The sequence below is a fragment of the Setaria italica genome, chromosome V (assembly GCF_000263155.2).
Source record: "Setaria italica strain Yugu1 chromosome V, Setaria_italica_v2.0, whole genome shotgun sequence".
Lineage (NCBI taxonomy): Eukaryota > Viridiplantae > Streptophyta > Magnoliopsida > Poales > Poaceae > Setaria > Setaria italica.
Genome location: NC_028454.1, coordinates 21,383,371 through 21,455,459, shown reverse-complemented (window position 1 = coordinate 21,455,459; position 72,089 = coordinate 21,383,371).

The window sequence follows — 72,089 nt, the reverse complement described above, 5'->3', positions numbered from 1 at the left end:
TATGGAGCTGGCGAACGCCAATGAGCACTTGCAGAAGCATCATGATGAGCTAAATGCCATCCACGCCCTAGAGGTGTAGCTAGATGAGCAGATGGCCCAGGAGGAGGAGCCTGAGGAGATCGAAGGCTTTTCGAGCATGGACTATGAGAATGCCTCACCGTAGCTTCCAGCTGGTGACGCTCACTCACCGGTCCTCAGCTTTGCCTCCGTGGGTAATCTCGACGACTTCTAGTTAGGACAGACTAGGTTGAGCGGTTCTTTTGCCTTTGTTTGTACTCCTCGGCGACCTATGTTTTGGCCAATGATGTAATAGGTTAGCCTTGAGTTGAGTACCCCTCCTGTATGCTAAGACCAGCAGTAAAATGATCTTAGTGAAAACAGTTCCTTTTGTTTTCGTTCCCTTTTTGGCTCTGTTTCTGATCTTTGCGACACCCCGTGGATGCCAAATTGTGTGGGTTTTAGTGCTGTGATCACACACCCGTCTCCTGTGGGCCTGACCAAAGCTGGCCGACCCTGAGTCGCGAGGTCGGACGCGCCCGACCCCTCGCGGCAGGTCTCCGCCTCATCCGACCCCGGGATGGAAGGTCTCCGTTTCGCCCGACCTCGGGAGGGAAGTCTCCGCCTCGTTCTACCCTAGGTTGGAGGGTCTCCGTTTCGCCCGACCCCGGCACCAGAGGTCGGAAAATTTGTGGGACCCCGCGGATAAGGTTTGGCTCGCCCAAGGTTGTGTGCCAACCCACCAGGGAAACACCGGATCTTGAGGACCCTACAAGACGTGGATCCAGATACCTTTCCGATCGGAAACAAGGATAAAGATGACGCTGCCGAAACGGGCTAGTGCTAGCTAAGATTTGTGCACCTCCTTATAAGGATATGTGTTGTGTTGCAAAAGTTGCATCTGTGGTTTTAACACGTGCTTTTCCACAGTTTATTGGGAGTGCTTTTGAGGTTATGGAACTAATGGAAAGGTGAAAATTGCAGATGGCGCATCGCACGCGCTCCGGCTCCGTTCCCAGTAGCAGCGAGGTGCCTCCCCCACCTCCGCCTCCGACCACCCTCGAGTTGATCTTGGCAGCTCAAACCGAGCTGTTGAGGCACATCGCTCAGGGGCAGCAGCAGTAGCCCCAAGGAGGAAGGGCCCATCATCAACCACACGTTGCTCGCTATGAGGATTTTCTGGGGACCCAGCCTCCTCTGTTTCACAAGACGGAGGACCCGCTTGATGCCAATGCATGGATTCGCGCTATCGAGCCCAAGTTCTCCCTTCTCACCGCACTTTCTCCAGAAGAGAACAAGGTTCGGTTCGCTGCGCAGCAGTTGCATGGTTCTGCTCTCCTGTGGTGGGAAAACTACCACGCCATGCAGCCGGCCGACCACGTCATCGGTTGGGAGGAATTCAAGACGGCGTTCAGGGGCCACCACATCCTTGAGGGTCTTCTGGAGCGCAAGCTCAATGAGTTCCTGGCTCTCACCCAGGGAGGCCGCGATGTCCTGCACTATGCGCAGGCTTTCAACGACCTGTGCCGCTATGCAGGCTATCATGCGGACTCCGATGAAAAGAAGAGGGACCGTTGCCGCAAAGGCTTGAGTTTGGAGCTCAATGAGAGGCTGAACCCCATCAAAGTGGGTTCCTATAATGAACTGGTGAACTTGGCAATTTCCCAGGAAGAATTCATGAAGGCTCTCAAGGCCGACATGAAGAGGAAGGCCCCAATGCCGGCACCCAGCCCGCCTGCCCAGAAGTACAGAATGGTTCCCCCACAAGCGCCTCGCAGGCCTGCACAGCCTGGGAGATGGGTTGCTCGACCTCCACCGCAGGCAGCACCTCGTTTCCCCGGTTTCCAGCCACAAGGGCCCCGCCCTGCTCTTCCGATGCCACTGCGCCCGATCCTTGGAAACCGCTGTTTCACTTGCGGGAACTCAGGTCACTTCGCCAAGGACTGCCCCCGCAACCAGAATCAACGACCCGGTCAGAACAATACATCGGGCAACAAGGGGAGGAAGCCAAAGGTGCAGGTCCGACAAGGGAGGCTGAACTTCACCACCCTTGCTGAACTTCCAGAGGGCGCACCAGTGATGACGGGTACCTTTTCTATCTGTGATCAACCCGTCCTTATTTTGTTTGATTCAGGAGCATCCCATAGTTTCATTGGGACAAAAATCAGTGCTAAGTGTGGGTTAGATTTCTGTCACACCAAAATCACCTACATAATCTCTACCCCGGGTGGAAAGGTGGCTTCACACCAAGTGAGCCGCAAGGTACCTATCCTGTTAGGACGAACCCTCCTTAAGGAAGACCTGCTTACCCTTGGGATAGAAGGAATAGATGTTATCTTGGGTATGGATTGGATGACCCGGCACCAAGTGACCCTCGATATCCCTGCCAGGGCAATCCATATAAATTCACCCAAGTATGGTAGCTCCACCATACACTTACCTCCCCGAGAATGCCAAACTTCTTGTGCCTATCCCGTGTCTGAAGCCCGTTTGGAAGATATCCCAGTAGTGTGCGAGTACCCGGATGTGTTTCCAGATGATCTGCCGGGTATGCTGCCTGAGAGAGACATCGAGTTTGCCATTCAGTTGCAACCCGGTACCGCCCCAATCTCAAAGAGACCATATCGGATGCCCCCAGCCGAGCTGGTAGAAATGAAAACTCAGTTGCATGATTTGTTGGAAAAAGGCTTTATTCGCCCAAGTACATCACCTTGGGGTTGCCCCGCCTTGTTTGTGAAAAAGAAGGACGATAGTCTGCGGATGTGTGTGGACTACCGACCTCTCAATGCGGTGACGATAAAGAACAAGTACCCCCTACCCCGCATTGATGTTCTGTTCGACCAATTAGCTGGAGCTAGAGTGTTTTCCAAGATTGACCTCCGTTCTGGCTTACTAACGCACCGGCTTATTTCATGTATCTCATGAATTCGGTGTTTATGCCCGAACTCGACAGATTCGTCGTGGTATTCATTGATGATATCTTGGTGTACTCGAAGAATGAACAAGAACATGCAGAGCACCTACATATTGTACTCCAACGCTTAAGAGACCACCAACTCTATGCCAAGTTCTCTAAGTGTGATTTTTGGCTGGATAGTGTTAAATTCTTGGGACATACCATATCCAGAGACGGTATAGCAGTAGACCCAAGCAAGGTGCAAGAAGTAATGGACTGGAAGCCGCCCACTTCAGTTCATCAGATTCGAAGTTTTCTTGGTTTAGCCGGTTACTACCGTCGCTTCATCCCTGACTTCTCAAAAATAGCTAAGCCAATGACAGAACTGCTGAAGAAAGGAAGTAAGTTTGTGTGGAGTGACAAATGTGAAGAAGCTTTCCATACCTTGAGGCAATTGTTGACTTCGGCGCCAGTTTTAGCTCAGCCCGACACCACTAGGCCATTTGATGTGTATTGCGATGCCTCTGGCACTGGACTTGGTTGTGTTCTTATGCAAGACAGCCGAGTCATTGCCTATACCTCGTGAGCGTTACGGCCACATGAGTTGAACTACCCTACTCATGATCTTGAGTTAGCGGCAGTCGTTCATGCTCTGAAAATATGGAGGCATTATCTCATGGGAAACCGCTGCAACATCTATACAGATCACAAGAGTCTTAAGTACATTTTCACTCAAACAGACCTCAACATGCGCCAACAGAGATGGTTAGAATTAATCAAGGATTATGACCAGAAGTGCATTATCACCCAGGAAAGGCCAATGTAGTTGCAGATGCACTCAGCCGCAAGGTCCATTGCAACTGCTTATCGACAGTCAATTATGCCGAGACCCTGTGTCACGAAATGGCTAAACTCAACTTGGAAATTGTTCCACACGGCACCTTGAGTCATATTTCTCTGGAGCCCGCCCTGCTTGACCAAATAATTCTAGCACAGCTAGAGGACCAAGAGGTAAACCTTATCAAAGAGAAACTTGCACAGGAAGACGAAGGATTTAAACATTTCCAACGGGATGGGAAAGGAGTAGTATTTTATGAAACCCGACTTGTGGTTCCAAATGATCCCGAGCTTAAGAAACAAATTCTGGACGAAGCACACCTGTCCAAGTTCTCGATTCACCCCGGCAGTACCAAGATGTATCATGACCTCCAACAAAATTTCTGGTGGAGTGGGATGAAACCCGACATTGCTCGATATGTTTCAGAGTGCGATACCTGTCAGAGAGTTAAGGCAAGCCACTTGAGGGTAGCTAGCCCCTTGCAGCCACTGCCTATTCCCTCATGGAAATGGGAAGACATAAGCATGGACTTTATAGTCGGATTACCCAATACCTCCCGCAAGCATGACTCCATATGGGTTATAGTGGACCGACTAACCAAAACAGCACATTTCCTTCCAGTACACACCACCCACACCATACAGAAATATGCAGAATTGTACCTTGATCAGATTGTTTCCTTGCATGGAGTACCTAAAACGATCATCTCTGATCGAGGTAGTCAGTTTGTAGAACGCTTTTGGGAGCAGTTGCAGTTTTCGCTTGACACGAAATTGATCCGCAGCTCCACATATCACCCTCAGACCGATGGGCAAACTGAAAGGATTAATCAGATTTTGGAAGATATGTTGCGCGCCTGTGCTATTCATTATGACAAGAACTGGGATAAGTGTTTGCCATTAGCGGAGTTCTCCTACAACAACAGTTACCAAGCTAGCCTGAAAATGGCACCTTTCGAGGCCTTGTATGGACGTAGGTGCCGAACCCCTCTGAGCTGGTTGCAACCCGGAGAGAGAACCGTGTATGGACCTGACCTGGTCATAGAGGCCGAAGAAAAAGTGAGAGTCATCCACGAAAATCTCAAGGCCGCCCAATCGCGACAGAAGAGCTATGCCGATCAGAGAAGAAGACCCATCCAATTTAAGGTTGGAGATTTTGTATACTTACGGGTTTCACCAACCAAAGGCGTACAACGTTTTGGAGTAAAGGGAAAGTTAGCTCCGCGCTATATTGGTCCCTACGAGATCGTAGAGGTGTGTGGACCCGTAGCATACCGAGTACAACTTCCAGAGAAGATTGCAGCGATACACGATATTTTCCATGTCTCGCAACTCAAGAAGTGCATCAGGATTCCAACCGAGATCATTACCCCGAAAGGATTGGAGATTGAACCCGATTTATCTTATAAGGAGTATCCAGTTAAGATCCTCGACCGAAAGGAAAGGCACACTCGTCGGAAAATGGTCAAGATGTACAAAATTCAGTGGAGTCACCATACAGAAGACGAAGCGACATGGGAGACGGAAGAATATCTCAACGCTAACTTCCGTGGTTTTCTTTTCGATCAAGGAGGTACGTTGCACCAGCCACACTAGTTCTTTCTGCACTTGAATCTCGGGGCGAGATTCCTTTAAAGGGGGTAGGCTATAACAACTCTACCTAAATTAAGTGCTTTAACTCTAAACCAGTGAGAAATCCCTGAGTTAAGAATTGAAATAACCTTTTTAAACCTAAGGAGCTCTCTTTTGGAGTTTGTTTTTAAAGCTTGAAATTCTATATATAAACTCACGTTTCTGCCCAAATAAGAGTTTTAAAACTTTTAAATTACAACAACTTTTGTTAAAAGCACCTTGTCTATTTCGGGGTGGAAAGGAGTCAAAAATAGCAACCCAAGCCGACCTTCCTAAAGAACCCTAAAAATTTCTTAAGTCCTGGCATTCGAGTTTCCTCCATCTTTGCAAGCTTTCATCTCCCGTTTTCCTATCTGAGCTCGAGTCAGAGCCTTAATAGAAGTTGTAATACCTCAAGAGTGTTCCAGCCCTGTTGCTCTGACCCAAATCCATCGGACCCGAGCTTGTTCAAAATCCCGGTCAAAGTGATGTAAACCAGTCAACTCACCCCGGATGCTTAGAAATCCTAAGTCTGGAATTCCAGACTTTTGGCTAACTTTGGCGTGGAATTATCTTTGAATCCTTTCACAATCTGAACCGACACCTTAAACAAAGTTTGAAGAACTACCAGAGTTGAACAAGTTTGTTTAAGGGAGTTTCGGGTGTTGTGTTGAAAGATTCGGAGAAGGATCGCTCCAAAGCTGGTCTGGCTTGCTGCCCGAAGGGAGCCTCGACGCCCGCGCGCCCGGGCATGTTTGCTAGCTCGCGCGCCGCGCGCCGCGTGGCCGTCGGCCACCAGCAGCTCGCCGTCGCCCTATCCCCAGCGCGACAGCGACCGGACGAGAACCACGGCGCCCAACCCGCACCCGCGACAGGACGGAGCAAGCGCAGGGCCAGCCAATCGCCGGCCGAGCGCAAGTCGCCTTCCCGCCTGCCATGGCTCTGCTCCGCCAACCCGGTTCCGCCCGTTCGCCGGGAAAGCTGAGATGCCCCCGACGTCCCGTGTCTCCGCCCGCTCGCCCAACCCCCGCGGTAGCCTTTCCGCCTTACCCGCCCAACAGACCGAAAGCCCCAGACGCGCGCCGCCCAAGGCCAATCGCCGCCAAAGACCATCCGGAGCTCCGCCTCCTCTGCCCAATGGCATCGTCGGCCAATGGCCGCCTCGCCCGAGCACTCGCCGCTCCCGACCTTATCCTTTCCCCACCGGAGGCCCGCCTCGACCCTCTGTGCCACCCCGGCCCTATAAAAGGGGACCCCTCGCCGGCAATGCCACCTCTTGCCACCGCCTGCACCCGCGCCGCCGCTTTATCCTCTACGCCCTGCCTTCTCCTCTGAGCCACCGCTTTCTCCCCGCACCGCCGCTAAGCTTCCGTGGAGCTCACCCCTTGCTCCACCCCCACACTCCGGCGACTTCGCCGCCACCCGCAAGCCGCTCCTCCAACACACCCGCCGCCTGCTCCTCCGCGCGGTACTAGAGCTTGCTTGTGTCCACCAGAAGCATCGCCGCCGCCGGAACACCGTCGAAGTCTCGCCGCCACCCAAGCCTTCGTGCGTACAACCTTCCCGCCCCAGCCTGCTCCTGCTCGGCCCCAAGGCTTCACCGGTAGACCTGGAGGTAAGCTACTTAACCTCCCTGTCTTTCCGTCTCGCCCGACCCCTTTCTGTTCGGTTCGTCCGACCCCTGTCTTTCCGTCTCGCCCGACCGTTGTTCGTTCGGTTCGTTCGACCCCTGTCTTTCCGTCTCGCCCGACCCATTTCTGTTCGGTTCGTCCGACCCCTGTCTTTCCGTCTTGCTCGACCCCTTTCTGTTAGGTTCGTCCGACCCCTTTTCCCGTTCGCCTCGCCTGACCCTGCCAAGTTCGCCGACCCTTTCTCCGCCTCGCCCGAGGGCTCGGTTGTTCTTTTTCTTTGATCCGAGGGTGTAGGTGAAATGTTTTCGGGGATTCCTCTGTGTTGAGTCTGAGGACCTCGGTACGGTTTTTCCTTAAACCTGAGGGTCATACCCTAAGTTTTCCTCAATCCGACCCTATCCGCTTGCTCTCCACCAACAGAAGTAAACTCCCCCACCTTCTCTGTAGCTTTGCTACAAGCATCCGTGTTAAAACATGAGTTTGTCGAAATAACCATCTAAAATGTTTAACCCTGCATTGCATTCCGTGTAGAGTTGAATCTCGCCGACGGGACGTACGAGCTTCATCCAGCACCGGAAGAAGACCCCGCCGAGGAACAACTGTATCCCGGCGAAGGAGAGCCCGAGCCAGCGCAAGACCCCGAGGACCTGCAAGCTTTTTCTGAAGGCAAGCCCCGGTGCATGAACCCCTGTTTTACTTTCATATCACTTATGGATTACTTGATTGCGCATTTACGTTTTGAGGAGTTGTAATGGAACCTTAGATGCATAACTTAGTACCTTGATTTGAATACTAGTTGCTAAGGCCGTATAGTTGCATTGCTTAATAGGTTTCGGTAAAAGTCGAGTGATTTTCGGTCACTCGCGAGTTATAGGAGTTGAATGTTTCAGTTTTGCCAAAACTATAAGGACGACGGACGGGGTCAGGCTTGTGTTGGTACAGGGTGGATTGCCCCGTCTGTCTAGATGAAAATGAACTAAGGTCGAAACGTGTCGGCGTTCGTGATCAAGTGATTGAAAGTACTAATCTCATACCTAGTATGGGATGGGGAAGCCTAGTACCTGATTGAACTGGGGCGTGGCATACCTTCCAGCTGTCCTTGGAACGTCGTTCCCATGGTGCATCATGTGGGTGCAAGTGCAGTCACAGTGCAGCATTAGGCCGGGACTGTGGAGCATTGCATGCCAAAGGAAGTTGGCCCTGACACGTGCCTAAGGGATCGATGGGGACGGCTGACAAATGAAGCGATCCTTCGTGGTGCGCGGATGTCGTGAGATTAGGTTTGCCATGCATGGTTAATAAATTCGAATCGATTCGTCTGCCTCTCACAGTTTGGGACTACTTGATCGCTATTCTGCACTGAGTAAAGATGGAACAGGATGATGATTTTAATCTTGATGTTGTTAAATAATTGTTTGGAAACTATGTTTGTTTAGTATAAGTTGCTAATCTAGAATGGAGGAAGAACATGGAACATGAGCTAAAATGTTGAAAGTAAGGACTAACTTTAGACGCTTTTGGCAAGAAAACCCCAGAGCCAGAAAGCCTTGCATGTCTAAGTCTCGGTCACGTCCTTCCGACGGGTCAGTCTTGCTGAGTACTAGTTGCTCAGCCTTGTTGTGGCTAATCTTTTCAGGTAATGTCAGTAGCTTGGGAGTTGGTACCACTTGGCCGACCTAGCTTCCTCCAGGCTGGACCGTCGAGTGGGATCCTTCCTCGGACGGCGAGGGAAGGAATATTTGATGTCATGATCGGCTCCGTCATGGTGTCTTGTATCGACGTTAAGCTTCCGCTAGTTTTAATTTGATCTCGGACCATGAAAAATTTTGGTTTAAATTTCCAAAAACTCTGATGTAATAAATTGTTGAACTATGTTGTCAGTATGGAATGTTGTAATCTCTGTGCTACTCACCTTCGCGTGAGCGATGCTTCTCGATCCTGTTTACGTGGTTTTATCGGAGGAAATCCGACGGTCAACCAAGTTGACTTGCTTAAAGTGCATAATCGCGTGTCAGGCGACTTCAATGCATTTTAGTCAGGTTAATTTGGGCGGTTCCACCACAGCTCAGGGGCCTAAGAGAAAGAAACAGGACCTAGATTTAAAGATCTTTGAACTACGATGGACCACGGAGCAAAAACTAGAAAACAAGGGGGGCTCTTTAGCAAAAGAGACGCGGCGCGCGCGGGGTTGACCAGTACACTACGGTCAGACTTGATCCAAACCGTCAATCCCGGATCGGATGGCTGCGGTCAGCGGCGACTCTAAGCAGCAACGCAGTGGCAGCGGGGGATGGTGGCGAGTGGTGGCACACGGCGGTGGGTCGCCGGAGTTGCTCGAAAATGAGTGTCCGGGCTTGGTTTTGGACGCGGACCCAACCAGGAACTAGAGGAAAACATGACGAACTTGTTTGGGGTGTCGCCGGGGTGGCTTTCGAGGCGGCGCCGGTGGCGCAAAGCCTAGCGGTGAGGGCGCGGCTCTGGCGAGCGCGGGCATGCGGAAAAAAGAGCATGGGGTGCATGGGAACCACTCTAGCAGCTTCGTCACCTCTTGGTGGCACTCCAAGGAAAGGTCTTGTTGATGGAGAGGCGACAGTGGTGAGGGACGGGGACGGCGAGCTCGGGCGCAGCGGCGGTTAAAGATTGCGGCGGCGCTGGGAGCTTGAGAGCTAGGGTTTCGGGTGAGGGAGTTGGAGAGCGGCGGCGGGGTACTTATAGCCTCGGGGGGATAAGGCTTGGGCGTGCGTGCCCACGGAGAACTCAGAGGCGGTTGCGCTGGTGCAGCACGGATGGTCGGAGGAAGGAGATGACGGGCGGGGCCCAGCTACCAGCGGGAGAGAGGTGGAGGTGTGGGAGTGGGCCGACGCAAGGAGATGGGCCGAGCTGGAGTTGGGCCGTCATGAGGGCAGGTCGAGGTGGGAGCTGGCAGTTGTTGGGCCAAAGGGAGAAGGGGAGCAGGCCGATGAAGAAAAGAGAGACGGAAAAAGAAAAAGGTTTGGAAAAAGAAAAAAAGCTAATTTGAATTCAAACAAAAAGAAGAATGCGCTAGCATGAATGCAACAATGAACTCCTATGATTCCTTAATTTTTTTGAAAAATAATTTAATTGCTTAAGAAATTTAAATGCAACCTTAGAAGCCTTACACACATGCACTTAGTTTCTAGCAAATTTTATTAAATTGCAAAATTCGAAATTTAGGGTGTTACAAATCCTACCCCCTAAGAAAAATCTCGTCCTCGAGGTTCGGATGGATTATCAAAGAGCTGGGAAAATTCCTCCTTCAGTTCATCCTCTCTTTCCCATGTTGCTTGATCCTCTGTATGGTGACTCCACTGTACCTTACACATTTTGATCACCCTATTCCTTGTAACCTGTGCCAAAGTATCCAAGATCTTGATGGGATATTCAGTGTAGGTGAGATCATCATTTACATTTAAATCCTCCATGGGTAATTGTTCTTCTGGAACTCTGAGATACTTCTTTAGCTGAGAGATATGGAACACATCATGCACATCTTACAGTTTATTGGGTAACTCCAACCGATAAGCTTCCTCTCCCATTTTCTCTAGAACTTTGAAGGGTCCAATAAAGCGAGGTGACAACTTCCCTTTAACCTTAAATCTGCGCAAGCCTCTGATAGGTGACACTTTAAGATACATATAATCACCTTCCTCAAAGGTCAACTCTCTCCTTCTAGTATCCGCATAACTCTTCTACCTGGATTGAGCTGTCCTTAGATTCTGTCTGATTATCTGCACTTGCCTTTCAGCTTCTTGGATAATTTCTAGCCCAAATAATTGACTCTCTTCTGTCTCACTCCAATACAGAGGTGTTCTGCACTTCCTTCCATATAAAGCCTCAAAGGGTGACATCTTGGGACTGGCTTGGTAGTTGTTGTTATAAGAGAATTCAGCATAAGGCAAACTCTTATCCCAACTACCTCCATATTTCAGAGCACATGCTCTTAACATATCCTCCAAAATCTGATTTATCCTCTCAGTTTGTCCATCTGTCTGAGGATGATAAGCTGAGCTGAAATTCAACTTCATACCCTTGGATTCATGCAGCTTCTGCCAGAATTAGGATGTGAACTGAGCATCTCTGTCAGAAACTATCTTCTTGGGTATACCATGCAAACACACAATTCTTGACATATACAGTTCTGCCAACTTGGACCCAGTATAGGTGGTCCTTACCGAAATGAAGTGAGCTACTTTAGTCAATCGATCCACTACGATCCATATTGAATCATATCCATCCTAGGTGTGAGGTAAACCAATGATGAAATCAATACTGATTTCCTCCCACTTCCATTCAGGCACCTTTAATGGTTGAAGCAATCCAGCTGGTTTTTGGTGTTCAACCTTGACTCTCTGACATATATCACACAATGCTACCTGTGCATCGACATCCCTCTTCATTCCATACCACCAATACTTCTCCTTGAGATCTTGGTACATCTTGGTGCTGCCAGGATGGATGGAATAGGCTGAGTCATGAGCTTTCTTTAAGATGGTGTCTTTGATACTTTCCACATCCGGTACACAAATCCTCTTCCTGAACCATATAGTTCCCTGATCATCTTCTGTGAAATCTAGGGCTTTTCCTTCTTCCTTGAGTCCCTTAATCTCCTTGATCTTGATATCCTCAAGTTTTCCCTTCCATATCTCTTGCTCTAGAGTTGATTTTAATTCCATAGTTACTCCATCAGTTTGAGCAACTATCCCCAAGTTGAGTTTCTCAAATTTCTTCATCAGCTTGTGGCGGATCCACTTCGGATTAGCTTGATTAAACATGATTAAGTCGCCTAATATGCGACACTCATGCCTTAGCCAAGTTAACACGAAGTGCCATTGGATTTTATCCGATTTAACCACTTGAACAGGACCGAGTTAGCAAACTCACACGAAGGTGAGCGGTTTCAGAGAATACAACAAGTCCACTGAGTTAAACAAATTAACCATTTAGTTCAACACTTAAAATAAACATAAGAGTTTTACAAGGTTCAAGAAAAACAACAGAAGGTAAAACAACAAGCGGGAGCTACTTCATCGGGGTCGGACATCCCTGGTGAGACCAACCAGGACATCAGTGATCCCTCTCGTCACCGTCCGAGGAGGGATCCCACTCAACTGTCCAACCCGAAGGGAGTTGGAGCAGCCAAGCGCCAACAGAGGAGGGCTCAAGAGCAGCAACTTCACCTGAAAAGAAGAAGCCACAACAAGGCTGAGCTACTAAGCTCAACAAGACTTAACCGACAGGAGTACTACTTACTCCATCACTCTAGACATGCAAGGATCTTTGGCTGAGGGGTTTGTTTGCCAAAAGCACTAGGTGTATCCCTACTTTCGAGTTTTAGCTCAGGTTCTAATTTCATTATCCGGTCTAAGTTTGCAACCTACTCTAAGCAAGCATAGAACCAACCAAAAGGTATATACATCATCATCAAGACCATGTCATCATCAGATTCATTTATTACTCAGGGTGACATAACGATCAAGCAGTCTCAAACTGTGAGAGGCAGATGAATCGATTCGAGTTCTTTAACCATGCATGGTGAACCTAACCTCACGACATCCGCGCACCACCGAGGGTCGCTTCCTGTGTCGGCCTTCCCCATCAGTCCCCTAACCCATGTCGGGCCCATTTCCTTTGGTGCAATGTTCCACAGACCCGGCCTCTGCCATTCTGTGACCACACTTGCCACCACGTGCGGCCGCAGGGGAAATCCGTTCCAAGGACAATGGGGCGACCGCTCACGTCTAGGTTCAATCCGGTACTAGGCTTCCTCATCCCATAATAAGTATGAGGTTAGTACTTTCAAACACTTGATCACGAACACCACCACTGTCAGGCCTTAGCAAGTTTCATAGACAGACGGGGCAATCAGCCAACCACCAAAGAGTTACCCAAAACCCTGCCCCGTCCGTCGTCCTTATAGTTGTAACAGAAGGGAAACAGCCAACTCCTACAACTCGCGAGTGACAGGAGATCACTCGGCTTTTACCGCTTCCTAGTTAAGCATGGCAACTACTCGGTCCAACAGCTAGTGTTCGAAATAGGGAACTAAGTCATGCATCTATGGTTCCAAACAACTCCTATACGTAAATGCACAAACAAGATAAAGAAGGCATGCGCAAGTTTGGTAAAACATAGGGGGGGTTCATGCATCCGGGGCTTGCCTTCAAGCGAGAAGGAAGGAAGCTTCTCTTCTGCTTGGGCGGCTTCGGCTTCTGGAGGCAGGGGCTCGGCTACACCTTCATCTTCTGGCACCGGGTGCAGCTCGTAGAAGCCGTCGGCGAGACACAGCTCTACACGAATGCAATGCATGGGTTAGCATTTAGACGGTTATTTCAACAGCAACACTAGCAAGTTTGAGCCCAGAAACTTGCGGCAAGTTACGGGAAAGGTGGGGAGGTTTGCTTGAGTTGGTGGAGATCAAGATATGAGGGTCGGATGGAGGAAACTTATGAGCTGACCCTTAGACTAGAGGAATAGATGTGCTGGGGTCCTCAGACTTAACGCAAAGAAGTCCCCGAGTTTTACACATACACCCTCGGTTCAAGGAAAAAGATACAGCCGAGCCCTCGGGCGAGGCGGAGAAAGGTTGGCGGAACAGACAGGGTCGGGCGAGACGGAACAGGGGTCGGGCGGATAGGAGGGGTCGGACGAGACGGACAAAGGGTCGGCAGCTTACCTCCATATTACAGATGAAGCTTGGGGTCGGGAAAGAACAGACTTGGGTGGAAAGACTAAGGCTTGGGCAGCGGCGATGATGTCCGGTGGTGCTCCGGTGGCGGCTGTGCTTCTTTGGTCCACAAGAAGCTCTTGCGCAGCACGGGGAGCAAGTGGCTGGGTGGATTGAGAGAGTGGTGTGGAGCGGAGAGGAGAGTTCCTCAGAAACTTAGGCGGTGGTGCTGTGAGCACGAACAGGGAGCAAATTGGGAGGGCAGTGATGGCGAAGGGGAACTCCGGCGGGGCTCCGGCATTCCCTTTTATAGCTGCGCGGAAAAGAGAAGGTTGGAGCGGCGCAAGTACCGGGGAAGAAACGATGGAGTGCGCTGCCGGGGCGGCGATTGAGCAACGAGGGCAGTGGAACAGGACTTCGGGGATGGCACCGGTGGTCATTGGGCACCGATGATAGGGCGGCGCAGGCGCGGTTTTGCTGGTGGTTGAGATTTGGCGGAGGCGGGCGTCTTCATGCGATGGATCTGATGGAAGTGACCGCGGAAACAGCGCTAGAAACGAGGGCGCATAGGTGAGAAGACAGGCGGCTGCGGTCGCGTGGGTGAGCACGGAGCAACAGATTGTCGGGGGTGAAGCTCTGACAGGGCGGAAAAGGAGCTGTCGCGGCCGTGGTCTGGATTGGCGACGGAGGAATTGTCGCGTAGCGCAGCCCGGGCGGCGTGACTGTGGAGGGGCGGCGGAAAAGACGGGAGGCATCGGACTCCGCAGCCGGGGGTCCAGTGGGGTGATGATGGGCGCAGGCGGCGAGGTGCTGCAGAAAGGGTTGCAGAGGGCTTCCGCTACGATTGGGGAAGGGGGCGCGGATATCCATCCGGTCACGGCCGGCGACGGGGCGGAGCGGCGAGGGTCGGAAGAGTTGAGCCACGCGGCAGGGAAACTCTGAAGAGGGCATGCTACTCGAGTGCGTCTGTCGCGGGTGATCTGGGGGAAAGGATTTTGTGGGTCCACCGGTCAGTGTCGGTTGGTCCACTGCTCACATCGAGAGGGATACGGTGGAAAGACTTAAAAAGGATTCGGCGGTATGGGTTTGGGGTCGGCAGGGTCGGAACTGGGGAGCGGTGGAGAGGGGTCGGACCTCAGGGGTCGGAAGTGGAGTACTTAAACTCGGTAAAGCTGAGATAGGGGATCAGGGGCTCAGACTAAGATTAACTCAAAGATTTGGGGTCAGCCGTCACACAGCTCTTCAAGCATTTGGAATGCTATAGCCATATTAGCATGATCCTTCCGACTCAAGGTATCTGCCACCAAATTTGCCTTCCCCAGATGATAGTGAATTTCTAGATAATAGTCGTTGATCAGCTCTAACCAATGGCGCTGTCTCAAGTTAAGATCCTTCTGAGTGAAGATGCATTTCAAACTTTTGTGGTCGGTGTAGATCTAGCACTTGGTTCCAAGAACATAATGCCTCCAAATTTTCAAGGTATGTACCACTGCTACTAATTCCAAATCATGAGTAGGGTAATTTTGCTCATGTTTCCTCAACTGCCTGGAGGCATAGGCTATAACATGCCCTTCTTGCATAAGAACACAGCCTTAGCCCTGTCAGGATGCATCGCAATAGTTGTCAAAACTTTTCTGCAGATCTAGTATCACTAACACTAGAGCTATAGTCAATCTCTTCTTCAATTCTTTAAAGCTGGCTTGATAAGCTTCAGTCCATTTGAATTCCCTTCCTTTCTTTAGTAGTGAGGTGAGAGGCTTCACTATTTTAGAGAACCCCTCAATGAACCTGCGGTAGTATCCTGCAACTCCAAGGAAACTCCTGATCTCTGTGACTGTCTATGGTAGATTCCACTTCAAAACATCCCTGACCTTGCTTGGATCCACTGCAATTCCCCCATTTGTGATGATATGACCCAGAAAAGAAACCTCAGTCAACCAGAATTCACACTTGCTAAACTTTGCATACAATTGATTTTCCCTTAGCTTCTGAAGCACTAGCCTTAAATGCTCCGCATGCTCTTCCTCATTCTTGGAGTAGATCAGGATATCATCAATAAATATCACCATGAACTTTTCCAGATACTCCATGAACACCTTATTCATCAAATACATAAAGTAGGAAGGTGCATTGATCAACCCAAAAAACATAACCGTATATTCATAAAGACCATATCTAGTGGTGAAAACAGTCTTGGGAATGTCAGATGGCCTGATCTTCATTTGATGATAACCAGAACGCAAGTCAATCTTGGAGAATACCTTGTCTCCCCTCATCTGATCAAACAAATCCTCAATGCGGGGCAATGGATACTTGTTCTTAATGATTACCTCATTAAGAAATCTGTAGTCCACACACATCCTCTGCGTGCCATCCTTCTTCTCCATAAAGATAACTGGTGCTCCCCATGGTGATGAACTAGGACGAATGAACTATTTCTCCAATAATTCCTTTATTTGTTTCTTAAGTTCTTTTAATTGATCAACAAACATTCTATATGGTTTCTTAAAATAGGTGCAGTATCAGGTATAAGATCAATTACAAACTCCACTTCTCGATCTGGTGGCATGCCTAGCAAGTCATCTGGGAAGACATCTGAAAATTCACAAACCACTCTAATATCTCTCATGGGAGTACCCTTCATCTGATTAACCACACAATACATTGTGGATCCACATATTCAATCCTTTCCCCTTGTGGGCTGGTAAGGAGTACTGATCTCTTGGCACTCTGAATTACTCCATCACATCCACCTAACTAGTCTATCCCAAGGATTACATTAGTCCCTCCAGATTCCAAGATGTTGAGGTTCGCTGGAAATTCTTTGTCCATTATTTTTATTTTCACTCATGGGCAAATATATTGGGCCTTCATTTCTCCCCCCGGGGAACTGACTAACATAGGCCTCCTCATAATATACTTGGGTATGTTGTGGTTGCCCATGTATTGAGTAGTGATAAAGGAATGTGATGCGTAGGTGTCAAATAATACTAAGGCGGGGGTCAAGTTGACAAGGAATGTTCCGAGCACAACATTATGGGCTTCCTAAGCACCATTGGTAGTCACATGGTTTACCTTGCCAGGAGTGTACTTCTGCTTTCCCTTGTTCTTCTGGAGTTGAACAATCTTCTTAGGACAGTTCATGGTAAAGTGACCAATTTCTCCACAACTGTAGCATTCCTTTCCCTTGGAAGTGCAAGGGGTACTGGTCTCCATTAGGATGTTACTAATCGAGATCTGGCAATTATCTTAAACCTCTGGATCGGGGTGCTGGAACACATCCTGCTCCCTGGAGTAAAATGAGTGGTCACATGGTTGAGTGCAACGGAGGCGAGTGTTACTGGTAATTTTCTTCTGGGATTCGAACTTCCTCTTCATCTTCACCAACTCATAGCAGTTGTCCTCCACTAGTATCACCTTATCCACAAGTTGCTGAAAGTTAGGGAAAGTGTAGGCCACTAGCTGATACTGAATAGGTCTATTGAAACCTTCTAGGAAGTGGTCCTGCTTCTTCTCATCATTATCCACCTTTTCTAGCGCATAGAGAGATAGCTGGATGAACTTATCTTGGTACTCACACACAGACATCCCTTCTTGCTTAAGACTGAGAAACTCCTTCTTAAGCTTAATCACACTGGCTGGAATGTGGTGCACTCTGAAATTATTCTTGAACTCTGACCAAGATATGGTAGATGTGTCTACATGGGCACCTGTGTATGAATCCCACCAATCTGCAGCCGGTCCTTCTAATCTTTCTGAAGCATATAGGACATTCTCCCTATCATTACACTGGGTGATCTCGAGCTTCTTGTCCACACTCCTGAGCCAATCATTAGCTTGTAGTGGATTCGTTGAGTGAGAGTAGGTAGGAGGTTGATGGCTCATGAACTCCCTATGCTTGTCCCTAGGATGCACAGGTGGCACTGGTGGCGTCTGGTTCACTTGAGCTTGCAAACTAGCCACAGTGTTGGCTAGGTTCTGCAACAGCTGGGTCTGGGTGGCTAAGAATTGCCCCATCCCTTCTAGTGGCACCTGATTCTGCTAAGGATCGAGGTTGGAGTTGTTGTTCCTCTAACGGGGCTGTGCAGGCTGATCAACAGCAGATCCGGACGTTGTGTTCACCATCCGATCATTAAAAATATGCGACTCAGATAGTTGTAGATAGTGTTGGTGCAAAAAATTGGACAGTGGACTCGACTCTTGCATCAAGCACATGACTCGGGAGAATCTGCTTAACTCCTATTCGGGTTATCGCCCTGGTGCGGTTCGCGCGACGTGCCAGTCAATCTGACCTGTTGATTGACAAGGAAGAACAGACGTTAGATTTCAGAGATTCGATGTGCTGGAGTTCTGATCTACTCTAAAAATGTATCAGCGGATTGGCCGACATAATGTAAGGATAACTGGCTATGAAACAGCCGATAATCATGTAGCAAATGTAAAGGGGACTGCTAGAGTAACCTAAACAATGCTACAGAGACAAGACCTGAAACAGATCTAATTGGCTGTATGATAATAAGTAATTTTTTGATATAGTTGATAGTTCGTGCCTCAAGCTGGATAACTGATGATAAAAACTAAAATAACAGGCAGAACCTATAATTCTAGCAAGTATCGATAATTGGTGAATAAATCTAACCGAGACGACAGCAATACGCCCGAGGTCAAAGCTTAGATGTTACTCGAAATGTGGAACTTACAAATTGGCTGGAGATCACATTGATGCAGCCCTGCCAACTTGCACGAACTCGTGAAAAGAAAAAGAGTTTGGCCAAGTTGCCAACTTGAAAGTAAAGTTGTGTGAAAAAGTAGATTTGTATTGATGTTTGTTGATTTTCCTTGCTAGCCTCACGAGGCACCTATTTATACCCTGTTAAACCTCATTTCCTAATCGCCTATGACTCAATATTCTATTTCTTATTCAAAGTAACAAATATTTACACACAGATATAACTCACACTGGGGTCGGACAGCATCCAAGCCTCTACGGGCCAATCTTATCTTCACCTTATTACCGCCTCAGCCCATTTAGGCCCATATCAACACGTCGGCCGAGCTGTTTTGGCGTCTCATCGGCCAGACCCTATCAATGTCATCGGCTAACCGGCTGAACCACTGTAGCTTCACTGGCCGATTTCTCTAGCCATGGCTTCTTGTTTAATCGCATCAGCCACTTTCTTTTCCTTTTGATGCTGACCCTGACACGTGTCAAAAACCAGCATGAACACATGCCCTCCAGTTTTGGAGTGAAACATATATTTTGCTCCGAAATTCTCTCATCTCCGATTCCTTCCCCGGAAGAGATGCAACAATAAATGCAGCAAAATCTTCCTTGCTCCTGAAATCCTCTCCTTGATGATTGCATTCTTCGAACAGAGTGCCCGCAGGTAACTGCTCTTTTCAAAATTTGCGCCGACAGCGTGGTAAAAATTCCATATTTACCCTTCTCTTGGGCCGTCCCACAGATATTCATCCCTTCCGCCGCTTCTTCTTCCTCCGAGCGAAAAGGCTTTCCTCCCAATGAATCATCCCCCAGCGCATCCTAGCGACCTCGCTCGTGCTGCTTCTCGGTGCATCCCGGTGCGCTCCGATGACTTGCTCGCGTCCTCCACCGGCTACACCGGCTCCCAGATTCCCAATGGCAGCACCCACAGCTACCATGGCTTTTGTCCCTGAGGTAAGTTTCCTTAGCCCTCCTCATCCTTTTGCGATTTTAGGTCCGCTCTTAGTCATTCTTCGCATTTGCTCAGGAACTTAGGCAAAGAATCACCTATGGCCGACACCCTTGGATTCATCAGCCTTGGTCCTATGGGAGATCCTGACTGGACTGATTTGATTAGTTTAGAAACTCACAGGATCCCTTTTAAGCACTCTACCATGGAGTTAGATAATTGGGTGAATACTTGCAAGTCTTGGCTGAATCAAACCCCAAAATGGAGAGATTGGTTTTTCAGGATGTCAGATTCCAACAGAGTCTTCTGGGACAAACGGAAAATTGACCATTGCATAAACCTATCTTTATCCCATATGGAAAAGAATGAATCTCTGCTTATTGCGGCATCTTACTTTTGGTCCGACGCTCTTAATGCCTTCCTTTTCGGCTATGGGCCAATGACTCCAACCCTGGCCGATGTCCTGATGCTAACTAGTCTTGATGTTTCTTCCGTCGACTCACCTTTTGATTTCTTGATCAAACCTACCCATCGGCTGGAGACGAAATCCATCGATGGATGGAAGGGCTATATCGAGAAGAATATGAGGACCAGACCCATTACAGAAAAGGAGCACACGGCCTTCTTGATGATGTGGCTGGAAAAATACGTTTTCTGTGGCAAATCGGCCGGTCCTACTTCCAATACACAGGCTTTGGCCGAAGCATTAGTCAGAGGTGCTACAATCCCTTTGGGAAAGCACCTGTTAGGGTCGGTGTATTATATGTTGCATCACGTCGCCGTAAAGCTATCATCTAGAGAACCTATCGGGAATCCTGGTGGCCCTTGGTGGTTTGTCAACCTCTGGCTCAACTTATATATGAGCGAAATCTTCAAGGAATAGATTGAGACCAAGACCTTCCCCAATGTTGAATCAGAGACCAACTGATTGGCAAGACGCCAATGCACTTGCTTTGGTGAAGCTGTATCCTCTTTCCCAGGTGGCAAACTCGCCCCCTCAAGAATAGCCGAGCGCTTTAGATGCTTTTATAACAGCTTTAGAGAAGAAGTTACGAACTGGTATTTGTATCAGAGAGAGAACTCAAATTTTGAGAATCCTGACTGCTTCGACTCGACTCCAACACCTTTCACAAGGGAATCATGGACACCTTGATCAAGCTTGGGATTCTACCGGCAAACTTATTCTCTGGGAAGGACTCTCCAACATATGAATTCTATAACCCGTCGGTAGCAGCTCGGCAATTTGGCTTGGGATAGATGCCGATCGGAGTGTACTTCGTCGACCGAGTGAAACCTCGGGAACCAGTTTCAAAAGGATTGGAGTATAACAGACTATGTAATTTAATACCAGGCTTCGATACTATTGATCTGAGCGCTTGGCTAGTGGTCCCTTTCTCTACTTAGCAGTTCAAATTGTGGTGGGCTGAGTGGAAACAATACCTTTTCTGTGCGTCCCCTGCAGTGTACTGCAATCAACTGGACCCTGCTCACGCTGATCCAAATGCAGAGGTAACAATACTATCGTGTCGATTCCTTATTTATCATCCTCACATGCCGCAGAACTTTCTCATCGTTGTCCTTCTTCTCTGCGCAGGTTGGGAACCAAGTGCCTCCAACGCACAGTCAGAGTGGTAGGCTAATAGATGTCCATCATCCATATACGCCGTACCCTCTCGTCGGCTATCATGCCCCATCACTGGAAGACGTAGCCACTAGCCAATTGAAGCATAAGTTCAAAATATCTACCACAAAGAAGATGAGTCATAGGGTACGAGCTTGTACTGAATCAATGTCAACTCGGGCAGCCTATCAATCGGCAGCAACATCAGCTGAGCCCTCAGTAGCATTAGTCCAAGCAGATGACCCATTGGCCACTCAGGACATCGACCCCCTGGCAGCATTAGAAGCCGGATCAGCGATTGCATCACTCTTGGTAGAAGCCATACAAGTAATCTTTTTGCTCTGACTCCCTCATATGTATCACCAATACTAAATTCATTTCTTCTTAACAGGCCGCACAACCTATCCCAGAACAGACTGCTTCTCAATCAGCTGATCCTTGAGCCAAAATTGTGACACCTACAAATCTTCAGATCAACCTTAGTCTACTCAATTCTTATAACTAAAATCGGCCGATTCTTGGCACAGAATGCTCTAGATACATCAACCGTTCTCCTTGTGCCACCGCCGGCTGCGCGCATCCCAAAGGTATGAAAACTGACACTTACACTTAGATCCAGTATTCTTTTATACTCACAAATGCCTTCCCTTTTTTTTTCTAGGAGGCTGGTCCAAGTAGATTACCGGCTATTCCTAGGGAGCCGATCATCATCGAGTCTTCCCCCTCTGATGAGCTACCTTCGCAGTATTCTAAGATGGAAGTAACGACTTTGCCAACCCAGGCAGAAGAGATTCTTTTGAAGGAGGTAAGCACCTTCTATATCTGCCAGCCAATTTTTTTTACTACTATCGGCTAAAACACTTTCCCGCATTCCTGCAGGAACAAGACACGCCAAACAACAACCTCTTCTCCTTTGCAGTTGTGGGCTCGGATGGCAAAGAGGTTGCATCGCGCCAAATAACTCTGAGCTCGAGACCGAAAGATGTCCGTACCAAGCTCCAAAGCATGCGTACCCTTCTTCTGGAAAACATCGGACGATTGGTGGAAGATGCTGAACTGATACGACAGATCTTCAATAAGATTAAAGGCCAAGTCCCAGAAGACGCAGAAGAGGTTCTCACACCCGCAGCATATATCGAAACCATGCGGGTTCCGGTTTTTAGAGCCCTACGACACATGGCTGATCGTTCCAAGCTGGAGACGGTGTGTCAAGAAGAAGAGTCCTACAAGCATCATGCACAAGAGGTACATCAGTGGATCAGCCTCCTCAAGGCCTCTCGTCCAAGCATCGTTAGTGAAATAGACCGGCTCAAACGGCGTAGAGCAGAGCTCGCCAAGGAGATGGAACTGGTCGTAAAAGCCATCACCGCCGAAGAAAAGAAACTTGAAGATCTCCCAACTTTCATCACCAATCTGAAACAAGAAAGATAGTCCCTTGCTCATGAGGCCATCTGTCTTCATCGCAACACGCCAGAAGTCCTAGGATCGGTCGATGATGATGTTGGAGGTATGCCCTAGAGGCAATCATAGAGATGATGACATTCCATTTGTATCCATGATTTGTATGTTATGTTCATTGAATATCCATTAAAGGCTACTTGAATTGATTTGCAATTATGTGAATTGTATGTGAAACTCTTTACTTGTATGGTTATTCTAAAGTTGTCCCTAGTCGGAGTTCATGTGAGGACACACATGAATATTAGACTAGCACATGTATTAGTTGATGACTATGTTTCACAAGTCATGGACATGGAGATGTTGAACTAATAATGTGGACACATGTGGAGACATGTGTTAGGACTGACCCAACATGAGAAGTAGTTCTCTCTTTAAACAACATATACGCTTTGTCCTTAGACCTGAGATTGTCGCATGTATTCTAGATGTGGATCGACCTACTTAGGGGCTATCAAACGCTACGCCGTAACAGGGTAGTTATAAAGGTAGCTTTCGGGTTTGTCAAGAAGCATGCTATGAGACATGGTCAATCAAGATGGGATTTGCCCCTCTCTGATTGAGAGTGATATCTCTGGGCCCCTCGAGTGATCGGATCAGAAAATGCATGGCCATGCTACGTACGGTTAAGAGTTAACCTACAAAGGGATTCCGAATCACAGGATCGAGAAAGAGCGGTCGGCTTGAAGCTAGACCAAATATCGTGAGGCAAAGGGAATAGCATGTATATTATGTTGTGATGGTTCGTCTGATATGATCTTCGTATGCGTATAGGAGTTGGCACGTCTTGCTAGAGGCCGCTACCGACTATTGGGCCGAGTAGGAGTACTCGGGCCATGTCTATACGTATCCGAACCCATAGGGTCACACACTTAAGGGGCTGGAAGCCCAATTCGGATCTGATCCGAGTTGGATTAGGTTTAGGAGTACTAATGGGCCTTGGATCCAGAGGCCCGTCAGGAACCCCTATAAATAGAGGGGTGGGGGCGCCCTAGGGTTTACACTTTTTGGCTGAACACTCTTGCCGCGCCTCCCACGCCCTCGCCTGTTGCAACTCGCGGATCTAGCAATCCGGCTTGCGACGCTTCCTCCCTGCACGTGTGGATACCTTGGAGGTGTTGCGCCTGCAGCACTTGGACGAGCCGCCGACGAGCCGCCGACGAGCCGCGACGAGCCGACGACGAGCCACGGTACCGGAGGCGATCTTGCTGTGCACGTGGACGAGCTGCTGAGGAGCTGCTGGACGTGATCGACTACGTACGACTACGTTGATCGACTACGTACGATTACGTGATCGTCTTCACTGCATCGACGCAAATCTACATCTTCCGCACCAGTAGTGCGTCGAGTGGTAATCCCGTGATCCTTATACGGCAGTTCTTCCTGGTTATACGCGGTAGAAAATTTTGATTTGCGCTAGCGTAGCCTACCTCGTATCCCAACAGTGGTATCAAGAGCCGTAGCTGCTTAGTTTTGGATTCGGGATGTGTGCATATGGAGATATGTGGGTTCTCTGTTTGATCTATGTCCTGATTTCGTGCCCTTGCTGCAATGGTAGTGTAACGACATACTCCTACCGGTCGGTTTCCGCCATCGGAGTTAAGTGATACACGTAAACCCAGTTACAGTGAGGGAAGATCAATATGATTGGTCAAATCGAGATCCAGGGTCATACGCCAGGCGCATTAGATGTGCAATAGTAGAAGTGATCTACTGCCGGGGTCGGGATTTTGCCGTATGCGCATGCTTCGGTAAATCAGCCGTAACTTTTCGGTACGATCTCGGATCGGGGCGATTTCTATACGAAAATTGATCTACAGAAAAAGTTACACATGAAATTCAACGCTTCGCCATTTTCGGCGAAATTAGATTTCCCAAATTCGGCTTGGAAGATGGAGTTTCGGGCCTCCGAAGTTTGGAACGTTAGGACGCCTAACTCTCTTTTGCAGGATGTATGTATCTTGTGATCAGTATGGCCCTTTGTGTATGTGATGCATGTGTGTAACTAATTCGTGACCTGCGTGTCACGCGTACGGCAACACGGCAGGAGCCATATGTGTTGTCACTTTATTGTATTTAATGGTCTGCGTACCAATCTGTGATGATCCAAGCAACTATGTAATCTTCATTACTAGATTCTTTACTAGCTATTAGGCGTAATAGCATGCTCTAGTTCTTGGAGGACTCATCACCAGGAGGATGGCGCACATGGAACATGGAGATGGAGATCACCATGGTGAACAGGTTCTATGGAGATGGAGATCACCATAAGAAAAACGGGCCATACTGTGTCACAACTGTGTGAATGCTATTCTGTTTATGTTTTACTTTCTGCATGCTGTGATGTTAGAAGTAGAACGATCCCTCACAAAGTTTAAGTTAGTATGCCCTCCCAACTAAAACTTGCACCGTCCCATGTCTTGTACAATTAGTGGTGGGTCTATGAAATTAGGGTGCCACTAGTTTTCCTTGACTAAACGGGTTTGTGTCGGACACTTACACGCATAAGGGTTGGTTTGCTTAACGAGGTCATCTTAACGGTTAAGGACCTTGGGGCATAAAGGTTGGGCGCCGAGACATAGAGATGTCACCCAACAACAGGAGTCATATGTGATATGATTAGCAAAAGTTGCTTACCGATCTACCTCGTTTGCTAGCGGTGATGCTAAAGCTCACTGGTAGACTTGTTAGTTGTGGATCCTGAATCACTAAGTTTCAATAGAGGGATATTGATTTTAGTGGGAGTAGATTTTGTTAAAATAGTTTAATGTAATTTGCTCTATCATGGATACGTTTGTCTTAGTGTATTTTGCATTAATTTTGTTGTAGATTAAATGGCACCTAGCAACACCACCACATCGTTTGCTTTGCGTTCGGTCCTTGAGAAGGACAAGTTAAATGGAACAAACTACTCGGATTGGATCCGCAACCTGAGAATTGTTCTCAGGGCTGAAAAAAAGGAAGATGTTCTAGACAACCCACTACCAGAAGAACCTGCTGAGGATGCACCCGCTGCTGCTAAGAACGCTTACAAGAAAGCATGTGTTGCTAACCTCGAAGTAAGCTGCCTTATGCTTGCTTGCATGGAACCCGAGCTGCAGATGCAGTTCGAAACAAACCATGAGGCGCACGATATGATCGTGGCGCTTAGAGACATGTTCCAAACACAGGCCAGGACTGAAAGGTTCAATGTGTCTAAAGCCTTTGTTGAGAGCAAGCTAGCAGAAGGCGCAGCAGTAGGACCACACGTGATCAAGATGGTTGGTTACACTCAACGGTTGGAGAAGCTAGGCTTCCCACTGGGCCAAGAGTTGGCCACTGATTTCATTCTTTCGTCTCTTCCGGCTAGCTATGGGAACTTCATCTCGAACTACCATATGCATGGGACGGAGAAGGGTTTGAATGAACTGTGTGGCATGCTTAAAACAGCAGAGGCTGACATAAAGAAAAGCGCTAGTACCAGCCATGTGATGGCGATACAGAACAAGCCCAGCTTTAAGAAGAAGGGCAATTCTTGGAAGAAGAAGGGCAAGGCTGGAACGTCCAAGCCAAACCCACCGCCCAAGGTTAAAGCTGGACCTGGACCTGCTCCAGACAAAGAGTGCTTTTACTGTCATGAACTTGGTCACTGGAAGAGAAACTGCAAGCAGTACCTAGCTTCCTTGAAGAACGGCGGAAGTAAGAGTACTTCTACCTCAGGTACGCTTGTTGTTTATGTTATAGACAACATATTTCTCGCTGATACAGTTATTAATTCTTGGGTATTTGATACCGGATCGGTTGCTCATATTTGCAATTCGATGCAGGGAATGACAAGAAGTAGAAGCGTGGAAAGAGGAGAAGTTGATTTCCGCGTGGGCAATAATGCAAGAGTTGCTGCTTTGACCGTCGGGACGATGCAACTCCACCTCCCATCAGGATTTATTATGGAGTTGAATAATTGTTATTTTGTTCCTAGTTTAAGTCGAGACATTTTATCTCCTTCATGTTTGATGAAGGATGGTTATTCATTTGCGAGTGAAAACAATGGTTGTGTGATCTCTAAGAATAATATGTTTATGGCTTTTGCACCCATTGTGAATGGATTATTTGTTTTAAATCTTGATGGTTCACCTGTCTGTAATGTAAGTGCTAAAAGGCCTCGGCCTAATGATTTGAGTCCTACCTACTTGTGGCATTGTCGTTTGGGTCATATAAGTGATAAGCGCATGAAGAAGCTCCATTCTGATGGACTTCTAACTTCGTTTGATTTTGAATCATACGAGACATGTGAGGCTTGCTTGCTAGGCAAGATGACCAAGACGCCTTTCACAGGATTTCCTGAGAGAGCAGTAGACTTGTTGGAACTCGTACATAGTGATGTATGCGGACCAATGAGCACGACGGCTAGAGGAGGATTCCAATACTTCACAACTTTCACTGATGATTTTAGTAGATATGGCTATGTCTACTTGATGAGGCACAAGTCTGAAACCTTTGAAAAGTTCAAGGAACTTCAGAATGAAGTTGAAAATCAGCGTGGCAAGAAAATTAAGGCCTTACGATCTGATCGTGGAGGCGAGTATTTGAGCCACGAGTTTAGCAATCATCTAAAGAGTTGCGGAATTGTTCCACAACTTACGCCGCCTGGAACACCTCAGAGAAACGGTGTGTCCGAGCGACGTAATCGAACTTTGTTAGACATGGTTCGATCAATGATGAGCCAGTCGGACCTACCGTTGTCATTTTGGGGATACGCTCTAGAAACAGCAGCTTTCACACTTAATAGGGTACCATCTAAATCCGTAGTTAAGACACCATATGAGATGTGGACTGGAAAGGTTCCTAGTTTGTCTTTTCTAAAGATTTGGGGATGTGAAGTGTTTGTCAAGCGACTTCAGTCGGACAAGATCACACCCAAGTCGGATAAGTGCATTTTCGTGGGATATCCAAAGGAAACTTTGGGATATTATTTCTACAACCGATCAGAAGGCAAAGTGTTTGTCACTCGGAACGGGGTTTTCCTAGAGAAAGAGTTTCTCAAAGGAGAAAAGAGTGGAAAGACAGTGCATCTTGAAGAAGTTCAAGATGAGCCAATCGGGCAAGAATCAATGAGTGATGCTAACGTAGCAGAACAAGTTGAGATACCCATGGCAAGAGAAGCACCGCCACAACCACGAAGGTCAGCAAGGCTCCGCGAAATGCGAGAAATATTATTGTTGGACAATGATGAGCCTGCGACATATGCAGAAGCAATGATGGACCCAGACTCCGAAAAATGGCAGAGTGCCATGCAATCCGAAATAGAGTCCATGGGAGACAATCAAGTTTGGAACTTGGTTGACCCTGATGGTGTTAAAGCCATAGAGTGCAAGTGGATCTATAAGAAGAAAAAGGACATGGATGGAAATGTTCACATCTATAAAGCACGACTTGTCGCAAAAGGTTTTCGACAAGTTCAAGGAGTTGACTACGACGAGACCTTCTCGCCCGTAGTGATGCTTAAGTCCATTCGGATTATTCTAGCTATAGCTGCATATTTCGATTATGAGATATGGCAGATGGATGTCAAGACAGCTTTCCTGAATGGAAACCTAGCTGAGGACGTGTATATGATACAGCCCGAGGGTTTTGTCGATCCGAAAAATGCTGGAAAGGTATGCAAGCTTCAGAGATCCATTTATGGATTGAAGCAAGCATCTAGGAGTTGGAACATTCGTTTTGATGAAGTGGTCAAAGGGTTTGACTTCACCAAGAACGAAGAAGAGTCTTGTGTTTACAAGAAGGTTAGTGGGAGCTCTGTAGTATTTCTAATCTTATATGTGGATGACATATTACTGATTGGAAATAACATTCCTATGCTTGAGTCCGTAAAGACTTCACTGAAAAATAGTTTTTCGATGAAGGACTTAGGGGAAGCGGCATATATTCTGGGCATTAAGATCTATAGAGATAGATCGAGAAGGCTTATAGGTTTGAGCCAAGATACTTATATTGACAAAGTGTTGAAGAGGTTCAGCATGGAAGAGGCAAAGAAAGGGTTCTTGCCTATGTCACATGGCATACATCTCAGCAAGACTCAGTGTCCTTCGACTGCTGATGAGCGGGATCGCATGAGTAGAGTGCCGTATGCCTCGGCTATTGGATCTATCATGTATGCAATGATAAGTACTCGCCCAGATGTCTCATATGCGCTAAGTATGACAAGCAGACACCAATCTGATCCAGGTGAGAGTCACTGGACAGCGGTGAAAAACATTCTTAAGTACTTGAGAAGGACTAAAGATATGTTCCTCGTCTATGGAGGTCAGGAGGAGCTCGTTGTAACAGGTTACACCGATGCTAGTTTCCAAACCGACAGAGATGATTCAAAGTCCCAATCAGGATTTGTGTTCACGCTAAATGGTGGTGCTGTTAGTTGGAAGAGTTCCAAGCAGGAGACGGTGGCCAATTCTACGACAGAAGCCGAGTACATCGCGGCTTCGGAAGCCGCGAAGGAAGGTGTTTGGATAAGGAATTTCCTCATTGAGCTTGGTGTGTTCCCGAATGCGTCCAGCCCATTGAATCTCTACTGCGATAACAATGGGGCAATTGCGCAAGCAAAGGAGCCAAGGAACTACCAGAAGAACAAACACGTAATGCGGCGATTTCATCTCATTCGAGACTTCGTTAACCGGGGTGAGATCAAGATATGCAAAATACACACGGATCTGAACATTTCTGATCCGTTGACAAAACCACTCCCGCAGGCTAAGCATGATGCGCATGTAAGAGCTATGGGTATTAGGTACCTTCTAGATTGACTCTAGTGCAAGTGGGAGACTGTTGGAGGTATGCCCTAGAGGCAATCATAGAGATGATGACATTCCATTTGTATCCATGATTTGTATGTTATGTTCATTGAATATCCATTAAAGGCTACTTGAATTGATTTGCAATTATGTGAATTGTATGTGAAACTCTTTACTTGTATGGTTATTCTAAAGTTGTCCCTAGTCGGAGTTCATGTGAGGACACACATGAATATTAGACTAGCACATGTATTAGTTGATGACTATGTTTCACAAGTCATGGACATGGAGATGTTGAACTAATAATGTGGACACATGTGGAGACATGTGTTAGGATTGACCCAACATGAGAAGTAGTTCTCTCTTTAAACAACATATACGCTTTGTCCTTAGACCTGAGATTGTCGCATGTATTCTAGATGTGGATCGACCTACTTAGGGGCTATCAAACGCTACGCCGTAACAGGGTAGTTATAAAGGTAGCTTTCGGGTTTGTCAAGAAGCATGCTATGAGACATGGTCAATCAAGATGGGATTTGCCCCTCTCTGATTGAGAGTGATATCTCTGGGCCCCTCGAGTGATCGGATCAGAAAATGCATGGCCATGCTACGTACGGTTAAGAGTTAACCTACAAAGGGATTCCGAATCACAGGATCGAGAAAGAGCGGTCGGCTTGAAGCTAGACCAAATATCGTGAGGCAAAGGGAATAGCATGTATATTATGTTGTGATGGTTCGTCTGATATGATCTTCGTATGCGTATAGGAGTTGGCACGTCTTGCTAGAGGCCGCTACCGACTATTGGGCCGAGTAGGAGTACTCGGGCCATGTCTATACGTATCCGAACCCATAGGGTCACACACTTAAGGGGCTGGAAGCCCAATTCGGATCTGATCCGAGTTGGATTAGGTTTAGGAGTACTAATGGGCCTTGGATCCAGAGGCCCGTCAGGAACCCCTATAAATAGAGGGGTGGGGGCGCCCTAGGGTTTACACTTTTTGGCTGAACACTCTTGCCGCGCCTCCCACGCCCTCGCCTGTTGCAACTCGCGGATCTAGCAATCCGGCTTGCGACGCTTCCTCCCTGCACGTGTGGATACCTTGGAGGTGTTGCGCCTGCAGCACTTGGACGAGCCGCCGACGAGCCGACGACGAGCCACGGTACCGGAGGCGATCTTGCTGTGCACGTGGACGAGCTGCTGAGGAGCTGCTGGACGTGATCGACTACGTACGACTACGTTGATCGACTACGTACAATTACGTGATCGTCTTCACTGCATCGACGCAAATCTACATCTTCCGCACCAGTAGTGCGTCGAGTGGTAATCCCGTGATCCTTATACGGCAGTTCTTCCTGGTTATACGCGGTAGAAAATTTTGATTTGCGCTAGCGTAGCCTACCTCGTATCCCAACAGATGATCAGCGAGTGTAAGATGCGACCAACCAAGTTCTCCTGCGAGCGATTGAGGACATAAACAATCTCCTTGGATAACTGTTGTGAACTCCATCGGCCCTTGAATATCTTGTGTGACATTGATACCTTTGGCCCATGATACCCCTACGTCATGCCATTGGCCTTAGAGCTGATGATAGTGTTGTACACAGTGTGAGTCTTCACCTTGGATTGATCAATCAGAGCCTGATAAACAGACTGCTAAATCATCTCGAAAATCTTCCCCGAGTCTTCAGCGATGGTGATCTAGCAAGGAATCGGGAGGGCGGTCTTCTTGACAGGTTCCCCGCTCCTGGTGCGATTGTAGGATTGCAAGCATGCCTTCTTGAACTCTTCAACAGCCTTTGCTACCTCATCCTTCTAGTCGTCCTTGAGATCCGCCTCGATGACTTCAATGATATTGTCTTCCGAGATTTTAGCAGCCTTCTGTTTTGTCATGTTGGATCTCTCTTCTATCCCACTAGGCGTGCCAAAAGTGTGTTGGCGCAAAAAATTGGACAGTGGTCCCGACTCTTGCGTCAAGCACATGACCCGGGAGAATCTGCTTAACTCCTGTTTGGGTTATCACCCTAGTGTGGTTTGTGTGACGTGCCCTTCAGTCTGACCTATTGATTGACAAGGAAGAACAGATGTTAGATTTCAGATATTCAATCGGCTGGAGTTCCGATCTACTCTAAAAATGTATCGGCGGATCGACCGACGTAATGTAAGGATGGCCGCCTATGAAGCAGCCGATAATCACGTAGCAAATGTAAAGGGGACTGCTAGAGTAACCTAAACAATGCTACAGAAACAGCACCTGAAACAGATCTAATCGGCTGTATGATAATAAGTAATGTTTTGATATAGCCGATAGTTCATGCCTCAAGCTGGATAACTGATGATAAAACTAAAATAACAGGCAGAACCTATAATTCTAGCAAGTATCGATAACTGGTGAATAAATCTAACCCAGACGACAGCAATGCACCTGAAGTCAAAGCTTAGATGTTAATCGAAACGCGAAACTTACAAATTGTTTGGAGATCACGTTGATGCAGCCCTGCCAACTCGCACGAACTCGTGAAAAGAAAAAGAGTTTGGTGAAGTCGCCGACTTCAAAGTAAAGTTGCGTGAAAAAGTAGATTTGGATTGATGTTTGTTGATTTTCATTGCCAGCCTCACGAGGCACCTATTTATACCCTGTTACAACTCGTTTCCTAATCGACTACAACTCAATATTCTATTTCTTATTCAAAGTAACAAATATTTACACACAGATACAACTCGCACTGGTGTCGGACACCATCCAAGCCTCTACGGGCCAATCTTATCTTCACCTCATTACCGCCTTGGCCCATTTAGGCCCATATCAATGCATCGGCCGAGCTGTTCTGGCTTCTCATCGGCCAGACCCTATCAATCTCATCGGCTAATCGGCCAAACCATTGTAGCTTTACCGGCTGATTTCTCTAGCCATGGCTTCTTGTTTAGTCGCATTAGCCACTTTCTTTTCCTTTTGACGCCGACCCTAACACGTGTCAAATAAATCTAGAAGATAGAACGATATGAGGTCCAGTTACAACAGATTTTATTTGTCCCATTCAAGCTAGTGTAATTATCAGAGAGAAATGACAGATTCTGAATATTCCACTAACACACAGGTTTCTCTCTGTCAGAAAATCCAAAAATAACAAAACTTTGATAGAGAATAACCCATTAAATTCTAGAACTAACCCAATTGGATTTCATGTCATTGGTAGTTCTGTAGCTCCAAATATATTTCAAACAGCACAACTGTATCGGACGGTGACGAGAACAAATTTTTGAGCAACCCAAGGCTTGTATGATTTGATAGATGGATAGAAAAGTAAAAAGATTGTGCAATATTAAGGTTGATTGAGACAAGATAAAACCCAAGTAAACAACTTTGATACTAAAACTGATGTCATTGTGGTCATCACTCCACAACACATCACAGCCATTACAAAGAGCCAACTCAAGCAGCTTAACATACACAATGACAAGCATATTAAGCACACTAAACAAGACTCCTCAAACGATTCGATTCTATCATTTTACAACTGATAAGAAAACCTCCTAAGTTTACTGAAGGATCAAAGTTAGGAGAACCATAGCGGACAATCTTGCTGGGCAGAGAGTTGGCCGGACACTCTTCTTCCTCCAAATCTTCTCCCAACTCCTCTAGTAGTTGCTAATCTCCTCTTAGCTTTGCTTCTAGGATCTCATTCTTCCTCCTAGTTTCATTTGGCTGCACATGCTCTTCAATTTGTCCTACTGCTTCATGCTCATAAGACTGTTGAACACGTGGGGTTGGTCCAAAAGCACTATTGCGAGCAGTCTTCCTATCTCTAGTCATCTAAGGATAACGTGAAGGGCTTCAGAATAATTCTTAAGAAAATAGAGCAAGGGAGGTAGAATAAGCAGAGTTTTAAGCAGCAAGGGTGATACAAATCATTAAGGTTAAGGTATAGTAATAAGATAGCAAAGATAGCACGAGTGAGGCTACTAAAGCATTATAATCCTTAAAACACGACCATTTCTAACTAGGCTAAGGTTCTACAGTCAACACAGCTCTGATACCACTTCTGTCATACCCGGTTTTAAGATAAAACTAGATGACTATCATATGTATGCTAGGATCAAGTTTCACACATATGATAATTTTAGTAAATATCAAATACAATGTTAAAGCGTAAAGAGAGAGTTACATAAATTACATAATAAGAAGCTGAGATAAAATCTCTAGTATAAGCAGCGGATCTCCAACAACTCCATAGGCAGTTGACTGGGGGGAAAAGTACGCCTAGCAATTCTTCAAAGTCTTCAACATATTTGTCTTGTACTGAACAACAGATATAGCAAGTGTGAGTACACTTATGGTTGGTACTCAGCAAGTGTGGGGAATTGTGTAGTGTAAGGCCATTTAAGGATACTGTTGGGGGGAAATATTAACGACCTCCTAATGCCGCTTAAAACAGCAGTCACAAAGGCCCTGGCCCAACTGCGGTAATTACGATTACCGCCGACCCCGTAGAGGCAGAGAACATCCCACTCCATCCCGCCCGACCCAGGGCCCCGGGGTCGGACAATCCCGACCCCTCGATGGCGGGACTCCGCCTCGCCCGACCGGGGTCCTAGGGTTGGGAGCGCCCGACCCCTCGCCGCAAGGCTCCGCTTCGCCCGACCCCGGGCGTAGGAGGTCGGACAATCCCAACCCCTCGATTGTGGAACTCCGCCTCGCCCGACCGCGGTCCTAGGGTCGGGAGCGCCCGACCCCTCGCCGCAAGGCTCCGCTTCGCCCGACCCCGGGCGTAGGATGTCATGCTCATCCCGACCCCTCGATGGCGGAACTCCGCCTCGCCCGACCGCGGTCCCAGGGTCGAAGGCGCCCGACCCCTCGCCGCAAGGCTCCACTTCACCCGACCCCGGACGTAAGAAGTCGGGCTCATCCCGGCCCACGAGACAAGAGTCCACCTCGGGCGCAGATCTCGTGGGTCCCCCTGTCGATGTCGCCATAAATGCATCGCAGGACTGTCAGGAAGAAGGATGACCGTGCTCCTCACGCAACCTGCTGCAAGTTCCCACGCACGGCCGCACTGTACAAGCTACAGTACCTGCGGCCTGCTTTCATTCGCCGCAAGGCACTCATGACCTGCACCGCCCAGAACAGAGGGAAGACTCGCCTGTTCTCGTGCCCCGCGCGCCCGGCAGCAGGGATGTAACGTCCGCTCTCCGCGAGCCATCAGCAAGGCGGCGGCATCCACCGTCCCTCCCAACGGACACCAGAGTCATGACGAAATGCCCTCATCATGACCCGGCAGCTACATTCACCTAGGAGGCCATTGACAGGGCGCAACGACAGTTGGCGCGCCGCCATCCTCCTCCAGCATGCGCGTCGGCAGATGTCGAAGGCCGGCGAGGACGCCGGGAACCTGGGAACTTGGTTCCTTCCTTCATGTTGTACTTTTTACCCGGCTATGTTTAACTCTTTACTGTTCTCCACACCCGGTCTCACCTGTAACCCGGCGATCTCGTTACGATATAAAAGGAGCATCGGGGGCCTGAGATGGGGGGGACTTCTTTTTCTCAAGCCAACAGCACACTCTCATACTTCCTGAGAGCACAAGCACACACAAGAGACCTGGGATCAGTTCCCTCTCTCGCCCATCTGTAACCCCTACTACAGAACCCCGCATGGGTAACACGAGCTGCCTCGATACTGGACGTAGGGCTTCCTTTGCCCGAACCAGTCTAACCCCGTGTCTCCCATGCCACCATCTGAAGCCTTACGCGCATAAAAGAAATTTACTAGTCTAAGTCTTGATCTGCAAATCTTGACAACGACAGTTGGCGCACCAGGTAGGGGACCCTTGCACGTACGTCTCCGGCTTCAGATGGCCAACCACGACGCCGATTCCAATGACGAGAGTCACCACCCCTCGCACGAGTGCTCCATGGCTGACGTGCGCTCCGAGGGATCCAACGACAACGGCGCCGAAGGGAAGCAGCACGCTCCCCCACCGCGCGCCACAGCTACGGCTGAGGCCCTTGTCAGGGTCCCGGTGCCCCACCAGGAGGATGAGCACCGCCGCAACGAGGGCGGGGCGCGTCATCGAGCTCACGACGTCCAGCGGCACATCTGCGGGGACAAGGGTCATCCCCAACTCTTCGCACGCGCCAGCCAGAATGTCGCCACCGCGGCAGCCCTACTTCGACGACTCCCCGATTCGGCAATGCCCGAGGAGCGACGGGTCCGCCAGGAGGTACGCGACTTGCTCGAGTGTGCAACAGTCCAGCAGGCAGAAAGCTCCGCATCCCGGTGCCGCACACACGGCGCCAGCAGGGTCACACCCTCTGCGCCTATCAAGAGGCGTGGAGGATCCGTCCATCAACCTTCCTCCCATGGGGGAAACCGGGCCTCGCCCATTCGACGGACTCCAACATGTGCGGGCTGTTGGGATACGAGGTAGGCTACGCTAGCGCAAATCAAAATTTTCTACCGCGTATAACCAGGAAGAACTGCCGTATAAGGATCACGGGGTTACCACTCGACGCACTACTGGTGCGGAAGATGTAGATATGCGTCGATGCAGTGAAGACGATCACATAGTCGTACGTAGTCGATCACGTCCAGCAGCTCCTCAGCAGCTCGTCCACGTGCAGCAAGATCGCCTCCGGTACCGCGGCTCGTCGTCGGCTCGTCAGTGGCTCGTCGGCGGCTCATCCAAGTGCTGTAGGCGCAACACCTCCAAGGTATCCACACGTGCAGGGAGGAAGCGTCGCAAGCCGGATTGCTAGATCCGCGAGTTGCAACAGACGAGGGCGTGGGAGGCGCGGCAGGTGTGTTTCGCCAAAAAGGTGTAAACCCTAGGGCGCCCCCACCCCTCTATTTATAAGGTTCCTGATGGGCCTCTGGATCCGAGGCCCATTAGTGCTCCTAAACCTAATCCAACTCGGATCAGATCCGAATTGGGCTTCCAGCCCCTTAAGTGTGTGACCCTATGGGTTCGGATACGTATAGACATGGCCCGAGTACTCCTACTCGGCCCAATAGTCGGTAGCGGCCTCTAGCCAGACGTGCCAACTCCTATACGCACACGAAGATCATATCAGACGAACCATCATAACATAATATACATGCTATTCCCTTTGCCTCACGATATTTGGTCTAGCTTCAAGCCGACCGCTCTTTCTCGATCCTGTGATTCAGAATCCCTTTGTAGGTTAACTCTTAACCGTACGTAGCATGGCCATGCATTTTCGGATCCGATCACTCGAGGGGCCCAGAGATATCACTCTCAATCAGAGAGGGGCAAATCCCATCTTGATTGACCATGTCTCATAGCATGCTTCTTGACAAACCCGAAAGCTACCTTTATAACTACCCTGTTACGGCGTAGCGTTTGATAGCCCCTAAGTAGGTCAATCCACATCTAGAATACATGCGACAATCTCAGGTCTAAGGACAAAGCGTATATGTTGTTTAAAGAGCGAACTACTTCTCGTGTTGGGTCAGTCCTAACACATGTCTCCACATGTGTCCACATTATTAGTTCAACATCTCCATGTCCATGACTTGTGAAACATAGTCATCAACTAATACATGTGCTAGTCTAATATTCATGTGTGTCCTCACATGAACTCCGACTAGGGACAACTTTAGAATAACCATACAAATAAAGAGTTTCACATACAATTCACATAATTGCAAATCAATTCAAGTAGCCTTTAATGGATATTCAATGAACACAATATACAAATCATGGATACAAATGGAATATCATCATCTCTATGATTGCCTCTAGGGCATACCTCCAACAGTCTCCCACTTGCACTAGAGTCAATCTAGAAGGTACCTAATACCCATAGCTCTTACATGCGCATCATGCTTAGCCTGCGGGAGTGGTTTTGTCAATGGATCAGAAATGTTTAGATCCGTGTGTATTTTGCATATCTTGATCTCACCCAGTTAACGAAGTCTCGAATGAGATGAAATCGCCGCATTACGTGTTTGTTCTTCTGGTGGTTCCTTGGCTCCTTTGCTTGCGCAATTGCCCCATTGTTATCACAGTAGAGATTCAATGGGCTGGACGCATTCGGGAACACACCAAGCTCAATGAGGAAATTCCTTATCCAAACACCTTCCTTCGCGGCTTCCGAAGCCGCGATGTACTTGGCTTCTGTCGTAGAATCGGCCACCGTCTCCTGCTTGGAACTCTTCCAACTAACAGCACCACCATTTAGCGTGAACACAAATCCTGATTGTGACTTTGAATCATCTCTGTCGGTTTGGAAACTAGCATCGGTGTAACCTGTTACAATGAGCTCCTCCTGACCTCCATAGACGAGGAACATATCTTTAGTCCTTCTCAAGTACTTAAGAATGTTTTTCACCGCTGTCCAGTGACTCTCACCTGGATCAGATTGGTGTCTGCTTGTCATACTTAGCGCATATGAAACATCTGGGCGAGTACTTATCATTGCATACATGATAGATCCAATAGCCGAGGCATATGGCACTCTACTCATGCGATCCCGCTCATCAGCAGTCGAAGGACACTGAGTCTTGCTGAGATGTATGCCATGTGACATAGGCAAGAACCCTTTCTTTGCCTGTTCCATGTTGAACCGCTTCAACACTTTGTCAATGTAAGTATCTTGGCTTAAACCTATAAGCCTTCTCGATCTATCTCTATAGATCTTAATGCCCAGAATATATGCCGCTTCCCCTAAGTCCTTCATCGAAAAACTATTTTTCAGTGAAGTCTTTACGGACTCAAGCATAGGAATGTTATTTCCAATCAGTAATATGTCATCCACACATAAGATTAGAAATACTACAGAGCTCCCACTAACCTTCTTGTAAACACAAGACTCTTCTTCGTTCTTGGTGAAGTCAAACCCTTTGACTACTTCATCAAAACAAATGTTCCAACTCCTAGATGCTTGCTTCAATCCATAAATGGATCTCTGAAGCTTGCATACCTTTCCAGCATTTTTCGGATCGACAAAACCCTCGGGCTGTATCATATACACGTCCTCAGCTAGGTTTCCATTCAGGAAAACTGTCTTGACATCCATCTGCCATATCTCATAATCGAAATATGCAGCTATAGCTAGAATAATCCGAATGGACTTAAGCATCACTACGGGCGAGAAGGTCTCGTCGTAGTCAACTCCTTGAACCTGTCGAAAACCTTTTGCGATAAGTCGTGCTTTATAGATGTGAACATTTCCATCCATGTCCTTTTTCTTCTTAAAGATCCACTTGCACTCTATGGCTTTAACACCATCAGGCGGGTCAACCAAGTTCCAAACTTGATTGTCTCCCATGGACTCTATTTCGGATTGCATGGCACTCTGCCATTTTTTGGAGTCTGGGTCCATCATTGCTTCTGCATATGTCGCAGGCTCATCATTGTCCAACAATAATATTTCCCGCATTTCGCGGAGCCTTGCCGACCTTCGTGGTTGTGGCGGTGCTTCTCTTGCCATGGGTATCTCAACTTGTTCTGCTACGTTAGCATCACTCATTGATTCTTGCCCGATCGGCTCATCTTGAACTTCTTCAAGATGCACTGTCTTTCCACTCTTTTCTCCTTTGAGAAACTCTTTCTCTAGGAAAACCCCGTTCCGAGCGACAAACACTTTGCCTTCTGATCGGTTGTAGAAATAATATCCCAAAGTTTCCTTTGGATATCCCACGAAAATGCACTTATCCGACTTGGGTGTGATCTTGTCCGACTGAAGTCGCTTGACAAACACTTCACATCCCCAAATCTTTAGAAAAGACAAACTAGGAACCTTTCCAGTCCACATCTCATATGGTGTCTTAACTACGGATTTAGATGGTACCCTATTAAGTGTGAAAGCTGTTGTTTCTAGAGCGTATCCCCAAAATGACAATGGTAGGTCTGACTGGCTCATCATTGATCGAACCATGTCTAACAAAGTTCGATTACGTCACTCGGACACACCGTTTCTCTGAGGTGTTCCAGGCGGCGTAAGTTGTGGAACAATTCCGCAACTCTTTAGATGATTGCTAAACTCGTGGCTCAAATACTCGCCTCCACGATCAGATCGTAAGGCCTTAATTTTCTTGCCACGCTGATTTTCAACTTCATTCTGAAATTCCTTGAACTTTTCAAAGGTTTCAGACTTGTGCCTCATCAAGTAGACATAGCCATATCTACTAAAATCATCAGTGAAAGTTATGAAGTATTGGAATCCTCCTCTAGCCGTCGTGCTCATTGGTCCGCATACATCACTATGTACGAGTTCCAACAAGTCTACTGCTCTCTCAGGAAATCCTGTGAAAGGTGTCTTGGTCATCTTGCCTAGCAAGCAAGCCTCACATGTCTCGTATGATTCAAAATCAAACGAAGTTAGAAGTCCATCAGAATGGAGCTTCTTCATGCGCTTATCACTTATATGACCCAAACGACAATGCCACAAGTAGGTAGGACTCAAATCATTAGGCCGAGGCCTTTTAGCACTTACATTACAGATAGGTGAACCATCAAGATTTAAAACAAATAATCCATTCACAATGGGTGCAAAAGCCATAAACATATTATTCTTAGAGATCACACAACCATTGTTTTCACTCGCAAATGAATAACCATCCTCCATCAAGCATGAAGGAGATAAAATGTTTCGACTTAAACTAGGAACAAAATAACAATTATTCAACTCCATAATAAATCCTGACGGGAGGTGGAGTTGCATCGTCCCGACGGTCAAAGCAGCAACTCTTGCATTATTGCCCACGCGGAAATCAACTTCTCCTCTTTCCACGCTTCTACTTCTTATCATTCCCTGCATCGAATTGCAAATATGAGCAACAGATCCGGTATCAAATACCCAAGAATTAATAATTGTATCAGCGAGAAATATGTTGTCTATAACATTAACAACAAGCGTACCTGAGGTAGAAGTACTCTTACTTCTGCCATTCTTCAAGGAAGCTAGGTACTGCTTGCAGTTTCTCTTCCAGTGACCAAGTTCATGACAGTAAAAGCACTCTTTGTCTGGAGCAGGTCCAGGTCTAGCTTTAACCTTGGGCGGTGGGTTTGGCTTGGACGTTCCAGCCTTGCCCTTCTTCTTCCAAGAATTGCCCTTCTTCTTAAAGCTGGGCTTGTTCTGTATCGCCATCACATGGCTGGTACTAGCGCTTTTCTTGATGTCAGCCTCTGCTGTTTTAAGCATGCCACACAGCTCATTCAGACCCTTCTCCGTCCCATGCATATGGTAGTTTGAGATGAAGTTCCCATAGCTAGGCGGAAGAGACGAAAGAATGAAATCAGTGGCCAACTCTTGGCCCAGTGGGAAGCCTAGCTTCTCCAACCGTTGAGTGTAACCAACCATCTTGATTACGTGCGGTCCTACTGCTGCGCCTTCTGCTAGCTTGCTCTCAACAAAGGCCTTAGACACATTGAACCTTTCAGTCCTGGCCTGTGTTTGGAACATGTCTCTAAGCGCCATGATCATATCGTGCGCCTCATGGTTTGTTTCAAACTGCATCTGCAGCTCGGGTTCCATGCAAGCAAGCATAAGGCAGCTTACTTTGAGGTTAGCATCACATGCTTTCTTGTAAGCATTCATAGCAGCAGCGGGTGCATCATCAGCAGGTTCTTCTGGTAGTGGGTTGTCTAGAACATCTTCCTTTTTCTCAGCCCTAAGAACAATTCTCAGGTTACGGATCCAATCCGAGTAGTTTGTTCCATTCAACTTGTCCTTCTCAAGGACCGAACGCAAAGCAAACGGTGTAGTGCTGCTAGGTGCCATTTAATCTACAACAAAGTAATGCAAAATACACTAAGACAAACGTATCCAGGATAGAGCAAATTACATTAAACTATTTTAACAGAATCTACTCCCACTAAAATCAATATCCCTCTATTGAAACTTAGTGATTCAAGATCCACAACTAACAAGTCCACTAGTGAGTTTTAGCATCACCGCTAGCAAACGAGGTAGATCGGTAAGCAACTTTTGCTAATCATATCACATATGACTCCTGTTGTTGGGTGACATCTCTATGTCTCGGCGCCCAACCTTTATGCCCCAAGGTCCTTAACTGTTAAGATAACCTTGTTAAGTAAACCAACCCTTATGCGTGTAAGTGTCCGACACAAACCCGTCTAGTCAAGGAAAACTAGTGGCACCCTAATTTCATAGACCCACCACTAATTGTATAAGACATGGGACGGTGCAAGTTTTAGTTGGGAGGGCATACTAACTTAAACTTTGTGAGGGATCGTTCTACTTCTAACATCACAGCATGCAGAAAGTAAAACATAAAGAGAATAGCATTCACACAGTTGTGACACAGTATGGCCCGTTTTCATATGGTGATCTCCATCTCTGATTGAGAGTGATATCTCTGGGCCCCTCGAGTGATCGGATCCGAAAATGCATGGCAATGCTACGTACGGTTAAGAGTTAACCCACAAAGGGATTCCGAATCACAGGATCGAGAAAGAGCGGTCGGCTTGAAGCTAGACCAAATATCGTGAGGCAAATGGAATAGCATGTATATTATGTTGTGATGGTTCGTCTAATATGATCTTCGTGTGCATATAGGAGTTGGCACGTCTTGCTAGAGGCCGCTACCGACTATTGGGCCGAGTAGGAGTACTCGGGCCATGTCTATACGTATCCGAACCCATAGGGTCACACACTTAAGGGGCTGGAAGCCCAATTCGGATCTGATCCAAGTTGGATTAGGTTTAGAAGTACTAATGGGCCTCGGACCCAGAGGCCCGTCAGGAACATCTATAAATAGAGGGGTGGGGGCGCCCTAGGGTTTACATTTTTTGGCGAAACACACCTGCTGCGCCTCCCACGCCCTCGCCTGTTGCAACTCGCGGATCTAGCAGTCCGGCTTGCGACGCTTCCTCCCTGCACGTGTGGATACCTTGGAGGTGTTGCGCCTGCAGCACTTGGACGAGCCGCCGCCGAGCCACGACGAGCCAACGACGAGCCGCGGCACCGGGGGCGATCTTGCTGACGTGGACGAGCTGCTGAGGAGCTGCTGGACGTTGACGTGATCGACTACGTACGACTACGTTGATCGACTACGCACGACTACGTGATCGTCTTTACTGCATCGACGCATATCTACATCTTCCGCACCAGTAGTGCGTCGAGTGGTAATCCCGTGATCTTTATACGGCAGTTATTCCTGGTTTTACGCGGTAGAAATTTTGATTTGCGCTAGTGTAGCCTACCTTGTATCCCAACAGTGGTATCAGAGCTGTAGCTGTTTAGTTTTGGATTCGGGATGTGTGCATATGGAGATATGCGAGTTTTCCGTTTGATCTATGTCCTGGTTTCGTGCCCTTGTTGCAATGGTAGTGTAACGACATACTCCTACCGGTCGGTTTCCGCCATCGGAGTTAAGTGATACAGGTAAATCCAGTTGCAGTGAGCGAAGATCAATATGATTGGTCGAATCGAAATCTAGGGTCATACGCCAGGCGCATTAGATGTGCAATAGTAGATGAGATCTACTGCCGGGGTCGGGATTTTTGCCGTTTGCGTATGCTTCGGTAAATCAGCCGTAACTTTTCGGTACGATCTACAGAAAATCGGGGCGAATTTTATATGAAAGTTGATCTACAGAAAAAGTTACACATGAAATTCAACCGCTTTGCTGTTTTTGGCAAAATTAGATTTCCCAAATTCGGCTTGGAAGATGGAGTTTCGGGCATTCGAAGTTTGGAACGTTAGGACGCCTAACTCTGTTTTGCAGGATGTATGTATGTATCTTGTGATCAGTATGGCCCCCTTGTATATGTGATACATGTGTGTAACTCATTCGTGACCTGCGTGTCACGCGTACGGCAACACGGCAGGAGCCATATGTGTTGTCACTTTATTGTATTTAATGGTCTGCGTACCAATCTGTGATGATCCAAGCAACTATGTTATCTTCATTACTAGCTTCTTTACTAGCTATTAGGCGTAATAGCATGTTCTAGTTCTTGGAGGACACATCACCAGGAGGATGGCGCGCATGGAACATGGAGATGGAGATCACCTGGTGAACAGGTTCTATGGAGATGGAGATCACCATATGAAAACGGGCCATACTGTGTGACAACTGTGTGAATGCTATTCTATTTATGTTTTACTTTCTGCATGCTGTGATGTTAGAAGTAGAACGATCCCTCACAAAGTTTAAGCTAGTATGCCCTCCCAACTAAAACTTGCACCGTCCCATGTCTTGTACAATTAGTGGTGGGTCTATGAAATTAGGGTGCCACTAGTTTTCCTTGACTAGACGGGTTTGTGTCGTACACTTACACGCATAAGGGTTGGTTTGCTTAACAAGGTTATCTTAACGGTTAAGGACCTTGGGGCATAAAGGTTGGGCGCTGAGACATAGAGATGTCACCCAACAACAGAAGTCATATGTGATATGATTAGCAAAAGTTGCTTACCGATCTACCTTGTTTGCTAGCGGTGATGCTAAAGCTCACTAGTGGACTTGTTAGTTGTGGATCCTGAATCACTAAGTTTAGTGGGAGTAGATTTTAGTGGGATATTGATTTTAGTGGGAGTAGATTCTGTTAAAATAGTTTAATGTGATTTGCTCTATCATGGATACGTTTGTCTTAGTATATTTTGCATTACTTTGTTGTAGATTAAATGGCACCTAGTAGCACTACACCGTTTGCTTTGCGTTTAGTCCTTGAGAAGGACAAGTTTAATGGAACAAATTACTCGGATTGGATCCGTAACCTAAGAATTATTCTCAGGGCTGAGAAAAAGGAAGATGTTCTAGACAACCCACTACCAGAAGAACCTGCTGATGATGCACCCGCTGCTGCTAAGAATGCTTACAAGAAAGCATGTGATGCTAACCTTGAAGTAAGCTGCCTTATGCTTGCTTGCATGGAACCCGAGCTGCAGATGCAGTTCGAAACAAACCATGAGGCACACGATATGATCATGGCGCTTAGAGACATGTTCGAAACACAGGCCAGGACTGAAAGGTTCAATGTGTCTAAGGCCTTTGTGGAGAGCAAGCTAGCAGAAGGCGCAGCAGTAGGACCACACGTAATCAAGATGGTTGGTTACACTCAACGGTTGGAGAAGCTAGGCTTCCCACTGGGCCAAGAGTTGACCACTGATTTCATTCTTTCGTCTCTTCCGCCTAGCTATGGGAACTTCATCTCGAACTACCATATGCATGGGACGGAGAAGGGTCTGAATGAGTTGTGTGGCATGCTTAAAACAGCAGAGGCTGACATCAAAAAGCGCTAGTACCAGCCATGTGATGGCTATACAGAACAAGCCTAGCTTTAAGAAGAAGGGCAATTCTTGGAAGAAGAAAGGGCAAGGCTGGAACGTCCAAGCCAAACCCAGCGCCCAAGGTTAAAGCTGGACCTGGACCTGCTCCAGACAAAGAGTGCTTTTTCTGTCATGAGCTTGGTCAGTGGAAGAGAAACTGCAAGCAGTACCTAGCTTCCTTGAAGAATGGCGGAAGTAAGAGTACTTTTACCTCAGGTACGCTTGTTGTTAATGTTATAGACAACATATTTCTCGCTGATACAATTATTAATTCTTGGGTATTTGATACCGGATCGGTTGCTCATATTTGCAATTCGATGCAGGGAATAATAAGAAGTAGAAGCATTGAAAGAGGAGAAGTTGATTTCCGCGTGGGCAATAATGCAAGAGTTGCTGCGTTGACCGTCGGGACGATGCAACTCCACCTCCCGTCAGGATTTATTATGGAGTTGAATAATTGTTATTTTGTTCCTAGTTTAAGTCGAAACATTTTGTCTCCTTCATGCTTGATGAAGGATGGTTATTCATTTGCGAGTGAAAACAATGGTTGTGTGATCTCTAAGAATAATATGTTTATGGCTTTTGCACCCATTGTGAATGGATTATTTGTTTTAAATCTTGATGGTTCACCTGTCTGTAATGTAAGTGCTAAAAGGCCTCGACCTAATGAAGTTGAAAATCAGCGTGGCAAGAAAATTAAGGCCTTACGATCTGATCGTGGAGGCGAGTATTTGAGCCACGAGTTTAGCAATCATCTAAAGAGTTGCGGAATTGTTCCACAACTTACGCCGCTTGGAACACCTCAGAGAAACGGTGTGTCTGAGCGACGTAATCGAACTTTGTTAGACATGGTTCGATCAATGATGAGCCAGTCGGAACTACCGTTGTCATTTTGGGGATACGCTCTAGAAACAGCAGCTTTCACACTTAATAGGGTACCATCTAAATCCGTAGTTAAGACACCATATGAGATATGGACTGCAAAGGTTCCTAATTTGTCTTTTCTAAAGATTTGGGGATGTGAAGTGTTTGTCAAGCGACTTCAGTCGGACAAGATCACACCCAAGTCGGATAAGTGCATTTTCGTGGGATATCCAAAGGAAACTTTGGGATATTATTTCTACAAACGATCAGAAGGCAAAGTGTTTGTCGCTCGGAACGGGGTTTTCCTAGAGAAAGAGTTTCTCAAAGGAGAAAAGAGTGGAAAGACAGTGCATCTTGAAGAAGTTCAAGATGAGCCGATCGGGCAAGAATCAATGAGTGATGCTAACGTAGCAGAACAAGTTGAGATACCCATGGCAAGAGAAGCACCGCCACAACCACGAAGGTCAGCAAGGCTCCGCAAAATGCGGGAAATATTATTGTTGGACAATGATGAGCCTGCGACATATGCAGAAGCAATGATGGACCCAGACTCCAAAAAATGGCAAAGTGCCATGAAATCCGAAATAGAGTCCATGGGAGACAATCAAGTTTGGAACTTGGTTGACCCGCCTGATGGTGTTAAAGCCATAGAGTGCAAGTGGATCTATAAGAAGAAAAAGGACATGGATGGAAATGTTCACATTTATAAAGCACGACTCGTCGCAAAAGGTTTTCGACAAGTTCAAGGAGTTGACTACGACGAGACCTTCTCGCCCGTAGTGATGCTTAAGTCCATTCGGATTATTCTAGCTATAGCTGCATATTTCGATTATGAGATATGGCAGATGGATTTCAAGATAGCTTTCTTGAATGGAAACCTAGCTGAGGACGTGTATATGATACAGCCCGAGGGTTTTGTCGATCCGAAAAATGCTGGAAAGGTATGCAAGCTTCAGAGATCCATTTATGGATTGAAGCAAGCATCTAGGAGTTGGAACATTCGTTTTGATGAAGTGGTCAAAGGGTTTGACTTCACCAAGAACGAAGAAGAGTCTTGTGTTTACATGAAGGTTAGTGGGAGCTCTGTAGTATTTCTAATCTTATATGTGGATGACATATTACTGATTGGAAATAACATTCCTATGCTTGAGTCTGTAAAGACTTCACTGAAAAATAGTTTTTCGATGAAGGACTTAGGGGAAGCGGCATATATTCTGGGCATTAAGATCTATAGAGATAGATCGAGAAGGCTTATAGGTTTAAGCCAAGATACTTACATTGACAAAGTGTTGAAGCGGTTCAGCATGGAACAGGCAAAGAAAGGGTTCTTGCCTATGTCACATGGCATACATCTCAGCAAGACTCAGTGTCCTTCGACTGCTGATGAGCGGGATCGCATGAGTAGAGTCCCATATGCCTCGGCTATTGGATCTATCATGTATGCAATGATAAGTACTCGCCCAGATGTTTCATATGCGCTAAGTATGACAAGCAGACACCAATCTGATCCAGGTGAGAGTCACTGGACAGCGGTGAAAAACATTCTTAAGTACTTGAGAAGGACTAAAGATATGTTCCTCGTCTATGGAGGTCAGGAGGAGCTCGTTGTAACAGGTTACACCGATGCTAGTTTCCAAACCGACAGAGATGATTCAAAGTCACAATCAGGATTTGTGTTCACGCTAAATGGTGGTGCTGTTAGTTGGAAGAGTTCCAAGCAGGAGACGGTGGCCGATTCTACGACAGAAGCCGAGTACATCGCGGCTTCGGAAGCCGCGAAGGAAGGTGTTTGGATAAGGAATTTCCTCATTGAGCTTGGTGTGTTCCCGAATGCGTCCAGCCCATTGAATCTCTACTGCGATAACAATGGGGCAATTGCGCAAGCAAAGGAGCCAAGGAACCACCAGAAGAACAAACACGTAATGCGCCGATTTCATCTCATTCGAGACTTCGTTAACCGGGGTGAGATCAAGATATGCAAAATACACACGGATCTGAACATTTCTGATCCGTTGACAAAACCACTCCCGCAGGCTAAGCATGATGCGCATGTAAGAGCTATGGGTATTAGGTACCTTCTAGATTGACTCTAGTGCAAGTGGGAGACTGTTGGAGGTATGCCCTAGAGGCAATCATAGAGATGATGATATTCCATTTGTATCCATGATTTGTATGTTGTGTTCATTGAATATCCATTAAAGGCTACTTGAATTGATTTGCAATTATGTGAATTGTATGTGAAACTCTTTACTTGTATGGTTATTCTAAAGTTCTCCCTAGTCGGAGTTCATGTGAGGACACACATGAATATTAGACTAGCACATGTATTAGTTGATGACTATGTTTCACAAGTCATAGACATGGAGATGTTGAACTAATAATGTGGACACATGTGGAGACATGTGTTAGGACTGACCCAACACGAGAAGTAGTTCTCTCTTCAAACAACATATACGCTTTGTCCTTAGACCTGAGATTGTCGCATGTATTCTACATGTGGATCGACCTACTTAGGGGCTATCAAACGCTACGCCGTAACAGGGTAGTTATAAAGGTAGCTTTCGGGTTTGTCAAGAAGCATGCTATGAGACATGGTCAATCAAGATGGGATTTGCCCCTCTTTGATTGAGAGTGATATCTCTGGGCCCCTCGAGTGATCGGATCCGAAAATGCATGGCCATGCTATGTACGGTTAAGAGTTAACCTACAAAGGGATTCCGAATCACAGGATCGAGAAAGAGCGGTCGGCTTGAAGCTAGACTAAATATCGTGAGGTAAAGGGAATAGCATGTATATTATGTTGTGATGGTTCGTCTGATATGATCTTCGTGTGCGTATAGGAGTTGGCACGTCTTGCTAGAGGCTGCTACCGACTATTGGGCCGAGTAGGAGTACTCGGGCCATGTCTATACGTATCCGAACCCATAGGGTCACACACTTAAGGGGCTGGAAGCCCAATTCGGATCTGATCCGAGTTGGATTAGGTTTAGAAGTGCTAATGGGCCTCGGATCCAGAGGCCCGTCAGAAACCTCTATAAATAGAGGGGTGGGGGCACCCTAGGGTTCACACCTTTTTGGCGAAACATACTTGCCGCGCCTCCCACGCCCTCGCCTGTTGCAACTCGCGGATCTAGCAGTCCGGCTTGCGACGCTTCCTCCCTGCACGTGTGGATACCTTGGAGGTGTTGCGCCTGCAGCACTTGGACGAGCCGCCGACGAGCCGCCGACGAGCCACGACGAGCCGACGACGAGCCGCGGCACCGGAGGCGATCTTGCTGCACGTGGACGAGCTGCTGAGAAGCTGCTGGACGTGATCGACTACGTACGACTACGTGATCGTCTTCACTGCATCGCCGCATATCTACATCTTCCGCACCAGTAGTGCGTCGAGTGGTAATCCCGTGATCCTTATACGGCAGTTCTTTTTGGTTTTACGCGGTAGAAATTTTGATTTGCGCTAGTGTAGCCTACCTCGTATCCCAACACTTTCACCACAAGTCATGTCAAAGTTCAGAAGAACTTTGCACCCAACCATGCTGTGCAAAAGTAGGCACTTATCACACTACAGAGGTGTGACTGCATAGGGACGCTATGAGGTCTTTACAAAGATTCCCTAATAAGTGATAACCCGCTAAGGTTTCCTCATAAGGGGATGAACCCTCCCCCAAGTGGTGCAAACACCCCTTGGCTGGACAAGCCATCGCACAACCTATGAGCCCCTCTTGCCCTTTCGGTAAGACTATCACAAACTAAAGTGTCTAATTAGTTATCCAAGACCAGAGCCATATAGTTCTTGTGGTTGTACTGTTTTCCCGGGTGGTTCTCTATGTTCCAATTAAACATAGTGGTCTTGTATTAGAGAAAGGTTTTACATAAATAAATCAAGATTAATAATTGAGTTCATTAATACGACTATATCTTAGTTGAGCAACTAAGCATGTACTACCCAACATTATGTAAGCCCAGGTTGATCAAGGTGTATGGAATAAAACTAGGCAATCCTTAATTAGGTCCCATCATGTTTATGACTTAAAGTGCATGGCATAAATGTAACATGAAAGTAAAAGTTCTTAGGATCAAGATGTGGTCACGAACACGACTTCATTCTTGCACTTGCTCTGGCTGCTCGTAGTCTTCAAGGTCTTGAGGTTCAAATCCATCGAGCTGTGGTCCTTCTAAAACGATCACACGAGCACATACAAGCAAACAAAAGAAATAAAATAAGAAATAGTACATCAAACAGTAGAAACAAAGAAAAACAAGCTCAAAAAGCTAATCTACGTGTTAAGAAGAACTCGTGGACCAAGAAGCACTTAAAATGGATCCAGGATGCTAAAGATATGCACTAAACAAAATGTAGGGGCTTGCTAGCAAAGTTTTAAAACTTCCAGGGGCTAAACTTGAAGAAACCGATGGCTAAAATGATATGAACCCGCTAGGGTTGATTCCCGATCTTTCAATGAGAGGTATGGGATAACTCGATTGGTCGATGGAGACGACGTTCACGAACCGACTACAACATTCCAAGCTGCGCCTTAGCAACCGATACACCACCTCCAATGGCTGCCACGATCTTGTGGAGCGCGTCACCCGGCCACTAGGGCACTCGTGCTGCAAGCAATCGAAGAACAAGAAAGAACAAGTAGAACAAGCAACTAAATTGTAAATATGGAGATGAAAACCAATCTGAAATCACAAAGTTGGGGTTCTGAATCGAGTAGAACGGATGGTCTAGTCGACACACGCGTCTACAAGGAAGTAGCAATGGCTAAACTTTCAACAAAATAAAACCCAATCTATTTATGGTGGCTCTAATCCTTATTAATACCTAGGAGGACGACAAGGGGGGTGTTGGGGTCATGCTCCAACCCTAGGACACGTCCCTAATGGACCCAACTTGATACACGGCCCATTGGGCCAAAATAAGGCGACGCAGCACCTCTTGACAGAAAACCTCTCGGTAGTATTTTGGTCATTGCGGCCAACTCAGAATAGATATGGATATTATTCTAGTTCCATATGAAAATATATTTCATAAGGATTCCAAGGAGTATTTGAACGCCTAAAACGGAGTCCGGATGACATCGTGGCGGCCGTTGCAAGTTGGGGTAGAGCTGCAGTCCGAATCCAGCGCCAAAACGTGTTGGATTAGATCTCTTTCTTTCCTTGGGCCAAAAGTGACGTGGTGGTCTGGTGGAGGACGTTGGGAATACTTGGACTTGGCCCCAATCTACTTCTTTGTTCCTCTATGCCTTCCATGTGAGTTTAACACTATTTTTGATCCACGTATGTATTTTTGAAATTGACAACGAACACACATCATGGTGCAACATCAATTCATCAAATGTATCAAATACAATCATGGTAAAGAATTATTTCACCTGTAAATCAAAAGTTACTAATGTGGTTGTATCCGAGTAGGTTATGTCCTCATCATTCTCCCCTTCTTGGCTGCAAGTCGTCCTCGACTTGCTCCAATGGCATTCTAAGGTGCTTCCTTTGATGTTGGAGCACCGAGCGACGGCCATGCTGCATGGCCACAACCAGTAATACTCCCCTTCTTTGGCCTTACCCTGTTGCATATGGGAAAAACTAGAAAAACTGTGCAAGATATTATTAGTGTTAGTGCAGCCCTCTATTTGATCATGGTATTGTTGCCCAAAAGGATATTTCAGATTAGAGCAAATATAAACTTTATGCACCACGTATTCTCCTTTGCTGTCGTATTTACCAATTGGATGAAGTGAACAATGATTAAAGCTTGGCAAACCAGAATCAAATTTAAGTTTCTCTTTTAGACAACTTAGATTACACAGAATATCAAATTCAATATAACCCAAAGTATTTAAAGAGGATAGCAAATTCAGTTCATCTTGTGCACAACTAATAGGATGAAAAAGCTTTTCTTCAGCATATTTCTATGTTTCCAAACAAAAAGTATCACACTTATTCGTTACTTGTGGCATAGGAGTAAAAGAATCATCATCACACAAGTCTTCTTTATCACAGGAACAACAAGTAATTCATTTTGTGACAAAGGAAAATCAACAGTGGGTTCCACTATTTGTTGCTCTTCATTAGTATGCAGGGTGGACAAATTTTGGACATTATGGGTCACATCATTATTGCAAGTATTCACAGATAATAGAATCTCCTTTTTAGCATTGAGAGCAAGACAATACAATTGAGCAATATGCATGCATGATTTGCTAATTAACAAAGTTTGAATTTCAGAATTGAGCCCTCTCATGAACCTACTCATCACATCTTCCATGCATTCATCTAATCCACCATACATGATACAAATTTTAAATTATGGAAGTATTCTTTCACAGTCCTACTACCTTGCCTCAAGTTGTCTAATTTAGCAAGCAAATAATTAGCATAATATTCAGGAATGAAAGCATCTCTAAAAAGAAATTTGAAGTCTTCCCAAGATTCTAGAACTTTTTTGTGCCTACAAATGTGTTTCCATTCTAGCAAAGCAAATCCAGTCAAAACATTAGAGGCAATATAAATCTTTTGTTTCTCGGACAGGTCATGCTCATCAAATTCATTATCTACTTTTATGTCCCAATCAATGTAAGCTTTAGGATCAAACTTACCATCATATAATGGCAAGTGTTGAATGACATCCTGAATATGAAGGTCTAGTTTCAACAGCTCAAAAATCTCTATATCACCTGCCATGATTAGTAGAAAACAAGAAACACAAAAATAATATGTATCCTCCTGTCAACTATTATGATGTGTCGGTTGTAATTCTCTCAAACTCAACTTGTAAAAACAAGCCCTTACAAGCTCTTACCAAGCCAAACAGGAGGTGACGGCAACCAACAAGTCTGCAACCGTGGATTGAAGTGTATTGGTGCCACAGCAACAAAAAACCTGTCAAGCTGTATTCGAATATGTGGAGCTGTAGGTGGGCTTAAGCAAGGAAATATACTAGCACCACGTTAGTCACGAAAGCAAGTTGAGTAATCATTCAACGGCGGTACTGTGCTGGTCCTAGGCTAAACCATGCTAGAGACGTGAGCCTAGGCACAAAGGTAGTCACTGAAAAGAGCAACTAGCACAGCACAAAGAAATCAGCAGATTCAGCCCCTTCTTTCTTCTCCTTCTCTTGTCTTTCTTTTTCTTCTTCTTCTTCTTCTTTTCTTTCTTTCTTTTTCTGTTTCTTTTTTTTGCAAAGGCCTAAATCTTTTATTTGGTACTATGACAACTTAAACAATAAGGCTATTGCACACAGCCCCTTCAAATTTTAAATCTAACAACTCTTGTTAATACAACAGATGCAGAAATCTCCAAGATGATTGTGGAGCATTCAGACTGAATTTTGCTGCAAGGTCAGATCCGTTGGAAAGAAGACAACTTCAAGTTTCCAGATTATATTTAAACTCCCAAATCGGACATCATATGAAACCGTGGTGGCAGAAACGAAGCAATGATGTATATGGTGATGGTGGATCTCGTGGTGACCAAAACGTGATAGAACTCAAAACTCTAAAGGAATAGATACTAAGACCAACAACACGACACAACCGATGCAACCAAAAAAACTCAACAAGCCCTAACTAAGCAATGCTAGCAAAGGCTCAAAGGGTTTATAGGATTGCAAGTAAACTAATCTACTATCTTTTTTTGTGCTTTTTTGGACTATAGGTAATTAAAAACAGCAAGGAACTGGAAGTCTCTCACCGATAAATCTTGCTCTGATTACCAACTGATATGAACCCGCTAGGGTTGATTCCCGATCTTTCAATGAGAGGCGTGGGATAACTCGATTGGTCGATGGAGATGACATTCATGGCCTGACTACAGCATTCCAAGCTGCACCTTAGCAACCGATACACCACCTCCAATGGCTGCCGCGATCTTGTGGAGCGCGTCACCCGGCCACTAGGGCACTCGTCCTGCAAGCAATCGAAGAACAAGCAAGAACAAGTAGAACAAGCAACTAAATTGTAAATATGGAGATGAAAACCAATCTGAAATCACAAAGTTGGGGTTCTGAATCGAGTAGAACGGATGGTCTAGTCGACACACGCGTCTACAAGGAAGTAGCAATGGCTAAACTTTCAACAAAACAAAACCCAATCTATTTGTGGTGGCTCTAATCCTTATTAATATCTAGGAGGATGACAAGGGGGTGTTGGGGTCGTGCTCCAACCCTAGGACACGTCCCTAATGGAGCCAACTTGATACACGGCCCATTGGGCCAAAATAAGGCGACGCAGTACCTCTTGACAGAAAACCTCTTGGTAGTATTTTGGTCATTGCGGCCAACTTAGAATAGATATGGATATGAGTCTAGATCCATATGAAAATAGATTTCATAAGGATTCTAAGGAGTATTTGAACGCCTAAAACAGAGTCCGGATGATGTCGTGGCGGCCGTTGCAAATTGGGATAGAGCTGCAGTCCGAATCCAGCGCCAAAACGTGTTGGATTAGATCTCTTTCTTTCCTTAGGCCAAAAGTGACGTGGTGGTCTGGTGGAGGACGTTGGGAATACTTGGACTTGGCCTAATCTACTTCTTTGGTCCTCCATGCCTTCCATGTGAGTTTAACACTATTTTTGATCCACGTATGTATTTTTGAAATTGACAACGAACACACATCATGGTGCAACATCAATTCATCAAATGTATCAAATACAATCATGGTAAAGAATTGTTTCACCTGTGAATCAAAAGTTACTAATGTGGTTGTATCCAAGCAGGTTATGTCCTTATCATAAAACATAATTATGCGTATAAACCGAAGGTTTAACATGCAAAAGAGCCAAGCTAGGGTGGTGGGCGCTATTATGTAGAAGCTTAGGGGCCTAAGCGAAAGAAATAGGACCTAGATTTAAAGATCTTTGAACTGCCATGGATTGCAGAGCAAAAATTAGAAAACAAGGGGGGCTCTTTAGCAAAAGAAACGGTGCGCGTGCGGGGTTGACTAGTACGCTACGGTCAGACTTGATCCGGACCGTCGATCCCGGATTGGACGGCTGTAGTCAGCGGTGACTCTAAGCGGCGGCGCACGATGGCAGGTCATCAGAGTTGCTCAGAATGAGTGTCCGGTCTCGGTTTTGGATGCGGACCTAACCAGGAGCTAGAGAAAAACACGACAAACTCATTTGGGGTGTCGCCGGTGTGGCTTTCATGGTGGCGGTGGTGGCGTGAAGCCCCGCGGTGAGGGCGCAGCTCCAACGAGCGCGGGTGTGCGAAAAACGAGCACGGGGTGCACGGGAACCACTCCAGCAGCTTCGTCACCTCCTAGCGGTGCTACGGGGGAGGTCTTGGCGATGGAGAGGCGACGGCAACGAGGGACGGCGATGGCGAGCTCGAGCGCGGCGGCGGCGCCGGGAACTCGAGAGCTAGGGTTTTGGGTGAGGGAACTGGAGAGCAGCGGTGTGGTACTTGTAGCCCTGGGGGATAAGGCTTGGGCGTGCGTGCTCGTGGAGAACTCGGAGGCGGGTGCGCATCGGACTCAGAGGCGGTTGCGTAGGTATGGCTCGAATGGCTGGAGGTGGGCGATGATGGGCCGGGCTCGGCTGCCAGCGGGAGAGAGGTGGAGGCGTGGGTGCGGGCTGGCGCAAGGAGATGGGCTGAGCTGGAGCTTGGCGGACGCGAGGGTAGGCCAAGATGGGAGCTGGCGGTTTCTGAGCCAAAAGGAGGATGGGAGCGGGCCAGAGAAGAAAAGAGAGAAGGAAAAAGAAAAAGGTTTGGAAAAAGAAAACAAACGCAAATTTGAATTCAAACAAAAAAATAATGCACCATCATGAATGCAACAATGAACTCCTATGATTCATTAATTTATTTTGAAAAAGAATTTAATTTCCTAAGGAATTTAAATGGAACATTAGAAGCCTTAGACACATGCACTCAGTTTCTAGCAAATTTTATTAAATTGCAAAATTTGAAAATTAGGGCGTTACAACAGTGCCACCAGAGCTCCTATAGTACCGGTTTGGAGTCTCAGTTGGTACTAAATGACGGCATGGGGACCGAGTGGCCAACGGCTAGATTCCCCTGGAAGCCATTTAGTATCGGCTGGTAGCTTCAACCGGTATTAAATGGTGTTGACGCACATGTGTACCGGCTAGAGCCACCAGCCGGTACTAATGTACACCCTATAAAATAAGCTCCTTCTTCCTTTCGGAGCTCGAGCTCAACCATTTGACCGAGAGCTCGAGCTTCTTCACTCCATGAGAGACCTAGTGGAGGTGCTGCCCATTTTTTCCACGATTTGTGGGGATTTCACACTTCCAACTATTCTAAAGGTTAGCAACTTCATCCTCCCGCCTCTCATGATTAGTATTCTATGTTTTATGCTTTGTAGCTAGAGAAATTTGTGCTTTTTTAGAGTGAGGATGAATGGAGAGTTTTTTCATTTGTACATGCATGGAGAATGTAGATTTTTTACTTATGAAAGTTTGTTCGATATTGAGAAAATTGTATTGGGTGTTGACAAATATGTGTTGTGTTAATTACTTTTAGTACCATGTTGAAACAAAAATAATTAACTAATTTTGTTGCTTTACAAAAATAACATAATTGACTCAAGCTGACAATGATTCAGGACAAAGGGAGTTTCTACCGAAATTCCCCACAAAATTTGTAGGGATTTAATTTGATCATCAAAAGTGGTCCATAAAAGGTCAGCAATATTTTTCAGAAAGATTTTTTTATATTTATTGCTTTACAAATGGAGAAGTAAATTAAAAACTTTTTGTAGATGGATCGGCAATGGATGTATGGCAACCGGTGCTCGATGCCTTTCATTAATAGCCTAAAGAATTTTCTTGAAGTGGCAAAGGCCAACAAGTCACCGAAGGGTTTCAGGTGTTGTCGATGTAGAATGTGCAAAAACAACAAGGATTACTCTAAAAGAAAAACTCTACACGACCACATATTTTGTTGGGGTTTCATGAAAAACTATATTCTTTAGACCAAGAATGGCGAAAGAGAAGTTGTAAGGAAAGATGGTAAAGAAGATGATGATGATAATAACATTCCAGCTGACTGGGTTGAAGGCGGTGCCTTTGCAGATTTTGAAATGGGCGAGACTGAAGAACATTTTGCGCAAGATGAACAAGCTGATAAACAAGGACAGGTGTTGCTAGATGCAAAGAAAGAATCCAAAAATGCAAAGGAGACAAAGAAGTTTAAGGAGATGTTTGAGGATCACAAAAAGTTGATGTACCCTGATTGCAAACAGGGCCACAAAAAGTTGGGTAGTACACTGGAATTGCTATAGTGGAAGGCAGGAAATGGTGTGATCTATAAGATATTTGGGGAGCTATTGAAAATCGTAAAGAACGTGCTTCCCGAGGATAACAAACTTCCCTCATCCACATATGAAGCAAAAAAAGGTTGTTTTCCTTCTAGGATTGGATGTGCAGAAGATACACACATGTCTTAATGATTGTATCCTTTATCGCGGCGAGGAATATGAGAACTTGGATGCTTGTCTTGTTTGCGAGGCGTTGTGGTATAAGATCAGGCGAGATGACCTAGGTGATGTTGAGCGGCAGCCTGCGAAGAAGAGAGTTCCAACAAAGGTGATGTGGTATTTCCCTGTAATACCACATTTGAAGCGCTTGTTCAGAAACAAGGCGCATGCTAAGTTGATGCGATGTGACAAAGAAGAACGTAAGCAAGATGAGAAGCTGAAACACCCCATAGATGGTTCTGAGTGGATAAACGTTGATAGAGAATTCCCAGACTTTGAGAAGGACACAAGGAACATAAGGTTTGGTTTAAGCACTGATGGAATGGATCCATTTGGTGAGTTTGGTAGTGCTCATAGTACATGGCCTGTGACTCTATGTATCTTCAACCTTCCTTCTTAGTTGTGCATGAACCGGAAGTTCATCATGATGCCAGTCCTTATCCAAGGCCCAAAACAACCTGGGAACGACATTGACGTGTACCTAAGACCGTTGGTTAATAACTTTTACTGCTCTGGAAGGAAGAAGGTGTACATATGTGGGATGAGGACAAACATGAGACTTTCATTATCAGAGCATTGCTTTTTGTAACCATCAATGATTGACCTACACTTAGTAACCTATCGAGACAGATGAACAAGAGATATCGGGCATGCACCCATTGTCTAGATGAAACTGACAACATATATTTGAAACACTGTCGGAAGGTGGTGTATATGGGCCATCGTCGATTTCTTCATGCGAATCACCCTTTAAAAAAGAAAGGAAATCATTTTAAAGGGGATCCCAACACTCGTGCTAAGCCTTCGCATCGTAATGGAAAGCGTATATTTTCTATGATAAAGGATGTGAAGCTAGTCTTTGGTAAGGGTTCCGGTAGACAACCTGTTCCAACAACGATAACGGACGTGCAACCATGTGGAAGACGAAGTCTATATTTTGGGAGCTACCTTATTGGGAAGTTCTAGAGGTCCACAATGCAATTGATGTGATGCACCTGACAAAGAATCTTTGCATGAACCTGCTAGGCTTGCTCGGTGTTTATGGGGCACCAAAGGATACATTGGAAGCAAGGTAGGACTTGAAACGTACGGAACAATGAGAGGACCTACATCCAGAAAAGAGAGAGAACGGACAACACTACTTATGTCCTACCAGCTACACTCTCAGCAAAGAGGAGAAAGAAAACATGTTTGTTTGCTTGAATAATATGCAGGTCCTATCCGCGTACTCCTCTAATATACAGGGATAATAAATGTGAAAGAGAAGAAATTCACAAATCTAAAGTCACATGACTGCCATGTCCTAATGGCACAGTTGCTTCTAGTTGCACTGAGGGGTATTCTACCAGAGAATGTGAGATTGGTAATCGTAAAGCTATGTGCATTCCTCAATGAAATTTCGAAGAAGGCAATCAATCCAAACAATCTAATAAAGCTACAGAATGACATGGTCCAATGTCTTGTCAGCTTTGAGATGGTCTTTCCACATTCCTTCTTTAATATTATGACTCATCTTTTGGTTTACCTTGTTAAAGAGATAAGCATTATGGTTCTAGTATACTTGCACAATATGTGACCTTTCGAGAGGTTCATGTCGGTCCTAAAGAAGTACGTTCGCAATCGTGCCCATCCAGAAGGAAGCATCACCTAGAGATATGGAATAGAGGAATTCATTGAGTTTTGTGTTGACTTTATTGATGAACTTAGTCCGATAGGGGTCCCCATGTCACGCCATGAGGGCCATCTGAAGGGAAAGGGCACACTCAGGAAGAAAGCTAACATGAACATACATGAGACTAGAATCCACAAAGCAAACTTCACAGTGCTACAAAATTCATCCTTAGTGGCGCCATATATGAAGGAGCACAAGGATATTGTATGGTCCGAAAAACCGAGGAAGTCTAAGGCCTGAATTACACAACATCACATAGATACTTTCACAACATGGATCCAACGACACCTCATGGATAATGAGACAATTGATGGACAACTTCAATAAATGGATAGGGGACCATCTGTCTTGATATTGCAATAGCAAGGGTACGAGATAAATGGGTATACATTTTATACGAGAGCCCAAGATCAAAAGAGTACCAACCAAAATAGTGGTGTCTTTATAGTTGCAATAGACAATAATTTGAATAAGGATAGCTACTATGGTGTCATAGAGGAGATATGAGAACTTGATTATGGACCTTTGAAGGTCCCTCTGTTTCGCTGCTAATGGGTTGCTGGTGGAAGCTTAATGAAAGACCGTTATGGGATGACAATAGTGGACCTCAACAAGATTGGATATTGAGACGAACCATTCGTCCTAGCCAAGGATGTGAGTTAGGTTTTCTATGTGAAGGACATGTCAAGCAAACCCAAGACGAAGGCCGATAAAAAGTCAGAAGATGAGCCAAAACGCCACATAGTTCTGCCCAAAAAAGAAAAATCATTAGAGTTGAGGACATTTTGGACAAGTTAGAAGATTTTGATCAGTTTGATGACCTTCCTCCATTCTAATTGGAGGTTGACCCCAGCATCCTATTATCCAAAGAAGATGCTCCATACTTACGTCGCGATCATGGCCAAGGGATGTTCGTCAAGAAGAAGATTATCAATGTTCCATTGAATAATGATGAGTAGCTTTAGAACTTTAATATTATGTGGTCAAGTCATGAACTATGTAATGTATTTTGTACAATTCGAACAATTGTGTGGTATTTCTCTTGATTAACGATACTATTCGTACAATTTGTATCAAATAAAACAAACACAAATTCATAAATTATTTTTGCATGGTCAAAATATTAAAAATTTGCACTATTTTGGATCATCAAAAGTCTGGAAACATTAAATTAGAGGCAATTATACAAGTACATTGTATACTGATGGCATAACTGTCAAATTTATTATAGCTAATATTTCTTAATATTTTTGCATGTGCAAAATAGTAGTTTTTTTCCTTTTTGGATTAACAACTGTATGGAAACATTTCATATCCAATTAGTAATTATAAAATTCAAATTTTCCTATATAAATAAATTGTTGTATGGTGTACAGATAGTCAACACAAGGTCTGAAACTTTTTTCAATTTTTTTCCTAAGTTTACACCATTTATTTAGCATAAAAAATATAGCAGCAATTTTAGAAATAGTGAAAAGAAAATAGAGTGTGCGCGGGAAGTGAAACGCTTGAGGCAAGATTAGTACCGCGCGGGGGCCTTTCCCGGTAGTAAATTCCCCCAGTTTTGCCTCCCGCTTTTTTGGATAGATTAGTACTGGGCGAAGGTACTACCCGGTACTAAATGACACCATTTAGTACCGGGCATTAGCTAGCACTGGTACTAAAGCTAATTTTGTACGGGACAAGGCCTCTGCCCGGTACTAATCTGCCAAACATACAAAAACCCCATCCCTCTTCTTCTCCAACACTTTGCTGCGTAGTCGTTCCCTCTCCCCCAATCCCGCAGCCACTCCGCCACCCCCGACGTCATCCTCCACCGTTGCCCGCTGCCCTGGCTCCTCCTGGATGTTAGGCCATGCTCGGCATCACGGCGCACTCCGCCCTGCCACAATCCTAGCTCCTCCTCGACGTCCGCGCCGCCCGCTGCCTGCCGTCCCGACCAACCGGCCCCTTCCTCGCCGGTGGCCCCAGCTCCTCAACTTCCTCAACATCCGACCGCACCCAGTGCTCCCCGACATCATAGCGCACTCCGTCCCACCACAATCCACGCTCCTCCTCGACACCCGCACCGCCCCGACCAATTGGCCCCCTTCTTTGCCGGGCGCAGCTATGGCTCCTCAACTTCCTCGATGTCTGGCCGCACCTGGCGCTCCCCCAGCACCACGGTGCGGGTCCTGCACACAGGATTCCACGCTGCCTGACACCGGCCGCCGCCCCATCCTAGCCTAGCCGATGTGCTTCTGCCACCGCTCCTTGCCCCGGCCACCCCCGGCTGCCTCTACCCTCGTCGCGGCGTCCATCACTAGGAGTTCACGCAGGCTGCCACTAGGACCCCACGCTCCGACCTTCGCACCTTCGACCCTTCCACGTGCGTACGTAAGCCCCTAACCCCCTCCCCCCAAAATCGATCGCTGATGTCAACAAGCCCTGTGATGACGTCTGCAACTAGAAATTAGAAAACTATTAGAAAACATAGGAAATTGCTAGGAATCATCGAGATTACTACAAAATGGCCAGAAACTTACTTACATGCTGCCTAGAATTATTTCATTTGTTTCATTTTTTACATTTTATTTACAATTACTTTCTTAATTTTTCTTTTAGTATTGGCTATAATTACTTGTTAATATGAAACATAAAAATATAGAAAAATAATAGAAAACATATGAAATTGCTAGAAATCAGTGATATTACCGCAAAATGGCTAGAAACTTACATGCTGCCTAGAATTATTTCATTTGTTTCATATATTTACATTCTATTTCATTCTTTTCGTAATGCCTAGAAACTTTCTTAATTGTTTCTTATACTAGTTAAAATGGGAGATAGGGATGAAGAGGAGTTCCTGCAAAATATTATTAATGAAGGCAGACACTACAATGCAGAAGTAGATGATGGTGCAGGCGAAAAGGATGATGGTAGCTAGTACCTAAATATAGTCGCCAGGTGAAGAGGAGGAAGAAATTGCCAAGGTATATGACTACCTATATAGATAAACATGATTTGAATGCTCTATTTGTCAACAATGGTTATAATTAATGCATCTTTTTTTAGCCATCTGGATCCTCGATGAGGCCTAAACGGAAACGAGGCGGGAAGAAAAAGTTGGAGGGGTGTACCATCATCACAGAAGTGGATGATGAAGGCGCACCAATTGCTCCCCCTAGTATGATAATGCCATTTGTCAATCAATGTGGGTTTATTGTTTGGGAAAACATCCCCATAAGCATTAAAAAAGGAGGGTCTTAGGCTTTTTCTTTTATTTTTAGGAAAACGTTGTAATTATTTTCTAGTCTTGAAACCTAATTTCATATGAGTTAACAATAATTTGTGATTATGAAAATGTTATTCCATATTTTATGCATTTAATAAAGATTAAGTATTTATTCAAATACCTTAAAGAAAAGGCATTAAAACAATACCTAAATTTTTATTATTTTTCCTAGGGTATAAAAATTTTAATGCATAAAGGAAAATAAAACAATCCTAACAAAATTGGTTTCACTAATTTTGGACACCCCTAGAAATTTCTATGATTTAAATGGTGATAACCGGATTTAATCTACTATTCTACAAAAGGAAATCTAAGTTTTTCCGGAAAACCCCCGGCCTACTTTTCTCACGCACCCTTACCCTACCCCCTCTTTCTTACGCTGGGCCCGCGGCTCGGACCCACCTTTAGTCCTATTTACTCTACCTGCCGGCCTCTTATTCCCCTACTGGGCCTACTGGGCCGTTTCCTTTTCCTTTTTCCTTTCTCAACCCGGCACCGGCCCAACGGCCCATTGCTCCCTTTTCCTCCTTTCGCGTAGCTTCCGGCCCGCCTCACTGGCCTACCAGCCTGCCGGACCTCACGGGCCCCCGGCCTTCCAAGACGCCCGATGACCTCGCACCGGCTTCTGGGCCTACGGAACTCCGGCCCACCCGACGCCTTCGCCCGGCCGGCCTCCTTCCTCCCTTTCTTCCCTGACGTGCGGGCTTGCTAACACCAGAGCCTTCTTCTATCTCGCACCAAAACCTGAGCGCGGCAGGGGGCGGCGCGGCTCACCGGCCGGTGCCCCACCGGTGACGAGGCCGGGCTGGGGAAGCATCCCCATGCCCTAGCGCACCTGTGCGCGCGCGGTAGCTCCCTGGGAGGTGGCCGGAGACATCCTCTCCACGGCAGCGGGCGGCGGCGCTAACGGCCGTCCGTGACTAAGCACGATGACGGCGCAGCCTACATTGTCGACTACCCCTACAGCTTCCTAGTACCCCAAGGACTCACCTACGACTGTCCACAAGGAAAGAGAACGACGGCAAGGAGGTGCTCACCATGAGCAGGAGGTGCGGCGGTGGTGGACGAGAACGGCGACGCTTACGGGCACCTCGGCGGAGAGGTTGGACAACAAGTTAGCCAGGCTGTAGGTGAGGTATCTGCGGAGGAGTGGGCGAGAGGAATTGACGGGAGATGAGTTGTGGCAGTGGAATTTTTGGTCGGCGGCAGTGGCTTGACAGAGAGGGTGGCGGTGGTAAAAAAGGCAGACGGTAACATGACGGCGGGAGCGGTAGATATATGAAGTTTCACCGTGCGCATGGTCGACACCGTGGCCTAGCTATAGACTCGCGTGGCGCGGAGGTGGCCTAGATGTCGAGCAGGACAGCGTGGCAGGAGCGCCGGGGGCGACATGTCGTGCTCTGCTCTGTCGCCCCCCCCCTCTTTGTTTCTGTGACACCCGAAGTTCAGAGTGTAGCTACGGTCGATTTTGCATCCAAGGGTCCAAGAGCCCTTTAAGCAAAGTTGGAGATAAACTTGAGCTCTTTAATTCATATTTAAACTCCTACCCGAGATAAACATCCAATTGTTGGAAATTTTCGAATTCTTTCCCTCAGTTAACTGAATCCCCCTTTGAACACCTCATTCAGTTCGTCAGACCTTCAACATGGTCATTTGCACTTCTGTTGATTTAATTTCAGTGGCCCAAACTCATTCCTTTTAGTCCAACTACTTCCCACTTGTGTTCTACAACTTTCAAAGATTCCATTTTGCTCATAAACACTTATACCTTTTACTCTACATTCTTCTGAAATTTGCTCCAAACTTAGCTACTTATTGCTGTTTCAGACTTAGACAGTTTCAGCAGTTCAGTCTACCGTGGCAAAGTGCTGACTTTGAGCTAAAATTTGAATTTGATCCCTTTACCGTTCCTGATCAACAACACCCGAATATACTTGTCCAAAGTTCATACTTCATTGCTATGTAGTTGCTTTGGTCCACTTATTTGAAAATTTTGGCAGAAAACAATTTCCAAAATGGACACTTGTGCTGTTTTTCTGAAATCCTATTTTCTGATGGTGAACAGTACACTTCTATTTTGATTTTTCCTTTGGCTTTCTTGAGATGTTTAGGACCAGGTTTTTTTTTGTCTACAATCTTGATCACCAAGTTCTAAACACTCTTATCCTTCCATTCCATATTTTTGCCCAATTTTTTGGAATTTCGAATTCAAAATTTAAATTTTGGTCAAATTTGACTCGATTTTGACTTTTAGCCAATTTCTTGTCTTTTTTCTTCATAATTTGCCTTTAATTCTTCTGAATTACTTTTGATGGCTAAATACTAGGTGTTACAGCCTCTCCCCCTTAACAGAATCTCGTCCCGAGATTCCAGGGGTTAAATTCTTTACTTTGAGAATGGAAAGGAAACTACCTCAGACACAATATCTCTCTCTTTTCTGTATAAAGAAAGTGGGGTGGTGGCTTTTGTTCATCTGATCTTGACAGTTTCAAATAGCTCAGGGTATTTGGACTCTAGGTCTTCAACTACCTTCCAAGTAGCTTCATCTGGAGTATGATTCTTCCATTGTACCTTGTAAAACGTAATACTCCGAGTTCGGGTATCTCTTGTCTTTTGATCCAGAATTTTAATAGGCCTTTCCTCGTAAGTCAGGTCTGGCTCGAGCTCAATTTCTGGATCTTCTAGAATTTCTTCTGGAACTCTTAAACACTTCTTAAGCTGGGATATATGAAATACATCATGTATAGAAGCAAGCTGGTCTGGTAATGAAAGCTTGTATGCTACCGGACCTTTTCGTTCCAGAACCTCATAAGGACCAATATACCTTGGGGCTAGTTTACCTTTTACTCCAAAACGTTGTACTCTTTTCATCGGAGATACCTTCAGGTACACAAAGTCTCCGACATGAAATTCTAAAGACCGTCTCCTTCTGTCTGAATAACTCTTTTGTTGAGACTAGGCTATTTCTAAATGTTTACGAATCTTCCGGACCTTTTCTTCGGTTTCCATAACCAAATCTGATCCCAAATGTGTCCTTTCTCCTGCTTCCGACCAATTCAAGGGGGTTCGGCATCTTCGACCATACAAGGCTTCGAAAGGTGCCATTTTAATACTAGCTTGATAGCTATTATTATAGGAGAACTCGGCTAGGGGCAAGCATTCGTCCCATAGCTTAGAGAAGGTAACAAGCTCGTAACATGTCTTCCAAGATTTGGTTAACTCTCTCTGTCTGTCCCCTTGTTTGAGGATGATAGGCCGAGCTTTTGATTAGAGTAGTTCCCATGTCTTTTTGTAGTTGTTCCCAAAATCTGGAAACAAACTGGGAGCCTCGATCTGAGGTAATTGTCTTTGGTACTCCGTGCAGAGACACTATCCGAGCTATATAGATCTTTGCATATGTTGACACTGGATATGTAGTCTTGACGGGGATGAAATGGGCTGACTTAGTAAGTCGGTCGACAATAACCCATATGGAATCATACCCTTTTGAAGTAGTAGGTAGTCCAACTATAAAGTCCATGGAAATATCTTCCCATTTCCAGACAGGGATTTCCGAAGGCTGAAGCAAACCCGCTGACTTTTTAGGATTGGTTTAACTCTCCGGCAGGTGTCGCATTCGGCTACATACCTTGCAATTTCAGGTTTCATCCTGGCCCACCAGAATCTCTGCTTTAAATCTTGGTACATTTTGTTGCTTCTGGGATGAATGACGAACTCAGACAAGTGTGCTTCGTCCAAGATCAACTTTCTTAGGCTTTCATCCTTAGGAACTACTATCCTTTTCTTGAAATATAGTCCCCCATCCTGTTCTTGAGTGAGTTCAGAAATCTTTCCTTCTGCTTTCTGCTGATAAAGTACCTTGATCCAAGGATCTTCTTTTTGGGCTGTTATGATTCTTCCTTTTAGGGTGTCTTGCACAATAATGTTCTGGAGGGCACCTTGTTTTACTATTTCCAAGCTTAAATCTTCTAATTCTTCACACAGGGTCTTAAGGTTAGACTGAATAGTAGTACAATGGCATTGGGCCTTTCTGCTCAAAGCATCAGCCACCACATTGGCCTTACCAGGATGGTAGTGGATTTCTAGCTTATAATCTTTAATTAGCTCCAGCCACCACCTCTGCCTCATGTTCAAGTCCATTTGAGTGAAAATATACTTTAAGCTATTATGGTTAGTAAATATACGACATTCACTACCTAAGAGATAGTGCCGCCATATCTTTAATGCATGGACTACAGCAGCAAGCTCTAAATCATGGGTAGCGTAATGCTCTTCATGACACTTCAGTTGACGAGAAGCATAAGCAATAACTCTGCCTTCTTGCATAAGAACACATCCTATCCCTGTCCCTGAGGCGTCACAGTATACATCAAAGGGCTTCTCTAAATCAGGCTGAGCTAGTACTGGTGTTGTAGTTAGTAGCTTCTTTAATGTCTGAAATGATTCTTCACATTCGGGGTTCCACCCAAATTTCACTTCTTTCTTTAACAACTCCGTGATTGGCTTGGAAATTTTCGAGAAGTTAGGAATAAACCTACGGTAATACCCGGCCATTCCCAAGAAACTCCTCACTTCATGAACAGAGGTTGGTGGTTTCCAATCCAATATGTCCTTGACTTTTTCGGGGTCAACTTCAATCCCTTTTTCAGACAAAACGTGCCCAAGGAATGGAACTTTCTTTAACCAGAATTCACATTTACTGAACTTGGCATATAATTGGTGTTCCCATAGTCTACTTAGAACAATACGCAGGTGTTGCGCATGTTCCTCTTCATTTTTAGAAAAGACTAGGATATCATCTATAAAGACGACCACAAATTTATCTAATTCTGGCATGAATACCGAATTCATGAGGTACATAAAATGCACTGGGGCATTTGTCAGTCCGTAAGACATAACCAGGTACTCATATAATCCGTATCGGGTTGAGAAGGCTGTTTTAGGTATGTCTTCGGGCTTTATCTTAATCTGATGATATCCTGACCGAAGGTCGATTTTTGAAAAGACCTTGGCTCCAGCTAGTTGGTCGAATAATAAGTCAATCCGTGGCAACGGATACTTGTTCTTAATGGTTACCGCATTCAAAGGGCGGTAATCCACACACAACCTCAATGTGCCATCTTTCTTTTTAACAAATAGTGCAGGGCAGCCCCATGGTGAAGTGCTAGGTCGGACAAAACCTTTATCTAGCAATTCTTGGAGTTGGCCTTTTAATTCTGGTACCTCCTTAGGTGGCATTCGATATGGTCTTCTTGAGATAGGAGCAGTGCCAGGTTCTAACTCAATAGTAAATTCTACCGCTCTATCAGGCGGTAGTCCAGGGAGATCTTCTGGAAACACATCTACAAACTCATTAACCACGGGAATAGATTCTAGAGCCACTGCTCTAGTCTTTTTGACCATCTGGTCTAGACAAGGATGAGCGGGTAATTGGAGCTCAAAAGGATGGCCTTGGTCATCTTTCATACTAACGACCCGGTTATCCATATCAATTTGAACTTTATGTTCCTTCATCCAATTTACCCCCAAAATAATATCTATTCCTTGATCTTCCAAAATTAAAGGATAAGCACCCACCTTATTTCCTTCTAAATTCAAAATCACATTGCGAGCTACCTGATTTGTATTCTGAGTAGCTCCAGTAGCTTGAATAGCATATTTGACATTTAAGGTGTGCACTTCTAGGTGATGTTGCTTAACAAACTCTCTACTTATAAAAGTATGCGATGCACCCGAATCAAATAGAATTATGGTAGGATAATCATTGACAAAGTACGTACCTGCCAAAATAGGTTCACCTTCTGGGATCTCCTCCACATTCATATAGTGAGCCTGCCCTGTCTTGGTATTCAGAAATTTGCGGCGAACAAACTTTTGTTCGGTGCCCTGACCAGAGGTTTGAGCCCTCAAATTTGCATTTCCCCCAGTTTTGGGAAAACGGCAGTCCCGGGCAAAGTGTCCCGGCTTTCCACAGTTAAAACAAACATGTGGATTCCCTTGAGGAGTATGGCTGCGATACCCAAGAGGTGTCGCATTTCCAGGACGAGGAGTATTGGTAGGATTTTTGATATTCCAGGGCTGAAATGGCCTCTGCTAAAAAGAAGGCCGATACTACCTTCATCCTCTGCGGGGCATTCCCAAAGGTTCCAAAAGAAATATTCTTTCTCTTCAAAGATTCTTCTTTCTTCAAAGTTTCATCTAAAATTCTCATTTTCTCTTCTGCAGTAATAGCTGTACTTACCGCAGAACTACAATCAGCAAAGGTGCAGGTAGACAACTTCTCCTGCATCTGTGCATTGAGCCTGCGAAGGTAGCAGTCCCTCTTTCTGGACTCCGTGTTAACATGTTCCGGTGCATACTGGGCCAAGTGATCAAACTCATTGGTGTAATCCAGGATACTACGAGTCCCTTGCTGCAGCCCTAGAAATTGTTCCAGCTTCATTCGCATAATCCCTTCTGGTACAAACTGCGTTCGGAAGGCTTCCTTAAAGTTTTCCCAAGTAACCTCCCTTCCGACAGGTTGCCTTGCCAAATAGCTGGTCACCAGGTCCTGGCGGGACCCTGGAGTTGGAGTCTGGCAAACTCTGCCTTCTAGGTGGTGGTGCATTGGGGAATCACCTGAAATTTCTGCTCCATCGTCTGAAGCCATATATTAGCCTCTAGTGGGTGCTCAGCTTTCAGGAATATCGGAGGACGAGTTTCCAAAAACTAGGTGTAAGATACACCACGTTCTGGGTCCCGTCGGTTTCCACCATTTCCAGTGTTTTACACAATCATCTAAAGCAGTCGAGCCTGTTCAGCTCCTGAATTCATGAGGCTAGCTATGGCATCAGCCAGCGTTGGGGCTCTCGGTAAGTTTTCCTTGTGGCCCCCTGACCCCGAAGCTCGAGGACCTATCGGATCCGTCATGCTGTCAAAATCAAACAGAGTATTAATATCTAAGCCATAGTTTGCCAACAGTTCCATGAGTATGCTTGTATTCCACACATCACAACATAACTATTGTAAATACACACAAACCACACTTATATACATGATTATTTATATTACATGACCCGGAGTTTGATTTTTTTACAAAAACACCACACTACTCCGTCCCACTGCGTTTATCTTACATAAATACACCATAACACTTCTTGGTCATGATCTTCCTTTAGCCGTCATAGGGATAGATGCCTAACTCTTCAGCATTTATTCCTAGCCGGGCCATCGCAGCTTGCAGAACGTCCTGATCCACCGTCATCAGTTTCTGTCCCGGAGGAGCGACAGGTGGGGGCTAATTTACTGAATTCTCACTTTTCGACTCTGGTCCGAGGTCACTTGAAGTGTAGGAGGTATATGATGCAGAGGTGCTGACACCAGAACTTCCCTCCATTTCATCTGGATCTTCTTCTTCTTCCCCGCCTTCCTGCTCGGCTTCACCCCACTGTTGCATAGGTCCATAGCCTTGTGGATCTAACCCATCGGCATTTGCATCGGCCCAGGCGAAGTGATGGTTTTCCATTGGAGCTTCACCCAGATCATCTTCCATATCAACATCAAAACCTTCTAAATTTTCATGGGCATACAAGTCGATCTCGGGAGCTGCAGGTGGAGCCATATCACCCTCCACACCTACAACGTCCACCAACTGATCTGCTTCTTCTGGGATCGGCGGCTGTGGTTCTTCTGGTGGTGGAGGTGGTGGAACGTTTACTATGTTCTGGGTAGGTACCTGAGCCTGCATTTCTTCTAGAGCCAGACGAAGAGATAAGATTTCATCCAGCTGCTGAAATCTCTCTGCCTCAAGCCTGTTAACATTGGATTCAGCCTCTTCTTTTGCCCTATCTGTCGTATTCCTATTGGCATCCATGAATTCCTTCATTTCCCTGAGCTTCCCTTCATATTCATCTATCCTCATGGACTGTTCTCTCTGTTGGGATACGAGGTAGGCTACGCTAGCGCAAATCAAAATTTCTACCGCGTATAACCAGGAAGAACTGCCGTATAAGGATCACGGGATTACCACTCGACGCACTACTGGTGCGGAAGATGTAGATATGCGTCGATGCAGTGAAGACGATCACGCAGTCGTACGTAGTCGATCAACGTAGTCGATCACGTCCAGCAGCTCCTCAGCAGCTCGTCCACGTGCACAGCAAGATCGCCTCCGGTGCCGCGGCTCGTCGTCGGCTCGTCGGCGGCTCGTCAGCGGCTCATCCAAGTGCTGCAGGCGCAACACCTCCAAGGTATCCACACGTGCAGGGAGGAAGCGTCGCAAGCTGGACTGCTAGATCCGCGAGTTGCAACAGGCGAGGGCGTGGGAGGCGCGGCAGGTGTGTTTCGCCAAAAAGGTGTAAACCCTAGGGCGCCCCCACCCCTCTATTTATAGAGGTTCCTGACGGGCCTCTGGATCCGAGGCCCATTGTACTTCTAAACCTAATCCAACTCGGATCAGATCCGAATTGGGCTTCCAGCCCCTTAATTGTGTGACCCTATGGGTTCGGATACGTATAGACATGGCCCGAGTACTCCTACTCGGCCCAATAGTCGGTAGCGGCCTCTAGCAAGACGTGCCAACTCCCATACGCACACGAAGATCATATCAGACGAACCATCACAACATAATATACATGCTATTCCCTTTGCCTCACGATATTTGGTCTAGCTACAAGCCGACCGCTCTTTCTCGATCCTGTGATTCGGAATCCCTTTGTAGGTTAACTCTTAACCGTACGTAGCATGGCCATGCATTTTCGGATCCGATCACTCGAGGGGCCCAGAGATATCACTCTCAATCAGAGAGGGGCAAATCCCATCTTGATTGACCATGTCTCATAGCATGCTTCTTGACAAACCCGAAAGCTACCTTTATAACTACCCTATTACGGCGTAGCGTTTGATAGCCCCTAAGTAGGTCGATCCACATCTAGAATACATGCGACAATCTCAGGTCTAAGGACAAAGCGTATATGTTGTTTAAAGAGATAACTACTTCTCATGTTGGGTCAGTCCTAACACATGTCTCCACATGTGTCCACATTATTAGTTCAACATCTTCATGTCCATGACTTGTGAAACATAGTCATCAACTAATACATGTGCTAGTCTAATATTCATGTGTGTCCTCACATGAACTCCGACTAGGGACAACTTTAGAATAACCATACAAGTAAAGAGTTTCACATACAATTCACATAATTGCAAATCAATTCACGTAGCCTTTAATGGATATTCAATGAACACAATATTCAAATCATGGATACAAGTGGAATATCATCATCTCTATGATTGCCTCTAGGGCATACCTCCAACAGTCTCCCACTTGCACTAGAGTCAATCTAGAAGGTACCTAATACCCATAGCTCTTACATGCGCATCATGCTTAGCCTGCGGGAGTGGTTTTGTCAACGGATCAGAAATGTTCAGATCCGTGTGTATTTTGCATATCTTGATCTCACCCCGTTTAACGAAGTCTCGAATGAGATGAAATCGCCGCATTACGTGTTTGTTCTTCTGGTGGTTCCTTGGCTCCTTTGCTTGCGCAATTGCCCCATTATTATCACAGTAGAGATTCAATGGGCTGGACGCATTCGGGAACACACCAAGCTCAATCAGGAAATTCCTTATCCAAACACCTTCCTTCGCGGCTTCCGAAGCCGCGATGTACTCGGCTTCTGTCGTAGAATCGGCCACCGTCTCCTGCTTGGAACTCTTCCAACTAACAGCACCACCATTTAGCGTGAACACAAATCCTGATTGTGACTTTGAATCATCTCTGTCGGTTTGGAAACTAGCATCGGTGTAACCTGTTACAACGAGCTCCTCCTGACCTCCATAGACGAGGAACATATCTTTAGTCCTTCTCAAGTACTTAAGAATGTTTTTCACCGCTGTCCAGTGACTCTCACCTGGATCAGATTGGTGTCTGCTTGTCATACTTAGCGCATATGAAACATCTGGGCGAGTACTTATCATTGCATACATGATAGATCCAATAGCCTAGGCATATGGCACTCTACTCATGCGATCCCGCTCATCAGCAGTCGAAGGACACTGAGTCTCGCTGAGATGTATGCCATGTGACATAGGCAAGAACCCTTTCTTTGCCTCTTCCATGCTGAACCGCTTCAACACTTTGTCAATATAAGTATCTTGGCTCAAACCTATAAGCCTTCTCGATCTATCTCTATAGATCTTAATGCCCAGAATATATGCCGCTTCCCCTAAGTCCTTCATCGAAAAACTATTTTTCAGTGAAGTCTTTACGGACTCAAGCATAGGAATGTTATTTCCAATCAGTAATATGTCATCCACATATAAGATTAGAAATACTACAGAGCTCCCACTAACCTTCTTGTAAACACAAGACTCTTCTTCGTTCTTGGTGAAGTCAAACCCTTTGACCACTTCATCAAAACG